At 37.7% G+C, this 72,089-nt stretch overlaps 1 protein-coding gene across 1 annotated transcript; it reads left to right on the forward strand.

Annotated features, from left to right (window-relative positions):
• The first annotated feature begins 11,333 nt into the window (after nt 1-11,333).
• slc25a14 (solute carrier family 25 member 14) lies at nt 11,334-55,954 on the forward strand. Its single transcript, XM_039765930.1, has 9 exons — nt 11,334-11,504; nt 18,784-18,868; nt 19,156-19,303; nt 36,177-36,271; nt 41,048-41,133; nt 44,554-44,649; nt 50,865-50,989; nt 51,348-51,564; nt 53,232-55,954. The coding sequence occupies exons 2-9, from the start codon at nt 18,805-18,807 to the stop codon at nt 53,271-53,273; spliced, it is 873 nt and encodes a 290-aa protein (XP_039621864.1). The 5' UTR covers nt 11,334-11,504; nt 18,784-18,804; the 3' UTR covers nt 53,274-55,954.
• The last annotated feature ends 16,135 nt before the right edge of the window (nt 55,955-72,089 follow it).

Consider the following 72,089-nt stretch of genomic DNA (forward strand, 5'->3'; position numbering starts at 1 on the left):
AAAAACAAAAAAAATATACAGTAATACCAAAGAGTACCAGGCTGATCAAGCTTAATACCAATCCAGACACAATTAGCATTCATAAACTGTCAATGGCAAACATCATATTGGACACCATCCCCATAATGGTTTATTTATATTTTAATTATATAAGAAAGTGCATATGCCCCTAACACTTAATCTCTGTAATGGAATTTTTTTTTCTTTTTTTGTTTTTTATTTTACCAACAAAGTATATAAACCTGTATAAATAGATTCTGTCAGCTACTAAAATTTAGAGATTATATCCCATAAAGTTTAAAGGGTTGCAAAATATTAAGAGCCTCAATTTTCCTCTTATGTCTTTTTTTGTTTTTTATTTCACCTTATACAATTTCTTATATTAGGAATTTGTTAGTTTTCACATAACCCTTGGGGTCAGAGTGTAGAGTCAGCCACTGTACAGTGCCCCTGGAGCAATTACAGGTTAAGGGTCTTGCTCAAGGGCCCAGCAGAGTAGGATCTCTTTTGGTAGTGATGGGGATTCAAACCGGCAACCTTCTGGATACCAGCGCAGATCCTTAGGCTCAGAGCCACCACTCCTCCCTCAAATGTCATTTTATATAGGAGGAAATTCCAAGATAGGCATTTTTTGTTGTAAACTCAGCTATCTATAACCCTGAACAGAAAATTTTAGAAAACTAATTGATGCACAATCTGGGCATTGCTAAGCAAAAGTGTAATAGAATACAAGATAACAATGCTTCCAATTTCTCTACAAATGGGGTTAATCATTTATACTTTCCAGCTGCGATAAAGGTAAATGCAGTATCTGCAAACTGTACCTCTTCTTCTTTCGGCTGCTCTGTTAGGAGCTGCCACAGCGGATCATCTTCTTCCATATCTTTCTGTCCTCTGTATCTTGTTCTGTTACACCTATCACCTGCATGTCCTCTCTCATCACATCCATAAACCTTCGCTTAGGCCTTCCTCTTTTCCTTTTCCCTGGCAGCTCTATCCTTAGTATCCTTCTCCCAATATACCCAGCATCTCTCCTCTGCACATGTTCAAACCAACGCAATCTCACCTCTCTGACTGTCTCCCAACTGTCCAACTTGAGCAGACCCTCTAATGTACTCATTTTAAATCCTAACCATCCTCGTCACACCCAGTGCAAATCTTAGCATCTTTAACTCTGCTACCTCCAGTTCTGTCTCCTGCTTTCTGGTCAGTGCCACCATCTCCAACCCATATAACATAGCTGGTCTCACTACCATCCTGTAGACCTTCCCTTTCACTCTTGCTGATACCCATCTGTCACAAATTACTCCTGGCATTCTTCACCACCCATTCCACCCTGCCAGCACTCTCTTCTTAGCCTCTCTTCTACAATCCCCATTAGTCTGCACTATTGATCCCAAGTATTTGAACTCATCCACCTTCGCCAACTGTACTCCCTGCATCCTCACCATTCCACTGACCTCCCTTTTATTTACACATATGTATTCTGTCTTATTCCTACTACATTCATTCCTTTCATCTCTAGAGCATATCTCCACCTCTCCAGGGTCTCCTCAACCTGCTCCCTACTATCGCTATAGATCACAATGTCATCAGCAAACATCATAGTCCATCATAGACACCATTGGAAATAAGAAAGGGCTCAAAGCTCATCCCTGATGTAATCCCACCTCCATGTTGAATGCATCTGTCGCTCCTCCTGCAGACCTCACCACTGTCACACTTCCCTCTTACATATTATGTACAACTCTTACATACTTCTCTGCCACTCTCGACTTCTTCATTCAATACCATAGCTCCTCTCAAGGCACCCTGTCATATGCTTTCTCCAAGTCCACAATGATGCTATGCAACTCCTTCTGGCCTTATCTAAACTTCTCCATCAACATCCTCAGAGCAAACATTGCATCTGTGGTGCTCTTTCTTGGCATGAAACTATACTGCTGCTCACTAATCATCACCTCACTTCTTAACCTAGCTTCCACTACTCTTTCCCATAACTTTATGCTGTGGCTCATCAATTTTATTCCCCTGTAGTTACTGCAGTCCTGCACATCCCCCTTATTCTTAAATATCGGCACCAATACACTTCTTCTCCACTCCTCAGGCATCTTCTCACTTTCCAAGATTCCATTAAAAAATCTGGTTAAAAACTCCACTGCCATCTCTCCTAAACACCTCCATGATTCCATAGGTATATCATCTGGACCAATGGGCTTTCCATTTTTCATCTTCTTCATAGCTGTCCTTACTTCCTCCTTGCTAATCTGTTGCACTTCCTGATTCACTATCTCCACATCATCCAGCCTCTTCTCTCTCTCGTTCTCTTCATTCATCAGCTTCTCAAAGTACTCTTTTCATCTGCTCAACACACTTTCCTCGCTTGTAAATACATTTCCATCTTTGTCCTTGACCCAGCTTGGTCCATCTGTCTAGCCAATCGGTACAGGTCCTTTTCTCCCTCCTTAGGGTCCAACCTCTCATACAACTCATCATACACCTTTTCTTTAGCCTTCGCCACCTCTCTCTTCACCTTGCGTCTTATCTCCTTGTACTCTTGTCTACTTTCTGCATCTCTCTGACTATCCCACTTCTTCTTTGCCATTCTCTTCCTCTGTATACTCTCCTGTATTTCCTCATTCCACCACCAGGTTTCCTTTTCCTTCTTCCTTTTTCCAGATGTTACGCCAAGCACCCTTCTTGCTGCCACCCTTACTACATCTGCTGTAGTTTCCCAGCTGTCTGGTAACTCTTCACTGCTACTCAGTGCCTGTCTCACGTCCTCCCTAAACTCAACCTTGCAGTCTTCCTTTTTCAACTTCCACCATTTGATCCTTTTCTCTGCCCTCACTCTCTTCCTCTTCTTGATCTCCAACGTCATCCTACAGACCACCATCCTATGCTGCTTAACTACACGTTCCCCTGCCACCACTTTGCAGTCTTCAATCTCCTTCAGATCAACTCTTCTGCATATGATGTAATCTACCTGTGCGTATCTTCCTCCACTCTTGTACATAACCCTATGTTTCTTCCTCTTCCTAAAATACATATTCCGCTCCAATCACCACTTTTTGTCCATTTGGGTACACTGTTTATCACTTCATCCAACTCACTCCAAAAATCTTCTTTCTCACCCATTGCACACCCAACTTGCGGTGCATATGCACTAACAACATTCATCATCACACCTCCAATTTCTGGCTTCATAATCATTACTCTGCCTGACACTCTTTTCACCCCAAAACACTCTTGACATACTTTTGCTTCAGAATAACTCCTACCCCATTTCTCCTCCCATCCACACCATGATAGAACAATTTGAATCCACCTCTAATCCACCTGGCCTTACTCTTCCATTTAGCCTCTTGCACGCACAATATATCAACCTTCCTTCTCTCTATCATGTCTGCTAACTCTCTCCCCTTACCAGTCATACTGCCAACATTCAAAGTTCCTACCCTCAGTTTCACTCTCTTTACTTTCCTCCTTTCTTTCCTGCCTCCGGACACGTCTCCCCCATCTTCTTCTCCTTCTTCGGCCAACAGTAGCCCAATTTCCACCATCACCCTGTTGGCTAACAGTACTGGTGGCGGTCATTGTTAACCCAGTGCTCGACCGATCCGGTATGGAATTTTGCATTGTTGTCCGCATATTGATTTGGCAAAATTTTACACCGGATGTCCTTCCTGATGTAACCCTCCCCATTTATCCAGGCTTGGGACCGGCACGAAGAAACACTCTGGTTTGTGCATCCCCTGTGGCTGGGTTATCTGAACACTGTGCCATTGCTTTCAAATTAGTGCACCTTTAGATTCACAGAGACAACATTGTGAATGGGACCTTTTAATTATTTTGTTATCTTCTATCATTACAAATCAGGTCCTTTCCTATGGATCTTTATAAAAATCATTTACAGCTAAAATGTTCTAAACCATTGCCATTTCAAAATTGTGTGAATCTGTAAATAGAATTTTTAATTTTGTCATCCACTGACCCTGCTATATGCCAAATACTAGTTATGAGCACACCAAGGGCTGAAATGTTTCTACTAAATCTTAACTGTCAGGGTCATTTCCTGGCCAAAGTGTGTTAAGCAACTGCTTGGGCCCCCATGGCCATGAGAGTCCCTAACCAACACCCTAAAAAGGGGTGGAGGCTCCAAATCTAAATATACCACATATGTCCCTAAAATGCAAGAAACTGCCCTGTCAGCCACAGCAAATTGTGAAGGCTGAACTAGGAAATTTTCCAGTTTTGTAAGGTTTTTGACAGCGATCATGTGTCACTTCTTTTAGATTCAGGTCCCTGGAAGAAGCAGTGTTAAACTCTGCTCAGCTCTGATACTCTTGGGGAGTCTGTGGATCAATAAAAAATACACATTTAAATTCTACAATAAACTCAAAATGAGACATTCCGCCTGTGCTAAACGAAAAGTACATCAAAGTAAAAAAAAAAAAACATGCTGTTGACTTCCTGCTGCAGTTGTTTCTTTTCACTTCTCGAACAGTCCTGCAATGCTTCATCCACAATTAATTGTATCTTAAAAAAGCATTTTTTTTCAAAGGTAACATGAAGATAGTGAAATAATGCTGGACATTCCAAACAACATGGGAGTGTAAAAGTAATGAGAAGAGACAATCTGAACAAACATACAACCCATAAATCAGAACGTGATATGGTATGCCAAATATTTGAGATGAAAAAAGTAAGTGAGATTTGTCCCAGTATCCCATCAAGATGATTCACAGGCTAAAGGTCTATTAAAAAAGAAACTCATAATTGCCAAATATAGGAGCTACAAATAAAATGTATAAATAATACACCCACTTCGTTTAAATTTACTTCCAAACAGTGACAACCCCAGGAGAGCAGGACAGGCACTTTGCCAATACACTTAAAAAAAGACTTTTGAGTTACAATTCAATGTCTCTATTTCTGTATTAGTTGTATCACTGATGAACTTGCGAGTTTATGTTTGTGTTTTGATCTCTTAAAGAAAAGAAAGAATTTAACTTACATGTTTAATCAAAACAAGACAGGCAGTCAAGTCTGATAACACTCTAGTGGGTGGAAATTTCATAATAAAAATAAGGTTGAACTCCATGTGCTCACTAGAATAGTGATAACAGGAATTACTGTATACTAATTGAGCTCAGTGTATTGCAGTTTCTTAGTGTCAGTGTGAGCAGGGAATGCAAATGTGCATTGCTTTCAAAAATAATTGGTAACACAATCCATCATCCATACCCATTTCTGAACTAATTCAGAGTTGGGGGGCCAAAAGCTATTCACACTGTAGTGGGTGCAAGGGATGTGTCTTTCCATGAGAGATCCCATGGACACTAGACTAATGCAAAGTCACTGATTAACTTAACATATACAGCTTTGGGATAGAACAGGAAAAACAGTACCTACAAAAAGCTCTTTAAAGACACAGAGACAAATTCGTCACACATACACACACACTGGGCCACTCTTCTGATTTTTCAGAAAAAAAATCAGGCTAAAAAGTCTCATCTTGTCCCAGAATGTTTTTATTATAATAGAGAGATAAGGCTTTATTTTAGGGAAGGGTAGAGATTGCTGAAAAATGCACCCAGGGTGTAAGGGGTTTAATGAACACAACGACAACAACAACATTTATTTATATAGCACATTTTCATACAAACAGTAGCTCAAAGTGCTTTACATAATAAAGAATAGAAAAATAAAAGACACAGTAAGAAAACAAAATAAATCAACATTAATTAACATCGAATAAGAGTAAGGTTCAATGGCCAGGGGGGACAGAAAAACAAAAAAACTCCAGACGGCTGGAGAAAAATAAAATCTGTAGGGATTCCAGACCATGAGACCACCCAGTCCCCTCTGGGCATTCTACCTAACATAAATGAAACCGTCCTCTTTGGATTTAAATGAAGTGAAATCCAGGACCTGGAGACCTGCCCCTTCATTCTTGTGTTGTGTTTTATCCTGTCTATCATCCTTCTCAAGGTCATTCCTCTATTTCTTTTACAGTTTGGAAACGGATAAGATTAAAAGGTCACACTACAGTTTTCAGAAAGTGCAACACTTCAGGTTCTTTACAGAAATTCCTGCTTCAGTACTGGAGGTTTATAGGTTTTATAATGTCATTATCATGTGTACACAGTACAGTGAAATTCTTATGTGCATGGGCTAACTAACATGCATCACATCAACCTAATTAATGAGCACCTTTCTCAAAGTTTCTGTCTTCCTTGACTGAAAAATCTTAGAATGTATTTGTTGTAACAGATAAATAGATCTAAAGGGCACTTTAATAGCAGCTTTGTAAGGCACACAAGTAATAAAATAGTAGAGAGATGTGTAACCTTATAGTGGGAAGACTAGACTCTGAAGGAAAAGAATTGTGATCTATAATCTTCAGGGTATGATTAAAACAGGCATTATATGACACACTCACACAGGAGAAGCCAATGCCAAAGGCTAAGACACACACTGAAATGAGGTCTATACCAATAACCACTACACCACACTGATTCTCACATTTAGTTCAAATGTGGATACATGTCAGTTATACTTACAAATTAAAACCAAGGCTTAATTTTACTATAATGTGTCCTTAACCTTTTAAATTATCTAACCATTAGATGTATCCTTAAACACAGAAAAAAAATAATTATTACAGGGTATCAATTTTGCACATAATGACAAGAATTGGGCTATGACGAAAGATTGAAGTTTAAGCAAATGAACATTAAGAGGTGGCATAATTAAAGTTTTTAAAGTTATGAAAAGAACTGGTACAGTGGACCCCGGTTGTTAGTTTTATTAACATGAAGACACTCATGGTATGGGTAGAATTCATACAAAAATTAGAACATATTTGCAACACTAAAGATTGTTCCAGATAATATGAAGTATGATCACATAACAGTGCCAGTGTTAGGTTATGGTTCATCGTAAGCCAAGCTTATTAGTGTGACAAATGACTGTTCGGTATCTTACCCTTGTAGCTGGGTTTCCCCCAACCCTCCTTATGATCTGCATCCTATGCAAATGCCTTATTTGCCATAATGGTGGCGCCGGCTCTGCAATTAACTCATGTTCTTAAGTCTTATAGGGTTTATAGGGTCTTTACTGTCACATTTACAGAGTACAGTAAAATTCTTACTTGCATGTGCTAAATCACAACCAACAAATTGCCACTGTCCAGTGCCATGATTGGTGAGGATGACAACAACAATACCTTGAAAATTCTGCCTTACTTACCTGAAAATTTTCAAGATGCAGTTTTCATTTAAGATAAATAAGGCAGAAAGCACTTTTATTGTAGCTGGGATTACAAGACTATATGGAGGACTCCAGTTGATCAATAGTCTTCTGGCAGCAATGTACCTTGTTGAGATTTGTTAGAGTGACAACTTGAACTGTGTTAATAAAGTACAGTATAAATTCTTGCTGTTTATAGAGTACCTATTTGAACAAGAATATTTTACATCATGTACATCACACCTGACATCAGGGAGTCAATTATGTGATTTACAGGTTGGGAAGGGAGGTGTTCATGTTGCTTTGAAAGCTTAGTAATATTAGCATTTTTAAAATATTTGGTGAAGGCTAGAGAGTTACCTTTACTAATGTCAATCAGTGATAAAGACTCACAAAAAAAGTCACCATAGCTTTGAGGAAGTTTAAAAATCCATTCATTGTGATCTTTCTTTGATATTTAACATCCTGTCTCCACTGTCCCTGAGGTACTGGTACCTTAAGCCCAGTTCTGCAAAGTCCATTGATTCCTTCTGTAAGATTCAAATCTTCTACCTAATAAAACATTAAGGGAATTAATTAATGCCTGGTCTCCAGAGTGTATTTTTATCACAAGACGTAGACTGTTTCACAATTACCATTCCCAAGATGTAGACTGTTTCACAGTTAGAAAATACTACTGTAGAAGACAAAGACTTTAAAGCAGGGTCGGGCAAAGTCAGTCCTGGAGGGCCCCAGTGGCTGCAGGTTTTTGATCCAACCCAGTTGATTAGTTACAAAACAATCCTTGCCAATAATTTAATTTCATGGCTTGTTAGTTGCTTTAACTCTACCATGTCAGCTCGTTCTCATATCCTAGATTTTTTTCCCCTTTCTAAGGATATCATCCAAATGATATGAAGCCTAAAACAGAGGAGTAATTATCATTCCTTCACATTTTTCCCTTCACTTTCCTTCCAAGTATTTAATTAAACCACATAGTGCACACAGGTGCCAATGGAAACAACTAAAGTGAAGCAGAAGTGTTACTTGAGCAACAAGTGCTTCTAATTAGGCCATGGGTTATGGGTTGGAACAAAAACCTGCAGGTACTGTGGCCTTCCAGGAACGTGTTTGCCCACCCCTGCTTTAAAGAAAGGTCCTAAAACTTATAAATGATTTTCCTGCTTGTATAAGAAGATGCCTTAAAATTCCCTTTACTTGTATCTGAGGATATTGTAGCTAGCACTAAAGGTGCTTTCCCACCACATGATCTTTTATTAGGAACCAGGGACCTTTTAGAAACTCAGGAAATTTTGTAGCATTCCACCAAGGAACTTGGGCCATTTGTAATTCCTGGTAGGTGGTTCCTTCATAGCCACCTCACTGGTCACCGTGGTACACTAAGTTAGAATTTAAAATGCCACAAATTTTTTACAAAATGTACTGTATTTCAGTGAACATCCAGAATTTTAATATTCAGGCTTTTAGTGTGTACAAAGGGTTAATTAGGAAATCCCCTGACCCATACGTAAACCCCACCCCCATATTTCATACATTGCTTGTGTGGAGTTTGTTCCTTCTTCCAATGTGTCTGCATGGGTTTTCTACCAAGTACTTCAGGTTACCTTGCAAATCCCCAAAGGCATGTATTAGGTTAATTAGTATGGGCTTATATGTGCCCTGTGTTTGATGGGCACCCTGTCCAGGGTTGCTTTATGTGTTACAGAGATGGTGTCCACCTTGAATTAGTTTACAGATTACATCAGGTGTTGTGTGGAGAACACAGTTCCCACAAAGATGGTGTGCTGTTTACCCAGCAATAAACTGTGGTTTAAAATGGACCTGAAGACCCTACAGGATAGGAAGAAAAGGACATTCCAAGTCTAGGGATAAGCTGAAGAACAAGTGGGTGCAGTCAGACCAGAAGAAAGATTTGTGTGGGGAAAGTTCTCTACCAGGACAAGCTGGAATACAAGATGCAACAGAACTGCATAAAGGAAGAGTAGAATGTGATGAGGACTATCACTGGCTAGAAGCAAGTTGTAAAATCTATAGAGGAAGGGAAAAAGTACAAGACAAACTAACTGAACCAGTTCTGTAACAGGTTTGACTCAATCCAATCCAGCCTTCCCCTAACACTACCAGCCTCTGTTTACCACTTGAAGAGGTCCTGGGCTCTGTATTGCAACCTTTTCCCTTCAAGACCCTTGTACCTCTCCAAGAAAATCCCTTCTGATGAAAATACACCAGCAATCTCCACCCCCTCCCATGTCCCAGACTATCTGTCTCAGTTAAGCAGGTTAGAAGAGAGTTGGGGAAAACTCAGCATGTACAAGGTTGTGGGGCCTGATGGTTTCAGCCCCAGGGTGCACAAAACAGCTCTGTGGTGTCTTTCAATACCTATTCTTCCTTCCCCCGAGTTTGGAGAATGGTCCCCTGCTGTGGAAAACATTTTGTCCCCCTCTCACTGCATACACTATGATGACCTTTCAGAGGCTGGACGAAACAGCTCTGACATCTAGTTTCAGATAATCTTGATCCTCTGCAGTTTTCCTTCAAGGTCACCCACCTAGACAAAGGTGGAACTGCTGTCAAGATCATGTTCCTTGACTTCTGCAGTGCATTTAACAACATCCCCCCCACACAGACTAGAGAAAATCTTGATGTCCCCCATAGTCTCCTCGATCATGGATTACCTGACCAACACAAGTTTGTGAGGCTCTGTGGGCATCAGAGATGGAGGTGTGTAATGCTAAGGCACCTCAGGCAACCGTCCTGTCTCCATTCTTGTTTACCCTATGCACAATGACCTTCCAGTATAATACCAATTCTTACAATCTACAAAAGTTCTTAGACGACTCCTACATCATTGGATGCATTAACAATGAAGATGAGCAGGATACAAGAGGCTGCTGAAGGACTTTGTCTTCTGGTGCAGAGGGAGACACCTGCAGTTAAACATCAACAAGACAAAAGAGTTGGTGATGGACTTCTGATATATCAAGGAGCCTGCTCGACCAGCCGTCATCCAGGGAGACAAAGTGGAAGTGGACATGAACATCAAACTGGACTGGCCTGACAACACAGTGGCACTGTGTAAGAACAAACACAGCAGTCTGTACCTTCTGCAAAGACCCAGATCTTTTGAAGTGTACAGTAAGCTACTGCAAATGTTCTTCTAGTCCATTGTAGCCAGTATATTGTTCAGTACTGTGGTCTCCGAAGGAAGAATTTGAGTTCAGGCAATGCAAAAGTTCGATAAAAACATCAAAAAAGCCAATTCCTTCACAGGACATGAACAATTCTGCCCATCCCCTCCAGGGGGTGCTTTCTTGTAGTACTTTCGGACCGTCGATGGACCTATATCAGAGGGTGAAAATTAATAAATTTCTATTACAATCGAAAATATTGAGACTTTAAATATTTAAATTGATGCTCACATTTTAATATTTTAAATATCTAATGCAACTAGTTGTCTTTATTATGTACTTCTACCTCATAAAGAAAATAATTCATTTCTTACGAACATCCCGAATTAGGGCGGCTTACGCTAATAAGACTTTATGTACTTTAAATCAGTATCTTTGTATTCTTTGTTTTTGTTACGGTATACATTTGAATTACCCCTTGAGAATTAATAAAGTATATGCAATCTAATCTAAATGAATAGGAGAATGTTATATGTTGCAAATAATCTCATTATTCTGAAACTGTCTTATTCTAACTGAATACAACACGAATCAAGCATTATTTAAAAATTCTGTCTCCGATTAAGATACTGTAACTTTGTATACTGTCATATGACAGATCTTACTTTCTTTCTTACATGCCAATAAATATAGAGATTACAGTAACACAAGGTGCTCGATATCGCGTAGTACTTATAGGTCTGGGAATTCGCTAGTGACAGACTCAATCTTTTCTATAAATCTTAGGCGTATATGTATATAAATGATTGTAATAACAATGTTATATTAAATCAAAGAAACACTATAGGAAAGTAAAAAAGGGAAACAAATGGAGAAATCTCCTTACACGGCGGAAGAGCCGCGGCTGCTGCACACTTCCTGTGCGCGAGACAAGTTCCCGGCAGCTTCTGCGCACTTGCTCAAAGATACTCAGAAGATGTCTACCATCGGAATGCTTGGGTGTACTGTATATAAATAATCATATATGTGCACATTATTACATTTAGCAACTAATACGTTTCGAAAGCACACATTCCTGGTGTGCAGTGACAGATTCCCTTCTAACAAGGGCCTCGCTGACAGGTAGGTAAAACCTCCATATATAAATATTCTTATGCTGCACTGTTCTGCAGATTCAAAGGCGTGCTTTGCAAGGTTATTCGGACAAGTACAAATCATTTTCCCTGACTTAAAACATGATTTCACAAAACAAACAGAATTAATTAGTTTCCAGCTACATTTATGTGTCTCTTGTTTGTAACGGCTTTAAGCAAAAATCTGAAGAAATATTTTCGCTTCTGTTTAAGGCAAGGATAACTGAAACCTGCGATACCGGCGAAATAGAGCCAATTAAATTGTACAGTAATTTGATTGGCCATGCCGTAGTCCAATGAAATTGAACGAGTATATAAGTAGGCGTATCTTTGGCATCGTGGGCCTAAAACGTGTACGAGAGTTTGATAATCTGTTAGATGAGAGCGTTTCAGGTTAATTCGTAAATGTTGTTAAACTATGTTTGTTGTTTGTCAGTGTCTGGTTTAAAGACAAGACTCGTACATGGATGAGTAAGCTCTGTGAGTTATTGACGTATAAGCAAAACAAATAGAGCAAAGACATTTACTAGCCTCGTTGTGTTGACATTCTGTGCGGCTTCCAGATTTTACACATAATGAATCGGTTGCAGCATATTCTCTCAAAGCAAATCATAATCATTTCAAACATCATAATATCCTCGCTTTCAGTTCTTGGTACGTTTAAATTAGTTTCATGTTTTTCTTAATAGATTAAGTGCCCTCTGTTAATATTACATATTCATCCCATGAATGCATACATTATGCCTTTGCTATGGATCTGTTGATTTATGGTGCTTATTTTGAAATAAATGAACCCTACATAATCCATCTCAGCGTCGCTATGGTGTGGCATTTTGCGCAAGGTACGTATATGAGATATCGGAGAAAAACCTATGTAGTCAGGAGGCGAACGTGCTAACTTGGCTAAATTAGAACGATCGTATTGTAGCTGCCTTAAAACATCATTTATTAAATGAAGGTTGATATGTTTTCATGTAATGCAAAAATTCTTTGCCTTCAGATTCCTATTAGCAATTAAAATGTTATAGATAAAGGGAACAAGTTATGTGTACAGCATATTTTCATACACAAAGTGTATAAAAGAAATTTATGACTATAAATGTCAATAAATACTATGATAAACGGCAGTAATAGTATATTGTAATACATTACAATTATACAAATAAGTAAATAATAAATAACTTCAACCTAAATAACAATATAAGAGATTTAGCACCAGATAGCTGTAGACACTGTCTTCATTTAGGATGTAGATGGACCGTGGAAAGAATTTCATCCTCAGTCTGTGTGAGCTGGCCTTCAGGTAGTGATAGCGTTTCCCCAATTACAGCACAGATAATAGGCCATTGTTGGGATGGCTGCTGTCTCAGATAATTTTCTTTGCCCTGGCCTGACATTACTTGGTGTAGATGTCCTGGAAGTTAGAGAGTGCACAGCCAGTAATGTGTTCAGCTGACATTATCAGTCTCTGCATAGCCTTGCGGTCCTGCTGCCTGCTGTTTCCAAACCAGACGGTATTACTTCCTGGCTGGAAACTTTTGATGGTGGATATGTAGAAGTTCTTAATTAATGTTAGAAGTGAAAGAGTCTCAGACTGCATATTAAATTACTATTAACTAACCTGAGTTTCTAAGCTTCCATTGGTTATAATGGTAAAAGAGAGAGTCAGATGGCCAGAAAAGAGATGAAAACAAAAACTCATGCTGATGAAACTTTGGAAAAAATATAAGCCTCTGTAGTATGCTAAGCAACTGAGAAATAAAGAAAATGACTTGTATTTTAACCAAGAGGAGCACACTTGCACAGTCGCACCTCCATATCTGTGGGTTCCAGGGTTCCACATCCATGCCAAGTGCAGATTGAAAATATTTGGGGAAAATAAAAAAAAAAAAACTTGTGAAGGTTCTACAAGGCAGAACTTGATTTTGCTGTGCACTGAGCACTACACTGAATCCATGCAAGTGAAATGATATGTAGGCGTACCTTCCGGGAGAAGGACCAGTGGGGGAGACAGGGTGGGGCTGACACACCGTCCTTCTACTCTTGCCACCTGAGGCTCTGTAGTGATGCTTCCACTGTTTCACTTTTATAAACCATGTCATGATTTTTATATCCTCTATAGACCAGTCTAAAGACTTTACTGTGCCCGAGTATAAGCAGGCCGTAAGAGGGAGCATAAAGTGCTATCTCTCAATGAGAAAATAAAGATCTTAGATCTTTTGAAAATTGGCATATCATTTGCCTAAGTGGGCTGTAAGGTTAGTAATAATGAATTGAGTATTCACACAATAAACCAGAAAGAACATGAGATTCATGGAAGTGTTAGATTGAGATGATTTAAAGTTTACAAGAGGATGTGTGTAGGTTATGTGCAAATACTACAGCATTTTATATAAGGGACTCTACTACCCATGAATTTTAATATCTGCAGTGGGTTCTGGAACCAATCCTCCGCAGACACCAAGGGCCGACTGTATTAGGCAGCTAGTGTATTAGAAGTTTAAGTATTGATGATGTTGGGGCAATCTGAATGAATTAAAACTATTCACCATGTTGGCAAGCATGATTCTTAATTTTTTTATAATGCCTTAGGTTAAGGTTTCAGCTATAAAAATAAAAAATAGTAAAAAAAAAAAAATTGCATCTGTGTGTCTTATTAATTGGTTATATATTGCTTGTGTGATAAACGCTTCACAGGAAAACCGCTTCAAGCCCTGATTAACAGTAGGCAAAGTAAGCAAGTCTTACTTTAAGCTGTGAAGAGAAGACTTTAAGTTTAATGTTTGACAGTTCAAGTGGCAGTAAGAAAGCCATTGCTAAAGTTGCAAAATAAGGACAAAAAAAACACTTTCATGGGCCAGGAGCCACTAACAGCCTCAAAAATGGAAGAATAGAACACATAAACAATTAGATATACTGATACATCACAGTTGTTAAGCTGTGCTTGAAGTTGCTGACTCCAGAAAGCTATTTATCTGATTCTGTTGTGGCGCCGGATCTGCCAGACCTGTTCCTGTCAGAATTTTCTGCAGTTTCAAAATTCCCTTTCATGTTGTAGGAAATTGTACTGTCCTTGACACCTTGGCTTTCTTGTGTTCTCTGAAGGAAAGTCCTACATTTTTAAGGATTACAATAGCCTGTCTGTATTCCTGTGTTAATTGTCTTTTTCTCACCATTATAATAGCAATATACAGTGCAACTTTGCTCAAATAATGCTTCACAGGGTATAGAAACATTGTTCCAATATTGCTTTTATAGAGACAGAATGTCTGGAATCCCTGGAAGCCATCACAGGCTTGTGAGGCATTTATCCTTATGCAGATGTGTTGCTGTTGGTATAAATGAGCTGTTTCTGGATACACTTCTGCTGAATAATTTGTTGGCTGAAAGTCCTCAGTGTCGTTGTGTCAGAGAGAGAATGTGCAACATTGTTCATAATGGCACTCAGTTTTTGTTTTAATTCTGTCATTCGCTACAAAATCCAGGGGGTCCAGAGTGTGTCCCATAATTGAGCTTGCCCTTTTAATTAACTTGTTGATTCTGTGAGCCTCTCTTGAAGTAATGTTACTAGCCCAGCACACCACAGCGTAGAAAACTACACTGGCCATCACAGGGGTATAAAAATGGTGAAGGATGTCATTCCCCACATTAAAGGAATGCGGTCTTCTAAGGAAAAAAACCTACTCTGCCCTTTCTTATATAACTCCTGTGTGTTCCAAGACCAGTTAACCTGTCATTAATGTGGACCCCCATGTACTTGTAGGAGTGGACCATCTCTACATCCACTCCTAGAACAGGGACTGCACATAGAGACTCTTTGGAGTAGAAAAAGTCAGTATTCAATTCCTTGGTTTTACTGATGTTAAGATGCAGACAGTTCTCTTTGCATCAAGAACCAAACCTCTCCACCCGACCCCTATACTCTGTTTTATCCTCTTTATCAGTTTTTTATCTTGGTAGAGTAATATATAAATTGCTCTACTTTCCCCTATTGTATTATTAATATGGAGCCTTAGAATGCCTAATCTCACAGACTTACCACTGTTTATAAGGTATTATTCTATATAACTTATCCCCACCTTCCCTTCTATATCTATAACCTCAGGCAATTAGATGTAGTAAAAAGACAAGCAGGAGTTAAGTTACACATAAAATAATGTATTACTGATAATATTCATAAATAATAACAAAATGCAAAATACATTTGAATATTGGCAAACATACAACCTGATAAAATGGTGATGTTTAGTTTCAGGTGGCACGAAAGTAACACTAAATTACATTGCTTTGCCTAAATTATAAATGAAGACATACAAAGCATTTATCAAATTATATGCAAAATCTTACATCACAACAATCAGTATACCCCATAATTGCAGAATCATCTGAGAATTTCTGCAAGTGACATGATCTGGTGTTATGTTTGTAGCTGGAGGTGTATAGAATGAAGAGGAGACAGGACTATTCCTTGTGGTGCTCCGGTGTTGCTCATATCCTTATCAGAAAAACAGTCCTTGAGTCTCACAAACTGCAGTCTGCCCAACAGATTACTCAGGACACTATAGTCTTATCCACTTAAATATTTCTGAGTTTACCCCTTAACAGGAATGGCTGAATGGTATTGAAGGTGCTGGAGAAATCAAAAAACATAATCATAATAATTCTGCCAGCTTTGTCCAGGTGAGAATAAGCCTTGCAGAGCAGATAGATAATTGCATCCTCCACTCCAGTCTTAGTCCGATAGGCAAATTGCAGTGGGTCCATAGTCTACCACAAGAGGATATTAACTTAATATGTATGTTTTTAAGGAGTGAATATGCAAACATTACATAGACCAGGGGTGGGCAAAGTCATTCCTGGAGGGCCGCAGTGGCTGCAAGTTTATGTTCCAGCTCAGTTACTTAATCAGAAGCACTTATTGCTGAAGTAACACTTCTCCATTTTAGTTGTCTCGCTCATTAAGATTTTGAACCCTTATTGCCTATTTTAGTGTTACAGCTGTATTCCTGGTTTTTAATTGCTCCTTATTAGAAATAAGATGCAAATGACAAAAGAAACTAGCATTTCTCCATTTACCTTGTTTCCATTTACACCTGTGTGTATTTAATGTGCACTATTTAGTTTAATTAAATACTTAGAAGGAAAGTGAAGAGAAAAAAGTAAATGGCTGAGAATTACTCTTCAATTTTATACTTCAAATAATTTGGACGATATCCTTAGAAAGGAAAAAAAATCTAGGATATGAGAATGACCTGACATGGCAGATTTAAAGCATTAACAAGTCATGAAATTAAATTATTGGCAAGGATTATTTTCTAATTAAGCAATTGGGTTGGAACAAAAACCTGCAGCCACTGCGGCCCTCCAAGACTGACTTTGCCCACCCCTGACATAGACCATGGCCAAGTATGAAATATGGTAGCAGAAACCTGACTGTGTGAGGCAGCACACATCGCCATGCCACTGATGAGGAAGCAGATCGATCTCAAAATGTAGAGCTTTGCCTCAAGGCATAGTTCTCAGTTTATTATTACCTTCTGGTATGTGTATGTAGTTCTTCCGTAACTGTCACTCTTTCTCTCCAGCAGAGAACAGGGCACGCCTTAGGACTAAGACCTCTGATTTTTGAGTGTTGATTCTAATCTTGACTGTGTCACACTCCGCTTGTTGGTTGCTCCACTGCATGGTGGAGGGGCCAAGAGGATAGCATCAGCCTCACATAACAGAGGTGCAGTCCTTATGTCTTCAGACTAGGTACACTCCAAAATGTAGTTGCTCATTGCAATCCTGTTTATGAAAATCATTTAAAGTCAGAGAAAAAGGCATGACACACTATTGACAGTGCTTAAAAATTGACTTTGATTTTTCTTAGCATGTAAAGAATACTTTAGCTTTACAAATACAATGACCAGATAAAATGCATCTTTTTAGGAAATTCCTAAATAATAGCACCTCTTACAAGGTCATACATAGAAGGCAGACATAAGCCTTCCCCAACTCCATAAAATATGTGCAGCGTATACTGAGTCTGCTGTTTTACCATTAAGGTCACATTTATGAAGCAGACATACCGGGCATATAGGGCTAAAGAATATAGTTCTTTCAAATTTGCTTTTGACTAATATTCACCATTCTCAATCAAATGCACAGTTTTTGAGGATTCCCTTTTAAACACAGCTTCACAGGTATGCCACATTTCCTTCATTTCTTTATAGTGAACCTTACAATTGTTTATGGTGTTTTTAACCTGACATTGTCATATTCCTTTTCTGGGTCGCATGGGGTCAAAGTCTATCTCGGTAGCATTTGGTGCAGGGCCATTGCAAGGCTTATTCACACATGCATCCACACCTACACCAACAAAAGGAATCACCAACTATCTTAATCATGCATGTTTCTGACGATGGAAGGATAATGGCAGTACCAGGATAGACATACCCAGTCTGACAAAAGAGGAATGTGTAAAGTTCACAAATATAATAATCTGAATGCGGGATGCTGGATCTGTAAGACAGTACCATTAACTTCTTTGCCCCATTCCATCTAATGGATTTTTAGTGGAAATTTGCTCTTACTTCTGATGTGATTGTTGCATTTGAGTATCCTTACACCAGATTTGCTGTAAATGTTCATTTGTTTTCATGTTTTTTTGGTTTACGGGCTTACTGACTGGGAGACATCTCGGAGAGATGCTGTAGGCATATTTAACCTGAACGCTTGTAATATCCGATATGAATACTCATGGAATCAGTCAATTTTAGATTTTTATTAATCAGCCTAGGATGATGTATGGAATGTTACTTTTGTTTTTTGACATTTGTTTTCTATCTGTCATGCCAAAAACAAACTTAATTGAACAAGATTGCTTAACGCAGTAACATTTGGAATATTCTGAGAAGGTGAATTTGTTCATTGCTTTTTAAACTAACTTATCACTCATCATACAAATATTTTGACATTTTTTTAAGAATGCTTTTATCCAAAAGTGAGTATTGCATTCCTTTACAAGTAGTATTTCTACGGTTGGAGAACTAGTAGGCGTTATGACCTTGTCAAGGTTACACATTCACCTAGTGGCATTGAATTGGATTGGTGAGATTGTGATTTACAGCCCATTGCTATTCAGTTGTGCTCAACAGCTATTTTATTGTCTGCATTGCTGCTGGAGCAATGGTTAAATATTACACTCAGTTTTTTACATTTGTTTGTAGCACAACTTTTAAAGTATGTTTCAGACTAACACATTCTGTCAATTTTCTGTCACACAGAGGCACCTGTTAGTTTAAAAAATGTCAAATCTTAATTGGAAACCTTTCCTGTATGGAGGCCTTGCTTCAATTGTTGCAGAGTTTGGTAAGTCTGTCTTTGAAATATATGATTTCACTTATGCAGTATGCTTTTTAGTATTGTATATGTTGTTTTCTTTGTATGTGAAGTGGAAGAGGCGATTTTGTGTCAATATACATTCAACATTCTTGGAAAGCTTGCGTTTTCTATAAGTTGCTTTAACCCCATATTAAATAATTAATCTAATTTAACATTACCTTACACGTTTTGCTTTTAATTTTTGCCATCTGTATATTTCCTAGTCTACTCTATTTGCATTACCATTACTATGTCTGTCACTTGTCATTTTGCAGGTACCTTCCCCATTGACCTCACTAAGACCCGTCTTCAGGTTCAAGGACAGACTGCTGATGCTCATTATACGCAAATCAGGTACAAAGGCATGTTTCATGCCTTGCTGAGAATAGGGAGGGAAGAAGGAATCCTAGCGTTATATTCAGGGTAAGTCTGTTATTTACATACTGTATATTCTATTTGACATGTTTTGAAAGTTGTCATTTATTCATTTTTCACAGGCTTTTCAGCAACACTTTACAGTGTAATAGATTCTCAGCAGGAGGTAAATCTACTATTTTGTCAACTTGTCAAATCCAAATGACTGTCTAGTTTGCTACATGTTCTAAAGTACATCACAAAACAAAAGGTTCCTTCTGAGCCTGTGTTGGAATAAGCAAGTTTGGAAAATTATTTTTATAGTTCCTCCTTTTTAATAATGTGTACTTTCGCATTTCCCTTTAAATAATTTGAATTGCTTGAGGACTTGCTTCAACATTGTGCTGGAAACAGTTCTTAGGAATGTTGGAATATATTGAAACATTCCATTGGTGTTCCATTGAATTATTGAAACTGTGCAGACCATTGGAGTGAATTGAGTTTACTGCTATGTTCATGGAACCATCATGAGATGATGAATGGTTTGTGACAAGGTGCGTTACGTTGGTGGAAGTATCCATTTGAAAGCTTAGACAGTGGCCTTAAAAGAATGCACATTTCCAGCAGCAATGTCTAGATGTGCAGTGTCATTCGAAAAATGTTCTGTTGGTGACAATAAAACATGTCACAGACCATTGCGCTACCACCAACAGGGATGCATGGATTCATGTTGTTTTTGAACATTATTTTGACACTACCATCTTTATACTGCAACAGAACTGGACATTTATCATGCCAGGTCATTTAGTTTTGGTGATCTTGTGCTCATTGTAACCTCACTTCCCTTTCTTAGCTTCCAAGAGTAAAACACAGTGTGGTCTCCTATTACAGTACCACATTTTCCTTACGATCAGATGCACTGTACATTCAGAGATGCCTTTTTGCACACCAATGTTATAAAAAGTTGTTATTTAAATATTTGTTTCCTCTCCGTTAGTGTAAATGAGTGTGGCCATTCCCTTTTGATGTCTCTTCTAAAGTTGGTGGTGCATTACATGACTTCTAGTCAGAGGGAATGTTAAATTTGACATCTGCAGTTGCTGATGCTGTCACCTTAAGAATGTCATATTACACAACTAGCGGTCGCAAGGTATGATAAATTACACTACTCTGTAATGACTTTTCAGCACAGTTTCACATTTCCAAAGTATTGTGAGTTCAGCACGTGCTGACCTCCAATTAATGTGCTCCCTGATAGGTCTCTACCAACCCTATATGTATTGTAGTATGGCAAGTTCATCCACAATCCAGGCACTTTGCATTTTTTTACACTCTATACTGGATCAACAAACATGACACATCATACAGATGTGTCTCTCTTCTGTTTGCAAGGTTTATAACACCCATATTCCTTATTCCTCGTGGATGCATTCTGTGCATTATACTTTTGGGTGAGCACTCATTGGTTGCCAGCACTCACAGACAGCCCCATCCTTACAAATTAAGACAACGTGAAAATCTGTTTGATTTAACTAGGGTGAGTTGAAGATTGGAATGATTTAGTCTCTGATGATGTTAAACTACATGGCTGGTAGTCACTGGAGCATGGTACAATTGTTACTACTTGATTATGTAAGTGAAATCATAAAATGTAAGTAAAATCAGAAAATTGTTTTAAAAATTGTAATGTGCCAGGACCTTTAATCTATTTGTGAAGAAAACACATCTTTGGGTACAGAGCTAGTTCTCACTGGATATTTTTGTTTCTAGCACCAATTCTAAGAACTAAGCTTCTTTTGGGATGCTGGAATCAACATGTCTGGCACCAACAATTATACCATGGTCAAAGCCACTTGAATCAAGCATGTTGCCCATTATAATATTTGGCTTAGAACAATTAAACTTCTAAACCATGTTTGCCTGGTATATATAGTATAGACTGAGTTGCAAGTACATGATTAGCTGTTTGTAGGAGCAGGTTATTTTTGTTAACTAGCCAGTTTACAAAATAAAGTGTCCAGTGTGTGCATAATTAACTGTATGATATGTTCCAAAAATTGAAAAAGAACTTTTATTATAATTATTTCACAACCATTGTTTTTTATATGAGTAAAATAATGTATTTTCTATTTACAGTGCATGCAATGTTTCAGGTTTTCATAAAATGCAAAAGTCCACAAATCCTAATACTGTACTGTTGACCACAAGCCTTCCCAATAACACATTTGATTATTTAACAAATTTTAAAATATTCAGTTCAGTATTTAACACCAAAACAAAGTAAAATGATATGCAATTACTGTACTGTACACTGTATTGTACTGCAGCAGTAACATACAGAGTCTTTGTACACACTGGTGTAGGTACAGCAACAGCTTCACAGGTTTCTTGATATACCGTACTGTCGAATTGTTAAAGGAATACTCCACCCAAAAACAATGTATTTTTTTTAATTGCACTTACCCCATGTAGTTTGAACTGGTGTTCGAGAAAAAAATTTAGTCTCATGTTTTGTAGAGAAAGTACAACAGCATCTGGTGGTGACTAAGTCTGGACAGCAACAAGTGATGTGAAAAATGTCAATAGAAAAAAGGAAAACAAATTGCACAAGGCTTTTGTTGATTAAAATCACATGTCTAATATCCATTTGTATAGTCAAAATGAAAAGTAATGTGTGACTTTTTCGCTGAAATATTAACAATTAATAGTAAACAGGAAAGATGCAAAGATTCTGTTCATTTGATGTCTACATACCACATTCACTGTTTGAGCGTCCTGTCTTTACTTCATATCTACAACGTTGTAGGAATGAAATCTTTCCTGTTTACTATTTGCAAAACTTGCAAAATAATTTCCATTTAAGTATTGATGAGAAGCCCACAAATTGTGGGTGCCAACTGTATTAAATACTTAATCGTGTCAGATATAACTTGGGGAAAAAAAGCAACCTATTTCATTAAAATAAAACTGGTATAATTCTGTTTTTACTTATCACCTGAGCACACCTTGACCATGAAGTTACATTACCTACTTAATTTAATTTTAGGCTTAATTCCACTTTAGCATCACAGGGATGTAGAATGGTAGACCCCAACTTAATGATGGGGCAGCAGTCTTTCACAGGGTACACCTAACACACCTATTCCTGCCGATATTAGGTTAGTTTAGCATAAACACTTAATCTTATACATACATATTTTTTAATACATACAAACACTGGAATACCATGCAGACTGCACAGACTGTGATTTGGTTGTGATTACTGGTGCCAGAAACCCATGGAGCTTTTTTGAAAAAGGTTAAAGAAAAAGAAATGAAGTTGGAACTGTAAAATTTTTATTATGTGAATGAAATAAAAAAATAACCAAATAGTATTGGTGTAAGTAAAATAGTAATATAGTATGAATTATTTTTTAATTAAATTCAGTAAGGTAAAGTTATGTTTTTGGAAGTGATGTTGATGCAGCAATGAAGCGTTGCATGCATAAAAGTAAGTATGAAAGTGAAGAAATTAGATCTTATTTGTATCACTTGCAAATGAATCCTGGTAATGAATGTATACATCTGCTTAATTTTTCACAATTGCAAAAACTCAATGTAATATATTCATTTTCATTGACAATGCCTTTCACACTAAAGACATAACACAGACTGCCTTACCACTTTTCTGAAGATATAAAGTGGACAACAAGGAAAAATACAAATGCTATATATGGGCATATATTTTCATATCTATCTGTTAGATGCACATTGTATTTGCAAAGGGACACTGTATAGAATTAAAATAAAAAAAACACATAACAACTGTGCCTATTTACTGTAGTTATTGCGAGCCTATAAATAAACAAGACATAAAAGAAACCAAAATGAAGACAATGTAGAACAAATATCATAATCGTAATTTTGGGTAGAAACTTCAATATGATATGTTGTGAGGAGCATACTGTAATGGAAGGATATAGTTCAGTAGTTTGTTACTGACAAATAATAACATGCAAAGGAGGCTAACCTGTACACAAAACACGTCTGTCATTGCTCAGTGTATTTATTCACCAAATGTTGGTTTGAAATTTTAAATTTGTAACCTAAAGAATATTAATATGAGAAAAGTAAATTCTACTGCAAAGTGTGCATTACTTCTGGTTGCTCTTTGCAATTATTTTTACAGGCAGCTGAGATGAGTTGTTCTAAAAGTAAATGTCCTCTCATTATAAAGGGTCTAGTCATTACTGACTTCTTTCTTATTGGTTAAGAAAGAATTTATTGTACTGCAAATAAAATAAAATGGCTGTTGAAGACCTTAAAGTCAAGTGGCTTTATTTTTATAATGTCCATACACTGTATTATAGCATACTGTGGCACAAAATAATGTTCCCCTGGACTGTATTGGAACATAAAAATAAGAACATGTTAACCCATACAGGACAAGTTGAAGACGGGTACAGAACTGTACTATACTATAAATAGATAAATAAAAATATGTAAGTGAATAGATAGTATTAATTTGAAATAGTAATAAATAAATAATAACAAATAAGCATGAAAAACATTATTAACAAGTGTAACAAATGTACAGCATATAAATACTGTAAGATGTTAGGAGCAGATCTGAAGGCAGCAGGGCAACACAAAGTTCCAAGTCCTGAAAGAAAAGAGGTAAAAGCTATTCCACAACCTGGCAGAACTGGTTTAGATGCTACAGTACCTTATTCTAGATGGAATTTGAACAAAGAGGCCATGGAAGGTTTGGGAGCAGTCCTTTACAGTGCTATAGGCTTTGTAGATTCAACACTTTATAAGGTGTCTTCAATGAAAGGCAGGGATGTCCCTGTTTTAGGACATTATGGTCAATGATACTGCAGTTCCAAAACAAAACAGTGATGCAGTTGGTCTGAGCACTGTTCATGTTGCTCTTATCGAATATGGTGAGAATGGGAGGAGGTAGGCTTTCTTTCTGCCGCCACTGAAAAAAGTGGAGCCTTAGGTGCAAGAAGATGGTGTTAATTGACCGAGTAAGGTCAGCTGTCAGGTGCACACCAAGGGATTTAATGCTTTTCACAAATTCCACCACAGAGACCTTGCATTAGGATGTGGACATTGTGAGCCACCCTGCAGTCAATAATCATCTCTTTTGTCGTATCCACATTAAGAGCCAGATTATTACACTTGCACATGTTTTCCAATCATCATATCTTCATTTTTTAAGCTGACTTATCCCTGTTGCTGATAAGACCCATCTCTGTTTTGCCATTCACAGACTTAATGAAGGTGTTGAAACTATATGCAGCCATACAGTCATGAGCCAGCAGAGTGAACAGATTTGGGTGGAGTGCACAGCCCTGGGTTGTGCCAGTGCTCCACACGATGGTACTGTAGACAGTGCTTCCACCATGGACTGTTTGGGGTCTGTCTCTCAGGAAGTCAATAATCCAGTTGCATAAAGAAATATCATAGCCTAGCAGACCCAACTTTCATATGTTCCATATGATCTTCTGAGGAATTAAGTTGTTAAAAGCTAAACTGAAATTAATGTGAAATGCATTGTAGCATAAGTGTCTCTTTTTGTCTAGATGGGACAGGGCCAGAAGAACAGTAATTGATATGGCATCTTCGGTGGAATGGTTTAGGTGATAGGCAAACTGGAGATGGTAATGTGATGTGAGAAGTCCAGCTTTGAAGTTGCCCAAAATAAGCATCTGAAAGCACTTCATGATGACAGGTGTGAGTGCTATAGAGACAGAGGACTTATTAGGCACTAGTATGATAATGGTTTGGTTTTGAAGCATTTGTGGACAACTACCTGCTTGAGGGAAATGTTAGTAGATATCTGTAAAATATCTGTAAGCTGGTTTGTACATTCCCTGAGCAGTCCCAGGTATATAGTCTCTTTCGGCAACTTTGCATGGATTTACATTCAGCCAAGTTCTTCTCATGTTAGCAGTGGAGAAGCACAGTAACTATTCTTCCTGGGGAAGGATAGACCTCCTCGCTGGTATGTCATTTGGGGCATCAAACCATGCATATATGTTATTTAGAATATCTGGAAGGGAGGCATCACAACTGCAGACAAGTTGATGTCATTTTGTGGTCTCTGATGGCTTGAATTCATTGCCACATGCATTGTGTGTTTCTGGTGTCCTGAAAGTAGCTGTGGATTTTCTTGCCATCATTTCATTTAGCTGCTTGGATTTCACCAGATAGGTTTTCCCCCGTCATCCTGAGGGGTACCTTGTCACCTGGTCTAAAGGTGGCATTGTGAGCTTTTAAAAGTGCAAGTACCTCCAGTGTCACCCACAATTTGTGATTTGCTCATGTTCTGATGGCCTTTGAGCTAGTCATATCATCTATGCCCTTGTCAGTTTCGCCAGTGATTGATGATTCATACTCCTTCAAGTTGATCTCATGATCATAGTCAGCAACTACTTTAAACATATCCCAGTCTATAAGATCTAAACAGTCCTGCAGGGTTGAAACAGCTTCCTCTGACTACACCCTAATCCTTTATAAAAGTTGGTTTGCACTGTTTTAAGCAGTGTTATGTATACAGGCAGTAGCTAATGACTGAAACATGATAAGAAAAATCAAGATGTTGGCTGGATACAGCTTTGTAACCTTAAAAGAGGTTGTAAACACAAGATCCAGTTTGTTTTCTCCCCTGGTTGGAAAGTTCATGTATTGAGAAAAGGGAGAACTGTCTTCAAGTTCATGTGAATTAAATTTGCAGTTCAGTAACAGTTCTGTAAAGTACTATCAGCCCTTTTTAGAATTAACTCCTGGAGGGATATAAATAACTAGAATAAAAGTAACGGTAAACTCCAGTGGCAAGTGAAAAGGATGGCACTTTACAGTTTTACATTTCAGCACTGGAGAGCAGTGGCTTGACAGCAGTTCAGCACCACTTGTTCTACACATAAACACACAGGCTGCCTCCTCACACCTTGCCAGTTGCTAAAGCAGCTATGTCAGCTCAGAAAGTGGTTAGTCCATCCAACTGAATGACAATGTCAGTAAAGGTAAAAATAGAACAGTTCCTCATCTCATTGTTGAAGTCTTGAGGTTATTCAGCTTATTGTCCAGTGAGCAAAAATACAAAAGCAGGATAGAAAGGAGCACCAGTCTAATTGGATTTTTTTCTGTCTCGATGTGGACATGACCTTGTTTACCTCACTTTGGTTTTCATTGACATTATTTACGACAGTGGTAGTTCTTTATTTTGATAGCTGTGAGGCCTTGTTCTCACAGCCTGATCTCCACAAAATGCCAAGATATGTCAAAGTCAAAGTGAACTTTATTGTCATCTCAACCATATACAAGTATACAGATAGACGAAATTGCGAAGCTCAGGGTCCACAGTGTAACAACATGATGTGCAAATAGTAAATTAAAAATAGAATAAAAATTTTAAAATTTATAATTAAAACACAAACAAACAAGACAAGACATTGTGCAAAGATAGGACAAACAAGTAGCAGCAATATTGATGTGTAAGATATGTAATATAATAAGTAAATAAATAATAAATAATAGATATAGATAATACAGAAATTATCAGTGTATGATAATAGTTGTTTAAGACGTGTGTAAACAATGACAGGTCAGAATGTTTCATAAATCCTTAGAGGTCAGTATGAGATTTTCAGTTCAAAGCAGTGTATAGTGACAGTAAGCTTTCTGTACGATCCCTGTGAGCACATTTCGCACCAAATTCTTTGGACCCAGAGCAGCCGCAGTATCTACATGTGCTGACATCTTGCTGGAAGAGGTAGTAATAGTTAGGCAGTTTTGCCATGTCCAGCAAAAATATCCAGCCCAACATATTCTTAAAACCCACCCAATTAAAGCTGAAAATAGCCTGAAATTTGAAATGCCTGTATAATTCAAATAATTAAAGCAGTACTGCATCCTTCATATTTTAATACCTGAGTTATAACTACTGACTTGTACTTATCTTTTTCTCATGACTGTTACTTGTGTCCTTGTCCCTCCTCATTGGCCTTTATCTACTTACAAGCAACCTTTCTATTTGTTCTCGGTTACCATTTGCAAACACAAGCACACATTAAATTTTGCCTGCTGGCTATTTTTTGTAGTCTGTCTTTTTCAGTTTTGACTTTACAGAGGTTTTGCATTGCAAATTCTACAAACATCCTCACTGAGCTGCCTCCCCCATCCCCATTTTGATCAGGAACTATATACAGTGCAGTCTTAATGCTCTCTTCGTCATCTTTCTCAGCTGAAGATAAGTAAATACCTGCAGTGAAGAGAAAATATCCTTGTGGATTGTTTGAAATTATGGTAGACTATCTGATTCCTGTGCATGAGGAGCACAGATCCTAATTATACCTAACAGAGGTGTCTGCTCCAAGCTGGAAAATATTACTGAAAGTATTACTGAATGGCAAACCAAGAAGAGATATGGCAGAGTTTGCAAGTTCCTCAAAATCTCTATTACCTGCTGTATGTATATGCACATTTCAGCACCTTACATCCAGAAGTAATCAATTTTGCTGTTTTCCAGTTTTTTCCAGTTTAGAGTTTGCAGGACTCTCCACTGTTGCTCTGCTTTTTATAGATCTCCTTTTATAAGAAAAAAGAAAGGGAGATCATCTACTTTATGTTTGGCTTAGTTGAACACAGAGCAGGGCTTGGTGACAGAAATGTGAGAGCCACTTTCTGATTTCTGTGATCAACTCCAGCATGTAATTCCTACATTGGACTTTGACATCCTTTACAATTTGGTCATTTAATCCTCTTGATGCATGCAAAGGAAATCGAAATTGCATCTCAAAATCTACAGCATCAAGGGACAGAAGATTTTCATCAAACAAAGTAAATACAATAATGTTTTGCCAGCATTGGAATGGCGGTGTCAATGCTATGTGCCCAAGAAGAGACTAATAGAAAATGGTGGTCTGTTCAATAAGTTTGGTATGGCTGGATGTCTCAAGTTGAAAGAGTTTATTAATTGTTTAACTCTTGATACAATGGGTTGGAGAAATTTGAGGTGGATCTGATTTATACAGTTTCTACTGTCTTGGAAATGCAGCTTTAGCTCATCATAATGTGCAAGGATATGATTTATGCATTCACTGATTGCAATCCACCTACTGTCAGACAAATGCACAATCTTCATGGGGATTCACCTACATTTATTGTCTTGTTTGACTACTTATTTTTGTAGATGGTGAGTGGCTTTCGAACACCAACTATAGGTATGAGAAACCCTATACTGTACATTTCAGGATAGAACATTCACAGCTTTTCATGCACACAGCCTAAGGGAATGGCATACTCACTTCATGTATGTAAAATGAAGGGTCCGCTTTCTGAAATTTCTGCATCACTGAATTATGTTGTCCACTCATATTGTATTGCTGCCATCAGTTTATAGACCAATGAAATTCTACACTAACAGCTTGTTGTCATCCAAGAATTTGAATAATGCATTTAATATGAATAGTGAATTTACAGTTGTAATGTGTTTCAATCTAGCAAAAGTGTTAATCACTTGTGAGTGTTTTTTGCTGTAGTATCTGATGACTGCATATAGCTGTTTTTGATTGCCACATCGTATTTTCATCTAGAATAAGAACATGGCCCATTGCCTATGTCATCTAGAATATCTTCATGTGCCACATGCCCTATCACTGAATTGATTAGCTTTGTGCATTTTGCTGTGCAAATGTAACACCTTTCTTGGAAATTTATCCCATTATGTATCCCAAATGATCGATAGTTAAGATGCTTGAATGGCAGGCAATATTAAGAGCAAGCTGCAACTCTCCCCCCGTCACAGCAATATTCTTTCTAGTAAATTAACTGTCAAATAGAGTTTTGGCATTGGAGAATGGTGCATTCTTTTTGTGCTTCTCTTTTGGAGCATGGGTGACTAGTGTAATTGTACTGATTTACAGTACTTGCAGTATGCTTTACCACCATTAGTGGGAAAACTTCAAAATCCACTCCATTAAGCCCTGTTTCTTCATGTTAGCCTTTGTAATATTTTTTTCCTGTATTTTCTGAATTTGGCTGACATTGTCAGTTAGGCAGGCCTACTGGCAATTAGCATAAAGCTAGCCAGCTTCATTTATTCATCTTGTAACTTTCATAGTTTTCTCTCTCTTCTTGTTGTCTTCCTTTTATCTCTTCGTGTGTGTGAAACGTTGTAGCCAAAAAGTACTATCTTGAGTCAAATTGAAAAATTTGTAGAAATAGGCATTTGTTGTGACAATACTCCCAACTCCTTCCGGGAGCTCTGAACCCAACACCGTCGGTAATGTCACCGAGATCAGTCTGACATATGAGGACAATTCTCAAATGAAGCCAGGGGATACTTCCAGTGCTTTTATTGCAGAAAAATCAATACAGTGTCCAAACAAAGTCAATAATGTATCGGCAAACAAACAGTTAGTGCAGTGCTCCACAGTTCCAATAAACCCATGAAAACAAGTGTTCAGTGGGGATAAAAACAATAAATAAATCCTTTAAAATCCGAGGTTAAAAATGCAGTCTCACTGTTCCCAATCCTGTCACACTTCCTTCCCTAGTTCTCCCCGGCTCACCCATAACTCTCGTAGCCGGTGGAGACCCAACATCCACAAGCTCCTTCGGCCAACCTCCGTCACTGCCAGACCATCCGAGGTCGACTCTCCTCCCTTCATCCTTCGCACTCCCGCAGTCGCTCCTCAGATCCCTCAGGAGGACACCTGCCTTGCTCACCCCACTCACTCGAACATTCAGTGGGATGGCCTAGCCCCAAGATCACCACAACCAATCGCTCTTTAACGGGGCCCGAGTTCGTGTTGTCTCCTCCTTACAGGTTGCCAGATCATTGCTGCTAAGATGGCTCTTTCACGTCGTTTAACCTCCTTTTTCTTCACCTCAATTGATCGCTCCCCCTCTCTCTGCTGTTGACTCAAATATGTACATACCCCTGCGCGCCTCCTTGGGCGCAGCGCCTTAATTACATGCCACAGGGAGCCAATGAAGCAACTGAGAATGAACGCACCCACACGTGTAGGTGCGACTCGCTCCAACTACGTCATTAACTCCCCGCAGTCGTGCAATCGCACCCACGGAGAACGACAAGATTTAAAATCTGGCCCTTTTTTTTTAAAGCCGCAAACCCGCTATACCACATTTGTGACTTGGGTCAGGATGATGTGTGCCAGAAATTTTTTTTATTTTATTAATTTTATTGTAATCATTCCATACAAATAAATACTTTTTTACAAAAAAAAAAATAGGATGAAAACAACTTAACCCCCACCCCTAAGAAAGAGAGTAAGGCCAACGGAGTAAAACTTAAAGCTTGTAAACATACCTAAATTGGTTAGTTTAAAAGGGCAATAGAGATGAATGGTGCTTTAAGAGCTTATTCTACAATATTATTGATTAGATCCTGCCAGGTTTTGAAAAAATTCTGTACGAATCCTCTAACTGAGAATTAGATTTTTTCCAGTTTCAAATAGTATAAAACATCGGTTTACCACTGATTAAAAGAGGAGAGTTAGGATTCTTCCAGTTTAGTAAAACCAGTCTGCGTGCCAGTAGTGTAGTAAAGGCAATCACAGTTTGTTTGTCCTTCTCCACTTTAAGCTCATCTTGAATAACACCAAACACAGCTGTTAATGGGTTAGGAGGGATTGTGACACCAAGGCTGTCTGAAAGGCACTTAAAAATTTTGTTCCAAAATGATGTTAATTTGCTGCAGGCCCAAAACATGTGACCCAGTGAAGCTGGGATTTGATTGTAGCGTTCACAGGTTGGATCTTGACCTAGGAACATTTTGGACAGTTTTAAGTGAGACAGATGTGCTTGGTATATAATTTTGAGTTGCATAATTGTATGCTTTGCGCATATGGAGCTTGAGATGTGTGCAATAAATTACATACTCTGTCTCCTATGTCTGTCTCTCTGCGGTTATCCAGTCTCTTTCCCTTTATCAGGCTATTAGCATTAAGAACCACAAACATCCACAAGAAAACTAAATACATTATTTCACATGGCAGCAGAACATTATAAAAGTAGCCCAAAAACCTGAAACCTGCAACTTCGTATTTTTTTTCTTATGTCTGCATTCTCAAAATAGACCAATTAGGGGGTAAAACTATGGACCAAATGACTCTGTAGTGAGTATTATGAGTGATTTACTTGTCATTTTGAGTATATAATGGTAGGTCTTTTTATTGCACAATGGGATGTTTGAAACTTGAAATATACTTTATGAGAAGGATCTAGGTGTTATAGTGTACTTGTCACTATCAATAGCAAGACAGTGTACATAAGCATAGATTAACGATAACAGTATGTTAGGTTATATATCACTGTGTTTGGAATATAAGTCGATGGAGATTATGCCTATGTTATAATGCAGTAAATTACTTGTGAGGCCTCTTCTTGAGGATTTTATACAGTTTCGTCTCCATATTACAGAAAAGAGCCCTGAAGAATGTACTGAGAAGAGCAACTAGGCTAATTCTAGGACCTAGATGTACAAGCAATGAGAAGAGTTTAAAAGAGTTTAGTATTTTCAGTTTAAGATTAAGAGAGAACACATGATCAAAGTGTTTAAAATTATGAAATGAATTAGAACAGTGGATCTGAACCGTTACTTTAAAATCAATTCTGCAAGAAAGATTACAGGAAACATGTTTGTGAACTTGTTAAAAGCATATTTCACACAAATGTTAGTAATTTTTTTCTTCACAAAATGAATCAGACATGTGGAATAAATTACTAAGTAGTGTTGTGGAGAGAATTACTTTAGGGAACCTTCAGATTTCACCTTGATTTTATTTTGGACTAGCAAAATGCCCACGCTTCGCAGCGGCGAAGTACTGCCTTAAACTTTTTTATAAAGAAGAAAAGTAAACCTTTTTAAACTGAGGGAAACTATACCAATAATTATTTGCTAAGGATCTCTTTGTATGCCACGTTGTCAGTTCATCCCTCTGGTTGTAATATGACCAAGCTGTGTGCTGAGCTTACTCTTGAGCATGCAACATACAGTTGACCATGTGAAAAGCAATCTTGCCTCAAATGTCACAGCTTGGATTGCTGCTGTCATAATCGGTTTAAATTTCATGGTTTGTTTCAATTACGTTAATATTTGCAGGACTTGTTGTGTTGAAGTGACATTTGACATCTGTCAAGCGTTGTAAGCATACAACCGGTTTCATCAATAACTTCGCATCCAGCTTTTGAGAGTTTAAACATTCATAAACATCAAAGTGTCCACTACTGAAATCGTCACCTGTGAATCTAAGATGTTTAAGAGGCATTGACGGTTGTCCAAAGGTGTAAAAATATTTGGCCATTTCGGTACACTTGAAAGTGACAACCGAACAATTCAGCGGCAGCCTTCAACTCACAAGCAGAAGCATAGGTGAAGGGCTTAAGCATTTCACTCTTATAGTGCTCCTGTGTAGTATAATTATCTCCTGTACCGTCATCAGTCCACACCTTGAACCTGTCCCAGTCATTCAATACATAAGACACAATGTTCCTCCAGATATCAAGAGTGAGCCTGATATGTAACATAGAGAATGGAAAAGGCAGGTGCCATCTCCGGGCATGGAAACCACTCGGTAAATGACAGTTCTTTGATCGATGGTGATCACATTGATATACATGTTAAAGGGGGTACGGTTGGAATGATAAAGGAAATGGGTAACTGAACAATATAAAGTAAGTCTAAAATACCTACACAATAACAATAATCACAATAAAACAACGGAGAAGCTGTGGATTAAATAAAAAGGCTGCAGTTATCAGCAGGGAGACGTGAATCCCATGGCAAAGCAAGGAAGTGAATGAAGAGACCGGAGCGACGGACGGCCTTATATAGGCAGGCAGCCAACAACGTGAGAGGTGTGGGGATGGGGGACCCAATGCCACCTCACACAGCGACTGAGCTGCAGGCTATGGACATATATATGTACGTAAGTAGGATTCAGTTAGCGTTGGGAACCCGCATACCAAATTTCTTGAAGATGGGCCCATAAGTAACAAAGACCATTGGAAAGTTCAATATGGCGGCCAACAGTAGCGTCATACCAGTGAAATAAGTGCATACATCGGTTTTGGTTAGCGCAGGGAAGCCGCCTACCAAATTTCGTGAAGATGGGGCCATAAATAAGAAAGTTCAACATAGCAGACGTTGTCGACCGTTATGACCGTTACATGTAGAATTTTGAAATGAAACCTGCTAAACTTTTGTAAGTAAGCTGTAAGGAATTAGCCTGTCAAATTTCAGCCTTCCATCTACACGGGAAGTTGGAGAATTAGTGATGAGTGAGTCAGTCAGTCAGTCAGGAATTTGCCTTATTTTAGTATAGATAATTATGACATATATTATTTTTCTCAATATTTATTTAGTGTTTAAGAGTCGTCACTGTTGATCACGCTTATCTGTTTTCGAAAAGTTAATTCTTACATCATGCTTACCTTACTTGTGGCATATTTAAAGAGTCCCACATTACCAGATCTAGAGATGCAGCTTAGTATCTGTATCTATTGGAAAACAGTAAATCCAGTACTCTATTGGTGATGTGGGTATATAGACAAGTAAATAGATTTTTGTTCTATACCTTTTTAGCTTATTTATGTTGTATCTTAGACTGAACTGAAATAAAGAGTAAATGAATACAGAAAAAGCACATAAAAAGTCCTTGATACATTTTACACTGAGTAGATTCTGGCCCTGTCATGCTACATTTATCCAGATTGTTTTGGAAACTGAAAACACTTGAAATGTATGTATTCCAAATAACAATATATTATTTACCCTATACAATTCCACGCACTTCATGCACACACACACACATAAATAGACTCTGGCTTTTTGTGTCTTACTTCAGCTGCATCGGTGGGGGTTGGGATAGCTGGATACTTGCTGCCTGTGCTGATTGACACATGTGCAAAATAAAGATGCTGATGAAGAATGTGGATCAGCATTACAACTTTTCTCGTAGGCTTCAGGGATTATAGTTTTAAGTAAATTTTGTGAATTCCTCATTAAAATTTTCTAAATAACAATTTTTTTATCTGTTATTTATTTATCAGTTGATAAGTTTTATTTTAACCCTATTTTAGTCATTTTACTCAGTAAGATAGAAAACACAAAATTGTGATATTAGTGTAATGTTTATTCTTTCAAAAAAATATAAACAATATTTTTTTGTTGACAATTTCAAGTATAGTGCTAGAACAAACACTGCCAGAGGTGAATATATTAATAAGTATATTCTTTCCAGCTGTGAGATGCTTTTCTACCTAAATACATATCCCCACCCCTATTTTAATAGATTGTTAGCAGTGATGCCCCAGTTTGTTTGCAGAAGGTTATCTCATTAGGATTTGCACGACATGCTATGCAGTTTCGTATACATTTTGCAACTAATTTTATCTTAGTTTACTCTATGTTGAACAAATGATGTTATCATCCAGTTGAACTGCATTTCTGTATAGTTCCTTTGGCTTTAAAACAGTAACTTGCTATGTCACCTCTCCTATTTTTATCAATATAAGTTAAAAACATAGCAATGCCTAATAAAACTAAATAACATTTACCATTGTTTTCTATTTCACTGTAGATTCAATGAAGGTTGAAGTTGAGTGGATTCTTTTTTGTTAGTGTAAATGTTGTAATATAAACAGAATGGGCATAGTACTTATTGGACTATGTTTCAAAATGGTCTCCTGCTAATTCTCTTTTCAAAAAAATCAAATGTAGATTTTTTTTTTATTACTGTTTTGGGTAACAAACGGTGCTCACACTCTATACACATTTACAGTTGACCTATATCTATGTACCGTTATAAGCTGCACATAAAGAAACTAACTGCCTTTCTTTGCAGAAGGAACAGGTGCAGTCTTATTTATGGTTTTGTGTTTATGACATTTACATTGTGACTTTGTACTTCTTACCATTTTGCAGTGTGTGTGTTCCCAGAAGTAAATATATCTTTCACTATCTAGGTTTTAATTGTTTTAGTGTGTAATTTTCTGATATGGTTAATACCTAAGAAAATTTTTAGCAGCTTTAAATTAGACAATCACATAAATAAACGAATAATTAAATAGCATTGGTAAAAAATATATAATATTACCTGTAAAAAGCTTGTATTATATGGTTTAGCATTTTTGCCTGTAATGTAATAACAAAAGAATCCTCCATTTTTTAAGTACACTAGTCCAGGATTGTATTTTGATACAGGCAGTTAGCACCAGCTCTTTACAAATTTCAGTTTTTAATATGTTTTGAAATACATGTAAGTATACCAAAAATAATCCAAAATGCATCCATCCATTCATTATCCAACGTGCTATATCCTAACTACAGGGTCACGGGGGTCTGCTGGAGCCAATCCCAGCCAACACAGGGTTCAAGGCAGGAAACAATCCCTGGGCAGGGTGCCAGCCCACCGCAGGGTGCACACACACACACACCAAGCACACACTGGGGACAATTTAGGAACGCCAACGCACCTAACCTGCATATCTTTCCTGTGGGAGAAAACTGGATCACCCGGAGGAAACCCACGCAGACACGGGGAGAACATGCAAACTCCACGCAGGCAGGACCCGGGAAGTGAACCCAGGTCTCCTAACTGCGAGGCAGTAGCGCTACCACTACAAATTAAATAAAACTTGGAAATGTGTATATAAAAGCTTCTTTTTTTAAGAAAGTGTTTAAAATAAGTCTTTTTTCTTCCATTGTTTATAAAGTTGTTTTTAATATTTTAATTTTGCCATATTTTTGGATGGAAGAGGTAAATACATAAATAATTAAGAACATGTATAAAGACACATTTATGAAGCTGTTTTAGCCATAGTTCCATGTTTTTGTCAATAAAGTAAACTTACTGACATAAAAGCTTACAATATTTTTTCTTTTTCCTTCTCTTTCTTCTTCCCAACACTATGCCACTCGGTGCAGAATATCACCGGCCCTGCTGCGGCAGGCATCGTATGGCACTATAAAGATTGGTACTTATCAAACCATGAAACGTTTGTTTGTCAGCCGTCCGGAAGGTTGGTACTGAAAAATAACAATTTTTTAATTGTATACACTCATACAGTATTTTTAATTCGCTTTTATGAAAAGTATATTTGAATGACAAAGGACAACTGAAATTTAGATATATTTAGAACTAATATTACATTTTATTACAATATGAAGATGTAATTTTAATTTAAATCCTTATTTTTTAGTTTGAGCATTAGGCTCTTTGTTCAATTAATTTTTCATTAAATATTATGTTCTCCTGCTAACATAAACTAGAAATGATTTTAGTGATTAATTTTGTAACCAGCAAAATCAACACATTGATGCACTCAATTATTATCCATAGGGTGCATTGTAAAAAATCTTCACTTATATACTAGCATTGCCACTTTGAGCTCACTATCATTTATGCTTTATAGTTTATAGCTGGAACTTTTGATTTGGTGGATTTGAATCAGTGGTGTAGCCATCATGTTGAAGGGTACGTTTGATATTTTTCAAGTCCAAGTTGCTTCTTCACAATCATGGCATATGTTAATTTTCCAATTGAAATTGTGTTCTAAATTGAATCATTTTTCAAAAGTTTTAAAAATACCCTGTCTGTTCTTGCAGTTTACAATACAAATGGCATCCAGGTCCAAAGGTGAAAGAAAAAGCCTTAAAACTTACCAAACACGTCCACTTTGAAGCAGCAAATTTATTGATTTAAGAAAACATGCTTTCCACGTTTATGATGCATCCTTGTGATAATGGAAGGAAACTAAAAATTATTTTAACACAGATTCTTGGTACTATTGTCCTGAGTCAAGGATACATTTCTTGCTCATTTGTCCGCTTGCAGAGGCCATCATGGGTGGAGTTTTGATGACACCAGGCAGACACTTCCACACACATTGCATTCTGTGGTGTTATTTTACATAAACTACAGACCCAGATGAACTCCGAGTGGCAGTGTACTGAAAAGAGCACATAGGAGTTTCATTGTACTTAAAACACATAACAATAAATCTGAACTGAACAGATTACAGTGCATTGGGTGAAACTGAGCAGATTAAAATGTTACAAACCAATTATCAATTTATTTATTTTTTTTAAACTGCAAGAGTTGGTCTTGCTGAGATCAGGTGATAAAAGAACTGAACACATTGTATTCAATACAGAAATACACCGGGAGAACATACAGACACCATTTAGAACCTGGCACTCTGAGGCAGGAATAAAGGACTAATCTGGGTATGTTAAAGCATCTGTATTGAAGTTACTAAACTTCAGCCAGATAGACAAATTGTTGTTGCTAAATTGATCCAATGTGGTGGAGCATATCATTGCCGGTATCAAAATGCCCAGTTTCAGACCCTGGTGCTGTGCCTGCTTAATATTCTCTCTCACTGAAGCATATGTGTGCTTTAACAATCTAGCGGCAGCAAGCAGTATCTTTGCTTAGAAAAGTAAATGCTTGCTGTATATTGAATGAATTGAAACAGTGGCATGACTTTTTTCATTTATTATTGTTAAGTTGTCTACTGAACTCAGACAGAAAATTCACATCTGGGCATCAACATTCAATGTCAAGAATGGCGCTTGGTTATGACTTTCTGTGATAAATCCACACCCCAGGGTTGAAATGGTGTTGCATTTCCACAGATGTGTAAACTTTTCAAAATGAGATGCAGAGCCTGTGTTGTTTTAAAAGGGTAAAATCTCACAACAATGGTTTGCTTTTTGCTTTTTTTTTTCCTTCTTTAAACGACATGGCTACACTATTTTACAATATGTGCATAATCTCAAGACGTGGATCAATATTCTACATTTTTGGCTTAAAAAATAGATATACTTGTTAAGGTTTAAGGCTTTTCATCACATTAGGTTTACAGTACCCTTCAGCTTCATTATAGCCCCCAAGAGTGGGCTACTTACTATTTTTAAAATATGTAGCAAATTCATTGTCATGATTGTGAAAAAATAACTTTGAATTGAAAAATACTGAACTTATCCTTTAATTCTCAAGAAATGCTTGTGTTCTTTGTTGAAAAATACAGTAGCTTCTCTCTAATGCTAATTTATAAAAACAAATGTAATTTTCGCACTTGCTGGCCTCTTTTTAGTCTATTGTTTTAACTTAATTTTCTTTAGTTGTGGAATAAACATTTAAAGTGAAGCTCATAGTGTGATGATTTTCACTTATCAGAAAAATAAAATTGGAGACATAGTGAAAATGTTCAGTTTTCGTTCTGTTGACATTATGAAAACAGTTATTTAGACATGCTAAAGTAAATTTTAAGATTAGGCCTAACATGCAATTTTTTCAGTTATTTTGGCTGCACCACTTTTTGTATAAAAATATAAGTCTACACCCACTTTGCATTATTTTGTGGTACTTACTGCTGTGTTTACAGATTGTACATACATATATATATATATATTTATATCCTATTCCATGTAGTAGAATAAGCAGGGGTTCAAATAATGGTAGTCAGAGATGGCAAGTGATAGAAATACATTTTTATATATATATATATATATATATATATATATATATATATATATATATATATATATATATATATATATATATATATATATATAGTCTTTTGAGTTATCAACATAGAAAGCAACATATATTTTTAGAAATTAGTTGTATTTATCATCTGGTTGGTTTTGTTCATTTAATTATAGTTCCATGTGTGTATATGGCCCACCCATCATTTTCTAATCTTCTTTTCCAGTTCATTGTAATGGGAAGCCAGTACCTAGCCATCACAGGGCATCCTCAGAAATATGTGTACTATATATAGCATTCAGCAAAATGCTGTATTTGTTCTTTGCTATTTAAATTTTAGATTTCAAAATATGATAATGAAAATGAATGTTTAGCAAGCATAGCTACACATATATATACACACAGTAGTATAAGCATAAGAAATTTGACAAACGAGAGGCAACCATTCAGTCCTTGAAGCTTGTTTGTTCAGCTCATCTAGATACTTCTTAAAGGTTGTCAAGGTTTCTGTTTCAACTACATGGATTGGTAGTTTGTTCCACATTCTCACAACTCTTTATGTCAAGAAGTGCTTTCTGGCTGTAGTCCTGAAAGCCGTTCTCTTTAATGTCCACTAGTGTCATCAAGTATGTGATTCACTGTTAAGGTAAAACAATTCTGCTGGATTTACTTTATCAATGCAGTCTTCTCTGCATGAGGCTTAATTCTCTGAGTCTGTCAGAGTGCAACACATCCTTAAATCCTGGTATATACCTGGACGCAATTTGCACAATATATATGTATGTATTTATGTGTGTATTAATATGTTTGTGTATATATACACACGCACACTCACAGAATAAGATAACCTGATTTTATGGAGATTTATCAACAGTAAACAAGTCACCAGTCACTAGTCCCCTTTATTGAAACCTAACAGATTTAATTAGATCTGTGATATAAGAAAAGTCTACTGAATAAAAAGCTGACAAGTAATATAGGTAAAAATCAAGAGATTTTTAAATCCAACTACTGTTTCAGCAGAAAAATGTACAGTTGGTTATTTTTTTACTTGGTACTCAGAACGTTGAAAATAAACAATTTGTACTCCCCTTTTTAAAAAGGATAAAGGAAACCTTTTATTTTTAGGCCAACCACTGTACTTCTGTAACCATTTACAGGTTTGATCAATGAATGGGAGCTATATGTAACAAGTTTCTCATCCTTTTGAAGTTAACAGCTCTTTTGTAGTCATAAAATAGTAAGACAAATGGAGAAGCAAAGAATAATACAGAGACTGGGATTTGTGGTGTTTAAGTGAAATAAAGTTAATTATCTAAAAAAGATTAACACAAATTATTAAAAATAAATGAAAGGTAATATTACTGTAGTTAAAGGGTCTGGCTTCTATAAGGCTAAATCAGCTTTTGAATGGTCATTGATTAATAATAAGAATTCTGTACGGAGAGTGCTGGGACTGTAATGTGATATTAACCAGATTTCATGAATATAAAGCTTTTATTTGTGAGTTGAAGGATCATTAACAAATACTTATTTAGACTATCTCATATTCTGCTATGCAGTAATAAAAATGTATTAAAGGTGATTATTTGCTACTGTTATTTGAACCCCTGTTTGCTGTCAAATAACACTGTGTTTTTAATATGTTGCTTCACTGTGCATGCAATGCTGGGATGAAACACTGTTTTGAATGCTTGTTTTGATACAGGCTTGGTTTGACTGATGATTGGGGGACAGATTGAGCGTGTCCTCCTGTCAGTGTTACCAGCGCTTGGACCTCTGTTACTGTTGGTCACTTTGATCAAGGACAAGTGTAACTATTGTTCCAACTTGAACCATTCATTCTTCTCCTGCATCACCTCTTAATAGTATTGATCCTGTCTAAAACAGTTATATTTATTTAAATTTAGCATATTTCTTTATAGGTTTTCGTAACTTTTTCTTGTTTAATACATACTGTATTTATTAGAATACAGTATTTATATTTTTTAATGCAAACATCAACAAATCTAAACATAATCTGGACTAGATAGCTTAATTTACCTTGGGGGGGTGATTGATTTTTGTTTAATCCCACTAATTAATCTTAAAATATTATCTGTTACTTTTTTTGCAGACTAATTTAGCTATTGAATAAAAATTCAGTTTAGAAGTAGTGCATGCACATGAATATTTTTTGCAAAAATGTGTAGTTTGTAAGAGATTTTTCCTCATATTATTAATAGGATGTTTTGCCTATTAATTATTGTTATGTCTGTATGATTTGTTTCAAGTTAATAATACCTTTTTTTGGAATTTCCAGATGAGACAATGATAATCAATGTATTTTGTGGTGTGGTGTCTGGAGTTATATCATCTGCCATTGCTAATCCGACTGATGTACTAAAGGTAGAGTATTTGCTGTTTACTATCTCATTACCAACCAGATAAAGAGAATGTAATGTTGAATTACCAGCAGCTAAACATTCTTCATTTTCCATAACATGTTTCACAAGCTGTCTCACAGCAGCAGGAACATGGTTTCAAATCCCAGGCTAGTTGCTGTATGTGTAGAGTTTACACATTCTTCAGAATTGTACAAGCTACAAACCTGTACATGAGCATGCAGCAGAATTCTTATTGCTTTGGGATCCTCTGTTATGCTGTTATTAATACAGTAAATTATTTCACACTATTTACTTAGTAAGGGAGATTAGGATATTTTTCTCAGTTTTATTGCTTTATTTTCCTTGGCATGTACAGTGCCCTACATAATGTGTGCTCCACGGTTTAAAATTACAAACCATACAATTCAGACATGATTAAAGTGCACATTGCAGACATTTAAATTAAGGGTATTTGCAGACCATGTCGAAATGACAGCACTTTGTCTAAATGTCCTATGACAAATATGCAAAAGTCTTAGCTCTTGAAAGTCTTATATAATCTTATATCGCTTTATCATATTCTGAGAAGCAGTTATGACAAACTAGATGAAATTTCCATCTTAAATCAATAGACAATGGCAGTTTACCAGGATATCAGTTCAAGATATTACAAAGAAAATACATATATGCAGCTGAATAATACTTGTTTTTTGTCCTGAGTTGTGTTTATCTTTTGTGTCTGTAAAATTAATAAAAATGTGGAGTACAGAAAGAAATCAGTTCATAATTAATACTTTGAAATTAAACTAAAACTAAAATGTTGATCAAAGACAACCTGAACCTATTAAAAAATCTGCATTACTAGCCATATGTATCTTTTTATGAGATAATACATAATAAGGTAAAGTGTGAGCCATAAAACCCAATTGTGAAAGGTGACATGCTAGTATTAGCTATAGAAATCCTCTTGAGTAGTGGAAAACATTGGTCTAGAATTTTTCCACTCTTAAAAGTAAAGGTACCAGAATGGATCTTCAGAGCAATGACATAGGGAAACTATTTTTGGTTCCCAAATGTCCCATCCATATGAAGGTTCCAGAAAATGTGCAATTAAATAACCATTATTTTTAAGTGTGTAAGAACTGGATTAGCAGGGGAAACTGCACACAAAGCATTAGGTGAATATATAAAAATTGGACACACACTGATCCCTGGAGCAGTTGGACCCTGTGCCCTGGTGCCAAACAATGAAATTATTAGTCTGTTGAATCTAAGGAGAATGATCCATAACAGAAGCATGATTTTAAAAAAATCATTGTAGAGCAGTAGGATTAAGGAGAGCCATGAGTAAAGAAAAAGCTAACTTTTGTCCGTGGAAGGTTGTAACTTCCTATTGATATGCTTACCTAGTCGGATTTCTTGCAAAAAAAAATATATATATATATATTGTTTTTTATTATATTCCTGCCTCCCTGTATTTTTACAAATTATAGCTTGTTTTCATCTTAATATTAAGATCACAAAATTAAATATAGGCATTTTATATGGCACTTAAAAGCTGGTAATCTTTTTTTTTTTTTTATGGACACTATCTTTAATTTTTATAAATATGAATGTTTACATCTCTGTCCAGATGTCATGCTTACTACATCTGCTGTAGTTTCCCAACTGTCTGGTAATTCTTCACTATCACCCAGTGCCTGTCTCACATTCTCTCTAAACTCAACCTTGCAGTCTTCCTTTTTTAACTTCCACCATTTGATCCTTGGCTCTGCCCTCACTCTCTTCCTCTTCTTGATCTCCAATGTCATCCTACAAACCACCATCATATCCTCCTTAACTACACTTTCCCCTGCCACCACTTTGCAGTCTTCAGTCTCCTTCAGATTGACTCTTCTGCATAGGATATAATCTACCTGTGTGCATCTTCCTCCACTCTTGTATGTAACCCTATGTTCCTACCTCTTTTTAAACTATGCATTCACCACGACCATGTCCATCATTTTGGAAAAATTCACTATCCTCTGACCTTCATCATTCCTCTCCTTGACACCATACCTACCCATCACCTACTCGTCTCCTCTGTTCCCTTCACCAACATGTCCACTGAAATCCGCTCCAATCACCACTTTCTGTCCCTTGGGTGCACTGTTCATCACTTCATCCAACTCACTCCAAAAATCTTCTTTCTCATCCATTGCACACCAAACTTGCAGAGCATATACACTAACATCACACCTCCAATTTCCAGCTTCATAATCAATACTTTTTGTCTGACACTGTTTTCACCCCCAAAACACTCTTGACATACTGTTCCTTCAGAATAACCCCTACTCAATTTCTCCTCCTATCCACACCATGATAGAACAATTTGAATCCATCTCCAATCCACCTGGCCTTACTCCCCTTCCATTTAGTCTGTTGCACGCACAATATATCAACCTTCCTTCTCTCCATCATATCTGTTAACTCTCTCCTCCCTTACTAGTCATACTGTCAACATTCAAAGTCCCTACACTCAGTTCCACTCTGTTTACCTCCCTCCTCTCCTCCTGCCTCCGGACACGTCTTCCCCCCTCTTCTTCTTCGGCCAACAGTAGCCCAATTTCCGCCTGCACCCTGTTGGCTAACAGTACTGGTGGTGGTTGTTGTTAACCCGGGGCCCAACCAATCCGGTATGGAAATTTGTAGTGTTGTCCGCATATTGGTTTGACAAAATTTTATACCGGATGCCCTTCCTGACGTAACCCTCCCCATTTATCCAGGCTTGGGACCGTCACAAAGAAACACACTGGTTTGTGCATCCCCTGTGGCTGGGTTATACTGGTGGTATTTTTTGATTTTATCAATTAATGTTCTGAGTATGCACCACTAGATGATTTTTGCCAGTGCTGGGAAGGTTCCTCTCTATTAATTTCTCTGTTGATTTCCCTGTTAATTAAATTGGACTGATATTTCAGGTATTTGCAATATATGTTCTTCATCAATCTGTGCTAGTAGATAAAATTTTCCAAAGTATATCAGTGACTTAACCCTAATTGCAAATTATGCCATGTAGCTGGTCTTGCTGAGCCATATGTTTTGGGACTGTCTGAAATTATGGCAATTTTGGAAAAGATACAGTATTTACTTTTTTCAAGCAGATGCCACAAAAGACCCCCAAAGGTCATGCAATAAGACAATTTCCCCTCGGGGATTAATACAGTGTTCTAAAAGTAATTTTTTGAATGCAAATGTCAAATAGTTATTATCAGAATGTTTAATCTTAAATAGCTTTTGTCATGCCTTACTTGTGTTTCATCAGTTTTAAGTTATTATGAAATAATCTTTTTGGCTATAGAGTAAAGAAAAGCAAGAAAGGTTGGGAATTGCAGTTTCTTCAGCTTCTGGGTTTGTAGGATGAGGATAACAATATGGTCATTCTGTTTATGTTGTCTTTTAGATAAGGATGCAGGCTCAAGGAAGTGTAATTCAGGGAAGTATGATAGCAAACTTTTTGAATATCTATCATCAAGAGGGAACCCGAGGACTTTGGCGGGTAAGCAGTTAAGAGTAGAGTATGATTTGTTGTATAAAGTTTAAAAAAAACAGTTATTAAGTTATTTCTTATCTGCAATTTATTTACTACACACTACTTGTTTTTATTTTTGATGAGTGAAGGACAACACAAAATGCATCCCAATCATATATTTATACCCTTTTCAATTGACATTTTTTGCAATCTGTTAGCTTTTCCCTACAGAATTCCATAATAAAATTTGATGTAAAAACAGCTCAGTGCCATATTTAAACGCTTGCATTATTCATTTGGCCACAGTTACCTTTTGCTAAATAACATTATGTATACTGTATGTACTTTTTTTGTAAAAGAACAATAACATTTTCTAACCTATTACTGTGAACCCACCAAAACAGTGGCAACTCAAAATGCATAGAAGGATAGTATTTAGTACCAATTAGGAACTTATTCAGTAGATGAAATGAATTTACAAATGAGTTCACAACAAATATTGAAATAGCAAATGAAGGGCAAAAATTATTTTATTTGATGTAGATTTGTATGTTTTTCTTTCATTTTTATGCTAATCTTTTCTTCGCAAAAGTATTCAAGTCTTTGATTGAACGAAACCTCAGAGCAAGCACTTAAGGTTACCTAATGAAATATGTTGTAGGAAAAGATATACACCATAATGCTCAACATTTTACTCTAGTTAGTTATTGTGACATTGCATTAATGACAATTTCAGCTTGACTTACTGGAATTTAAAGGTTTCCACCTCTGTCTTGTGATGTGTCAACAACATATACAACTTATGCAATGGCAAGAAAAAAATACAACAAAACACAGTGCCAGTACAAATCTATACTAATAAAAGGCAAAGCCCTCACTCACTCACTCACTCACTCACTCACTCACTCACTCACTCATCACTAATTCTCCAACTTCCCGTGTAGGTAGAAGGCTGAAATTTGGCAGGCTCATTCCTTACAGCTTACTTACAAAAGTTGGACAGGTTTCATTTCGAAATTCTACGCCTAATGGTCATAACTGGAAGGTATTTTTCTCCATTAACTGTAATGGAGTAGAGCTGCAAAGACGTCGGGGGCGGAGTTTCGTGTGACATCATCACGCCTCCCACGTAATCACGTGAACTGACTGTCAACGCAGTACGTAGAAAACCAGGAAGACCTCCAAAAAGCGCTTAAGAAAACATGCATTATATAATTGAGAAGGCAGCGAAACAATAAGAAGCGAGCGAGTGGCATATACTACCATATTCATTAGTGCTGCTACCTCGGAAAGAAAGCAAGGTGTAAACCTAAACTTTAAATTAAGTTCATAGACAGGCTACGCTGGCGTTTCACATGCCCACAGGTAATGCAGGATACAAGTTTAATGATAGGGCGGGATATAAGCGAGTTTTGATCACTTTGTAACTAAGTTAAAATTGTAGGTGAAGGGTGTGCTTATGCAAATTCCGAGAGACTGTGTTTGTGGGGGATTGACAGTTAAGGCGGGTGGGGGAGTCACGTCATCATATCCCCTCCCACCTCATTTCGCTCTGAGCTGAGCTCCGCGGCTAACGCCGTCATCCGAAGCAACTTTGTCAGACTGCCACCAAATACTCACAGAAAAATCCACAAGTTAATACACACGCTGTCTCTAGAATTTCAACACACTGAATCCTCCAGGCACTACTTACAAAAGGTCACATTGACAATCGTGTTACGCTATTTTTAAAATCTTTCCTTTTCTTAGCACAAGCACAGCTGAGAAGCTTCGATGCATGTGCTCCATAACACGTTGAAAAATAATGCATTTAATCACACTTTGCATTACAAGCAAAGGGAGCTTTTGTCAATGCATGATTTCCTGGTACACGATTACATTGATCAGCGCATCCCGATTCATTTTACCCTCGCACCACCTTAGTTTGAGAAGAAGTCTGAAAAAATATGAGGTTAACACAGAAAAACAGATCACCAATTCAAGCTTTATGAATAATCGATTAAGCCATCAATAATTGTTTTGGTAAAGCCATCCTCCTTCCATTTTATAATTTTTCCGCCACTAGCCATGATTAAATGAGCGGTAAAAAGTAAGAGAGCGAGGGTGACTTATTTAGGCAGGAATATATATGATAGCAACACTCATGACAATGTCAATCATGTTACGTTATTATTAAAATGTTTCCTTTTCTTTTCATTACTTCTTTAACACACTACTTCTCCGCTGCGGTAGCGGGTATTTTGCTATATATATATATATATATGAATGACCTCCAAAAGCTGAGACTTTTGATATCATGAATGTGTGTACAAAGGGGTCTCCTGCCCAGCAAAAGTCGAGCAGCCAGCGCGTGCATAGCTGTGCCGGCCTTTGAGGCGCTGACTGCGCTTCTGCCTTAAGTCAAAGTGAGCACTTTTAATTTTTTCATCCTCCCCTGAGCTATAGCCCAGACAAGTGCAAACACGGGACCCCTTTTCTACACCACGGCAAAATAATATTAAGGCATTCACACTTTCTTTTGCGATATCGATTATCAGGTCCTCAGCTCGGATTATGAACACACGCATACGAGTGGAGGACTCACAGTGCCATCACAGCCGATTAATGGCGGGGACGTCTCACCAGTCTACACAAGACCCACCGCGACTGTCCCCAAAAGGTGATCATAACGTCAGCGAACACATCTCTCTATACTATATAAAAGAAAAGGCAACTTTCCTTTCTTTACACCTTTTTTCCTTTTATCCCAAACCAAAGCCTTTCTCTCTTAACACGGCAGAGGACACAAAAATAATTTTCTTTAATTGCCGGTAAGGCACATTACCAGAGGCACAAATTTGAACGATCACATAGAAAATGTAATTTCTATACCACAGCCGTCGTGTAGCGCCTTTCAAAAGGGATCTACTACTGAGAGATGATCCATATACATTTTAGCTGCTGTTAGTTACTTACCTGTTTTGTTACACAGTCTTTAAAATGTAGTTTACCCGAAACCACTCCAGTAGTGCTCAATGTACCTGTACTTCTTAAAAAGGTTAATGTTTTACTGTTTAATAACTTATAGACTATATTTCATTATTTTTCCCTTGCACTCAGTGACCAAAGCTATACACACACATATAGACACATACCAACATACACACAAGTATATGTATATATATACACACACACACACACACACACACATACATACATACATACACACACACATATATATAATTTGTGTGTGTAGATATGTATATAGATATGTAGATATGAAGATATGTATGTGTATATACAGTATATATATGTATATTATATATATATGTATGTATGTGTGTGTGTGTGTCTATATATATGACAGCAGCAATCCAAGCTGTGAGAAAACAGTAAAAAGGAGGCGTGTCAGGCGTGTGGTACATTTTCTGATGCAGCTACTGAAAACAACTTTGTGACGCTGCCACCAAATACACAAAACAATTACTTTGACAATCATGTTACATTATTTTTAAAATGTTTCCTTTTCTTTTCATAACTTCTTTAACACATGACATCGCAGCTGGGTATTTTGCTATATATATATATATCACAGCGACACTCATAACAGTGACAAAACAATTACATTGACAATCATGTTACGTTATTTTCAAAATGTTTCCTTTTCTTTCTCTTTCCTTCTTTAACACACTACTTCTCCGCTGCCAAGCTGGTATTTTGCTATATACAGTATATATATATATATATATATATAGATAGATAGATAGATAGAGATATAGATAGATAGATAGATAGTGATATATATAGATAGATAGATAGTGATATATATAGATAGATAGATAGATAGATAGATAGATAGATAGATAGAGATATATATATAGATAGATATATATATAGATAGATATGAGAACAACATAGATAGATAGATAGATATGAGAACAACACTCATATCAATGACAAAACAATTACATTAACAATTATGTTACGTTATTTTTAAAATTTTTCCTTTTCTTTTTCGTACCTTCTTTAAAACACTACTTCTCCGTTGCGAAGCGCGGGTATTCTGCTAGTATTTATATAAAAGCATCACGTACAGTAGTAAAAATGATAGCTGTGAAGGACCAGTTATTGCTCCACGTCACAGAAAGTAATACCCTTGTGTTTAGATATTTTTGTTTTCCTTACTATAGTAACTTATTTTTTTACATAATCTGAATTCTTACTTTTTCAGATGAATAAGTACTTGACATTGTGCCAAAGGTTAATATGTATGAAAACATATGAACACATGTTAACCTTTCCAACTGTTTACTGGCAATAACTGCCATAGAAAAGCAATAAATGTTATTTCAGTTTGTGTTTTCTTGTCCATTTCGTATATATTTTCGATTGTCACTATCATAAGCAACTGTAATTTCCACTGTTGCCCAGGGATGGTGAGAGAATGCTGAACATCACTTTAGTTGCATTGAAACATTCACTTTCAGTTATTTATTCATGTTAAGTTATTTACAGTAAAGTAATTCCAAAGTCCAAGTCTGAGCAAAAAACATGCTTCCCTTGCTTTGACATTGAGGCAAAACTTTATAGAGATATTAAAAAAAAAGGTCATTGTTTAAAAGATGACATTTTTTGTTAATATTATGTTTACCGTAATGTATAAATGGAACAACAATTATATGTGATATTTCCATCCTATATATTGACATTTGATTAAATATTACTATGAGAATGTAATTGAAATATATTTGAAAAATGTTTTAATCAAAGCTAACATTTGATTGATTGTTTATTTTATCTTGCACCACACACTATGCAATACTCCTGTGTTTTGCAGATCTTGTTTTTCCAACATCACTACTTGAATTATTATCATGTATCATGCAAAGCAGGACCATTTTTCTACCCCACCAGTCTGCATTTTGATCAAGAATTGTAATAAGAACAGACTTTAAACACTTCTCTTGAACCTAAGATCAATGATTTGCTGTTGTTTTATGCTAAAATCATTGAAAATTCATTGTGACAAGCAAAAGCTGCTTTCCTTTCTCAGGAATCATGTTGGAAAATAACTGCCATATTTCTGATTTTCCTGTTTTTATTATAATGACTTTAAAACAATCACTATGTCAAGCAATCACATTTAGGTACTTCAATCAACTTGTGCTTTTAGGAGATTGTTGGCTTTACACATAATAACAAATAATTCTTAGAACAAGTGATTTGTTTTAAAATTCTGCTGTGTAATGTTGGCTAAATTAATAGATATTTTAAGCTTCTGTGAATAAAAGTATCTGCTAAATAGTTGAAACAGGTTGTAACAGTTAGTACATTTAGATACTTTATATGTGAAACACAAATAGAACCACATTGCCTCAATATATATATAAAAGAGAGATGGGCAATGACTTGACATATTCTGGATCCAAGGATCAAAAAGCAACATAGTGGAGGGAAAATAAAATTATGAGTGCAATTAATGTACTGTATATAAGTAATTATGAGCAGTTTTGTCTGGACTTTGATTCTGCTTTTTTCTTTCATTACTGTTTTTGTGAAGTGCTGCACTTTCAAGTATCACTTTCATTTGAAGACTAAGTCTGTGCATGACTCATTAGCACTTAATACTTTTCCAGATGCATCGTAAACAAAAAACCCTAATTAATACTAATGAAACATAAAATGGCATAAAGTACAAATGCATATGTGTAACACAACTTTTATACTATGTTGAATATATTTGACTATTTAATTATTTTTAATATTAATATTCAATCCTTAATCTACTATATAAAGCTGAATTTGGGTTTTTGTCTCGTATGCAAATTGACACTGTTGAACCTGCCTCCTCCAAATTTGTACAAGGAAGACAACAAGCTGTGTTTCATTCATAGATTTTGACACACCTATGCTTTATTGGGGAAGTTCCCCAGGAAGCATTTTTGGGACTTGTCTCAGATATCCAAAGTTGCTTCCCACAGTGGGTTAGTCTGTGAAATTTTGGTTTGGGGCCAAAATGTTTTCCTGTAGGGAAGTTATTTAGGAACAACACCTACAATTTATTCAATCTCCAGGCAGTGCCAGGTACACTTTGTAATTTTTGTACATTTTCAGAGTTCTAGAGTCTACCAAACTTCTTTCCTTTGCAGTCAAGTTATTTACATATTGTAATTTTCACGGCCGCCAGTAGGTGGTATGCGTTTGTCAAAATGTGCTGTTTGCAGCATCTTTGCAATTTTTTTTTTTTAAATATCTTTTCCTAGGGTGTTTTGCTTACTGCCCAGAGAGCTGCCATTGTTGTTGGTGTGGAGCTTCCCGTTTATGACATCACCAAAAAACATTTAATCCTCTCTGGTCTGATGGGAGACACTGTATACACTCATTTTATGTGAGTTTCTCTGTTTTTTGTTAGATGTTTTGACATAAATTACATTGAAAATCTCCCACTGTTGAAAATGGTAAACATTATTGATTTTGCATTTGTTGAAGATCTCTTTTCATTTGGTAGATTGTTCATTAAGAAAGATAACCTATTACAGTATTCTTCATTCTCTCTGAATGTTTACATTGTTTCAGAAGATAACTAAGTAGTTTACACAGATGTTTCTGTGAGAAACATGAGGTTTTTCTTAAATTATATATTCAGCAGTATTGCATAACACTTGTATACCAATAGTTTGTAATGAATAAATAATGTACCCAACTGTTGTCAAGTTTTTTTGCTTTACAAAATTTTGTCCTTGCAGTTCTAGCTTTACCTGTGGCCTTGCTGGTGCCTTGGCATCAAATCCAGTGGACGTGGTGCGAACTCGTATGATGAACCAAAGAGTCATAGCTGGCAACCAAGTGATATACAAAGGGACCTTGGATGGACTATTGCAGATATGGAAAAGTGAAGGCTTTTTTGCACTTTATAAAGGTTTTTGGCCCAACTGGCTACGCCTGGGACCATGGAATATTATTGTATCCTTTATAGTTATTGTTATCTTTCTAACTTAGTTTTTGAGTATGCTATGCTTTTGTTGTCTCAGTGCAAATAAGGTATTTATATACTGTATAAATGAGGGTAACTTTAATGCTACTTTGAACTGGTTTCTGTCATTGAAGTAAAATTCAACTGACAGAATTTGTATGTTCATTTTGTGACAGACATCCATCACCATGTGCTCCCTTAAATTACAGTTTTCACATTTTTGTGTTCACCTGTCTCTCTCTTGGAGCCTGATTTAGTCTACTCTGTTTTCTTACACTGCTGTTTGGCTCATTGGCTGTCTTTGCATTACCTGCAAGTTTTGACAGGCTGCAATGTAGATCTGTATCATCTTTAAATAGTCATTTGTCATTGATCCTTACTGTTATCACTTAGCTTTTGTGCTAGAGCAACCTGCAATAAATTGATAAAATCTCTTCTACTCTCACTTTTAATGGACCATTTCTGACAGCAGTGAATGAAAAATTACAAATGGTATTTTAAAGAAATGAAAGCCAGAAAAAGAAGAGACATTGTCAAAAATGAGTAGATTAAAATTGTGGATGACATAGCAGTCCACTTTGTAGCCTACGTCTGCTTAGAAAATCTGTGGACCCAAATAGGCACAGCTAATTTTTACACTTTTCTAAATAGTTTTATCTGATATTATTTTGTGATGCATATTACATTATATAGATTCAGTTTTCCATACTGCTACTTTAGGCTCCTTCATTTTTTTTAACTAATTACTACTTACTCGTTTTTTAAATGGGTACAGGCCTAAACCTACACAAAATATTTTGACCTTGAAAGAGCATTGATTGCTGAACTTCACCTCTTTGTAAAAGGTATGGGTCAAAATGGAATAGGAATTTTAACTGTAAAACTGCAGACCAACTCTAGCAACAGAATGGACATGCAGTCCAAAACCCATAATATCCGAATACAGTTACTTTAAATATATCACCAAAGAGACTGATGGGGGTTTATAGTGTTATTGCTAGACGCCAACATAACATAGAATGTCTGGCCATGGTACCATGAGGATGGATGAGTTGACTGGTGAATTGTAATAGCTATTATTTTTTAAACTAAGAAAATAGCACAGAACTGCATAGTGAGCTTTATATCATCACATGTAATTGTTGCAAATGAAGTTGCATCAGTTCTTTCTAGTTTATACTATTTATGGGGCTAAAGTGTATGACTTATTCGAAAACAATCGTTTGCATAAGCTGGTGTGGGCTAATTCAGAGATGTCTAGGTAGTTCTCCTCAATATTGCATTAATTTCTAAAGATCTTCAGCTTTCCTTAAATGTGGTGGTCACCAAGTGTCCCTGCAGAGATAAACAAATGTCTGGTCACAGGAAATTGCACTAATACCCTGTGTGGTTCAAAAATCATGTGACATAAAGTTAGCAGTTTGATACTGTTGACTTTCTGAAATGAATTGTAATGAATTCAAGGCAGTGTTAATGTTAAACAAAAATGGTTTGTTTATTTAGAGCATGAGAAAGTTCTTTGTATTTTATATTGGTTTTGAAATGCATCTCCATTGTAAATTTATCAAGCAAACAATAATATTAAATGCCTAAAAAGTATTATTATTATTATTATTATTATTATTATATATTAATTTTCTTAACCAAAGCTTTTCAGTTCTTTATCACCTATGAGCAGCTAAAGAAGCTTCCTTTTTAAAATGAAGATGTTCTAATGAAGAAGTGAAACACTGACAAATTCTCTTCTCACTGATTGAGCTAAAGCTATTTGTGTTCTTAGGTCAATGTATTTTGTCCATTATCTTCATTATTTATTTTTTAAGACAAAAGATATAATCAGTCTGTCATTGGTTTACCACATTTCATTTTAATGTATACATGGGATAAACAAGAATTATAAGGATGAGCAAGACAAATGTATAAGACTGAAAATCACTGTTAATTTAGGAAAGAATTCCTGCTTTGTTTTGTTTTTTATTTTATTTTTACTAGACTCAATCACATATGAATTGTAAAGATAGTTAGCAGCATTTTATTCATATCCCAAAGGATATCCCAGAGTAGTTTACAATTAAATGACAGGCTATTCATCTCTGACTATTGTATCTCCAGCAGTAGTGCAGTAGTTTCATCCTAAAAAAATAATAAATGTCCAATATATGTACTGTTTCTCAGATTATTAGCGTAATCTAACAAACCCTTTTACAATTTTATAGATTTTTTTTGTTTTTTATAACAAAGAGTTAAATGTATCTTTATATTCTGAGCTCCAACTTTTCTAAAAGTTTGACTGACATCTTTGACTTTTTTGTTCTGTGTAATTATACAAAACAAAATCTTTTACACATCACATTAACTGTTAAACCTGGAAGCTTGTTTAAGTCTGTTTACTTGGAGATTGAGGCAAAGTGAGTATCGTGTCATCCCACCTCATACTTTATATATTACAATACAAACAGACATACAGTTCAACAGGTCGTCCATTAGATAATTCTGAATTCGTTAAGGAGTAATATGATTAAATGCAAATATTTTTATAGCTTTGAGAAAATGTTATTTTTGCTCAATGAGTAATGAAGATGCCTTTTAAATGATAGATCCACAGTGTGCTTAAATCCTCAGGATCACTTGGAAGCCTCTGTTTTAGAAGTTATTTAAACACTCCAAAATTTTTATATTTTGGTGGTGTCTACCATAAATTGTCAGTGCATTTTCAGTAATATGTAAGGAGGATTTAGAACTGAGACATTTTCTGAAGAAAAAAACTTTAAAATATATAAAAATGAAAGAAAAACTTAAAACGTATTTATTGTCTTTAATAACCATTTTAGTGTTAGGTTAAAGAACAAAAATTATTATGGTAAGTTTGCATCTTTTTATGTATTTGCATTTTTTTGCCTCAATATTATTGTAGATACTGTGTGGTCATTATGTCTAAGATGCCTTACTTTTTTTTTGTTTTGTTTTTGTGATACATTGAGAGTGTGAAATAAAAAGTGCAGGCAGAGCATAGTGCGCTTGAAGGATGCATGTCTGTCTTCACCCTTAGTTACGGAAGACAGGATTCTTGGAGATGTTACGCTTAGATGCCATAAGATTAAAAAAAAAAAAAAAACATTGATATAACTTGTAACTTATGATACTGTGTTTAGCTGTATTCTATCCTGCATTCATGAAGTGGGGAACTCATAACAGCAAGACTAGGAAAAATAAACTTGAATGACATTCCAAGTCCACATTAGAAGTGGGATACTCAGTAATCAATTCCGAGCCCCAAGTTTCAGTCACATTGTTTTGTTGATATCACTTGACCAAGGAAGTGAGGTAGCCATAACAGCAGTTGCAGGAAATAATGTGTTTGTAGGATTTTAAGCACATTTTCCCTTATTTAGTTTTGTGTAAGTTTTTTTTTTATTTAATTAATTAATATATTTGGCTGAACCTGCAAAAGTAACAGCACAAAGTAGTCTGTGTCTTGCTCTGGTAGCAAGCAGAAGTGTAAGGTAGAGGGGCATGTTACTCTGAGCTAACCTCTGATAAAGAGGATTTCAAACCATGCTCAGTTTATTCAGAGGGCTTTACAACATCTGATAGGTCATTCATTATTTAATTAAATTATTTATTTTTGCAAATACAAATGTTGAAATATTCTTAAAATTATTTGTTATAGATTTGAAACTTCTTTCTTAAAATGTTGTTTATTTTCTAGGGAGTTCTTATAGGATTGCACAGCAGTGCAGTGGTTAGTGCTTTTGCATCACAGTTCCAGGAGATTTGATATACAGTAGATCACTGTCGCTGTCTTTAGAGTATTTGCACATTCTCCCTGTGTCGGTGGAGTTTTCTGTGGTTGTTCTGTTTTTCCTTCAGCATCATGCACCTAGACATGGATTAGAAAAGTGTAGAAGTTGTTTTGTTTTCACATGTTCACATATACACGCCTGCACACACACAGAGTTAGCCCTGCGCACAACAAATGGCTTAACTTTCCTAGGCAAAAATGTGGTTCTATTTTTTCATGTATTGCTGGCACTGTTTGTGAGATTACAGTGTATACACAAACACTGAATTTTATGTACATGCAGCACTTGGATGTGAAAAAAAATCAGTGCCTCAGGGCATGGGAGGTGCAATATTATGATGAATGAATGAATCAGTGAATGAGAAAAAGCTTTTGAAAAAAAATTTCATTTTGTTGCAAAAAGAGTACTATCTGTTTCAAGTTCTGAGCAAGGTTTATTTTTATGTATGAAGTCATTATAAACAGTTCTATTGCCAAGCATCATCAGTGATTGTCCAGTTTAGGACAAACGCATGTTTGTTGTTCGGCGTGTTGTTCAATGCTGATTTAATTGTAAAAAAAAAAAAAAAATGCTCTTTTGCAAAAACAAAGTAAAATGCTAGGACAATAAGAGCATTGTAGCATTTACGTAAGTTTCTAGTTTCTTTTGTTTTATGCACATTACCTTTGTGTGTATTTTATGTGTAAATAGATGTAATCTGAAAATAAATGGAAAAAAAACAAGACTTGAACAATTCTGTGCCAAGTGACTGATATTTTTTTCAACTCAGTAATAAACCATGAAGCGTTATTTAACTTACTTCATTTAACTCTTGCCTTTACTCTGTATTTTTGTTAAACCAATTAAATACAGCATACACTGTTTAAAAAATGTTGCATCATTTTGGGAGGAATTTACCAAAAATGTTATTTACTTCAGACCCTTTAGCTGCTTATTGCATTTTTAATAATGCTTTTGAGAACAAGCATATAAAAGCGCTGCACAGAAGGTAGTGGCAGAGTTGGCAGTCTAATTTAGTCCCGTGTTTAGGATGTTCATTACAATTTGGTATCTTTAACTTGAGGGGGAGTCAATTTTTTTAAGCCGAAAATCTAATGTGTAATAAGTTCCTTATGCAGCGTCACCGAAAAATGTAGCTAAAAACAGCTAATATGGGGACACACGAAAGAATGTGAGGTTTCACACCTCTGCTGTTTTATTCACTTTAAAGAAACGTGGCTTCAGTTCAAGTTATTCTGTTAGATTGATTTTATACCTTATGCTTCGGTCTGATGCAGTTTAGCTGCTTTTAAAAATTTGCACTGTTTCTGTGACATGTACACTCTGTATATATGCCAGGTATTGTATATACTAACGCATATATTTCATATTAACTGGTGTTTTATGTTGGGGGTTAATCATTTTATACATGAGTATGCCTGGTTTTACAGGCTGAATAATGTGGAATTCTGTATATACAATATTTCAAAAACTGTTTTCACTCTTTTATTCATGTTATCTTTACACAAGCTTGTTCTTAACAGCAAAACCCAGTCAGTAAATATATTTAGTAAGTTTCAAAATTGGAGCTGTGTTTTCTTTTGAATGGAGTGGAAAAATAAACGTAAACTTGACCAGACTGTTCAGTTTTGACCAGAGTCTTTCCTGCTTCCATTAGTAGTACTGTAAATATCATTGCAAAATACTTTACATGCTATATTGGTCCGTGTGTCCTTTTACAGTTGTAGCCAGTTGAGTTGAATGACATCCTCAGAGATAGAGTGAGCCAGTGGATGGGATTGAACCAGAGTCCACTGCCTTGAACAGTAAAGGCTGTTCAAATGCCACAACATGTCATCTTCAGAATTAAGAAGACAAAAGGTAACCACTCTTTCTGGTCCAGAAGTTAGGTATCAGATGTGCAAACACACTTTAAGATAGTATTACTGACTGTAGACACTACAAAACCATGGGAATGAATGTCAAGAATAATGTTATGAGTGATTGTGTCAGTGAGGAAAGCTTTACATTTTCATTTACTAGTGAAGTCTGTATTGATACCATAATTTTAAGCGTAGGACCATTAAAGTGATTCTGAAATTTACTTGAAAGAATTATGGCATTACTGTTTGCCCTGTGACATGACTTTAGTAAATTAATTTTGTGCTGAAGTCTGTATATTTTGTCAAAAAAGGAAATAGAAAAGAATGGATTGGTTGTCCAAGACTGAATAGTTTGAGCTGTTACACATATTTATGATACGATTTTTGTTTACAGGACCAGTTATAGAGGAACATGGAAAACCTTTCTGGAATCCATTATTAAGAAAGACAAAAATCATCCTTACCAAAAAAAATTTAATAACTGCCGCAAATCCTGTGAAAGTGTTCACAATGGTGTGTTGGGCAACAGTGGTGTCAGGACTAGACAGCATGAAAAGCTGATGGTTACGTGGTGAAGCACAGAGCCTTGAGTTCCATTATTAGAGACAGAATATAGGGAGTGGCTATTGTTCAGCCAAGCGCCTGAAACACTTTCTAGGTATATCTGTTTTGAAGTTTTATATCTAGCCACTACCCCGTTTTAATTGTTTAATTATCGACTTCAGGTTGAATTACAGTGATTGTGCCTGTAAGTTTACTCATTGATAGACATTTGTCACATGTAGAGTTTGATCCTTCTTTGTGTTGAATGCTGTCTGGATAGGCTCCCCCTTCCCATGGCCAATTAACAGAAAACTGTGGGCCGAACATGGAAAGGTGTTTTTTGAGTTGATCATTTGAGCAGTTGCTTGGCCAGCCAGTGCTGACTAATTGAAGGTGAATGACTGTCCTGGAGCAACAAATCTGCTGATGTTCCAGAAGCCCAAAGATATCAGATTGTTAGGCAAAATGCAGCAAAGATCCATATGGACAAATTTGATAGGCAATAACTGCTTGTAAGCCACTCCTCATTATGAGAGAAAAAGTTTTAACTGATCTCTGAAAGCACACTGCGAATACCATGTTGTTGGTGAAATTCTCAAGCAGGGGAGGTCGAGCCATGGCTGTTTACTCCACAAAGACCTGTGTGTGAATACGTAGTGTATATACTGCATATCTCACAAACACACCCCTAATAAGATATTAACAATGTAAAATTGTTAATTGAATGTCACATTTTAAATAAGTGATCACTAAAATAATGAGATACAATCTGCATGTTATAGTCCACAGTAAAATGACTAATGCGTTTCATCTTTTTTTTTTATTATTAAAATGGAATTAAACAGTCATTCTGCTGATGGCTCTCTTTCAGTGTTGATATTCTGCTAGCCAATATTAATATATCAACATGTTAATGTCGTTCTCATTTTGGGTGTAACTGTTTTTATATGGATTTTAAGGTTTTCACACTTCACATTTGCTGAAATTAATGTATCGTTTATGTTTATTTGTTATTGCTTTCATATAAATCTCAAACTGTCATGAGCAAGTACCTTGAGCAGTTCATACAAGTGATTTTCAATTTATAAGAATGTATAAGAACTTTTTTTCTATTTAAAGGTTTACTTGTTCCAGAGTTTTGTGTTACCAAAGTTATATAATATCACAGTCAAACATAGTTTTCAGTGAAACAAGACTAAAAAAGATTTAAAGATTTCCTACAATAATTTAACCCGTATATCACAGAAACTACTAACTCCCCCCAGTTGGGAACAGACAGCTAATTAGTAATAAAAAGGGAGTCCTACTGAGGTATGAAACTGCTTATTGACTAAAACAACAACAGTTTCATAGAGACACAGGCAGGAGCTCAGCAAACTTGTTTTAGAATAACAAAATCTTGCCAGAGATGTTCTATGCAAGGAAAATCGTTTTTTTTTCTAGTTTCAAACAATATAAAATGTTTTGTTTCCCATTGAGTTACAGGAGGTGCATTCAGATTGTTCTTAGTCAGTGTGTTAACAATATAGTGTAGGAAATAATGGTCAGTTTATCACTATCTGAAATAACCCCATGAAGAATTTCTGATGATCATACGTACATCCTATACTTTCTTATGGATAAAAAAAAAATCCCAAAAAAGCTTTGGACAGTCCCAAAACATTTGCCAGAGCGATGCCAGGTCTAACTGGCATTGTTAAGAATTAGGATCTAATCCGATATATTTTACATGCATTTAATTTAGAGAGGTGTGTCCAATGTACAATTTATAGCCAAATTACAGCATGTTTGGCACAAACTGAAGGGGAATGAATGTCCTGATTTATCAAATTCTGTTCTTTGCCTTTGATATCAATAGAGAGGTCTCTTTCCCAGCAGTTGGTCTAGCAACGACGATGATATCAGTGATGATCAGAGTCTGGAAGTGGTGCCAGTATTCTTCTGCTTGTTAAAATATTTTTCCAACTCATAAATAGAAAAATAGGTGGGTTGAAGGATTTACATATTTACAACATCTGATCAAAAAGTGCACACCTTTTATCAATATAAAGATCCCTGGAGGTGGAGATTTCTGGTGTTTTCAAAGACTTTTTAAGTAGTTGACGGAGACCTCAGATGTAAAGTTAACCTGTAATGGAGCAGCAAACAGAAGTGTCTTTTAGTTAAAATATTCTGTGTTGATTCCATATTTTGAATGAGTGAAACACAATCAGATTACTAGTAAACTGTCGAAAATTGTTAATGACTAGAGAAGAGAGTAGATCATACAGAGGACTTCCTTCAAGATTTTCTTTCCAGATGTACTGTAACCAGGCAGGAGTGTATTTAGCACTGACTTTTTCTTTTCATTGTCTCAGATTTTGAATATTTGCAAGCAAGTAGTATAACTGAAGAGCAGGTAGCACCCTGCCACACTCTGCTTTCGATCTTTGTAATGTGGACATTTTGTCTTTCATATAAACATTTTTAAATGGAGGTTTAATACAAAATTATAGGAATACTCTGAAACAGGAATAAAGAATATTCATTTTAACTAAATTAATTCCAGCTACTAGAGAGGAGTGAAGTCTGGATCATCTTTTGTTTAGTGCTTTCCATTAAACTAACTTTAAGCTTCCTTGTGCCTTCTAATATATTGTTTCATGCTAATGGGTTTACTGGAAAAGGCACACGTTTTTCCAGGTTCATTTTAAATCCAGAGGTCTTGTAAAAGTCGTGTATGGGTTAGTGATGAACAGAATCCTTATGTCCGCATTGAGAGATACCATTTGTACCATTCCCTTCCTTATAATCACTTTTATGTTTGTGTTTTGATGAAGAAAAAATGGACAGCGGTTCTATAACAATTGTAAGTAGTATTGGAGATAGTTCACAGACTTGACAGGTTGTATGTTTTAATTTGAAATAATCTGTCTTTATATTGTTTACCTGCTCAGAAGCTTTAGGACTTGGCAACAATATCTCAGCCAAACCCAAATTTGCATCAAACAATAAAGAGATAGCCCCATTCCACAATATGGAAAGATTTTTCAATGGACACTAAAAATTCTGAGAGTTCAGTTGCTGAGTGAGTGTACAGTGCAACCTGAAAGCAGCAAACATTGGAAAGGTAATTTCCAGCCATTAATGAATCCAGTTTGGTCCTCTAATGTTATTATAGGGAGCGCATTCTCAATTCCTTTTGCTACAACTTTTGGCCAATACCTTGACATTGCGATTCTGTAATGAAATTGTTTTAAATGATGCCCATCCCAAAGGGTCTTTATTTTCTGTAGAATGACGATGAACTGGGTGTTGCGTGGAATGCTGTTGTTTTTTGCATCTTCGAATGCAGCATTTAATGGAACGAGCTTAGCAGACATGTCCTTTTGTAAAATTCTGCTTGATGACAATCTGGATCTGTAGTTTTCCCATTCTGTAATTCCCATTATGAATTTTTAATAAGCAATTAATGCCGGTTTGTATGTCAGATTTCAGCTAAGATCAAATCCAAGGATCAAGTATGTTTGTATTATTTTATAAGTGAGACATTTGGTCTCTACTTTATCCAAGGAAAGGGCATGTGAATATGAAGTAAATGTGGGTTTCTGTGCCAGAAATGTAAAAAAAAATGTACAAATGTATCAAAATTACAATCAGCAACATAATCTTAACATTAAACAGTGTGTCAAAGGGTAACCCTTGGTTTATTTTACAACTGTTCTGTTAATCAGTGGATTAGGCCAAAGCCAGCACCAGCGTGTGAGGCTGTATGAGCTCTTGTCATGTTGCCGGCATTCTTTTGTATTAGTCCTTTTTTTAACAACTTGCTTCAAGTTAAATTTTTTGTAAGTTTTAGATAATTTTCATATATTTAAAATACTACTTTCAGCATTTTCACATTGTACCATTTTGTTAAGGAAATGCAAACTACATCAGCATTTGTTTCACTTTTTAATTGACACCAGTTTGGTTGATAAATGGTCACTTTAGTTCTCCTCCCAAATTTGAACAATTTGCTTTAATTGTGTTTTTTTTTTAAGTGGCTAACTCTTCATGTTGAATAACTTTACTTTTACTTCCTAAATAGTTAACATTTTTATCTTTTAAGATAATAAACATCATAGAAGCGAAGTATATGGAGCCAAGTGGAATGAAAGAGAGCTTTGTTAAACCAGTGCTTACAGATTAAATAATTTGGACTCTGTCTCTAAGCAACACCAACTATTCCTTTGTTGTCAAAAGCTCTGCATTTACTCGAATCTCCCGAGGCTGTGCCCAAAATGCAGATGAGGACTGGCTTTTGTCAACTAGTTCCATATGGTGGAGAAAGCAGAGAGGCCTGTAAAATTCAGTTCATTTTAATGGAGAGGAGAAGAAACACTGCATTAATATCCCTGATATTAATATTGATAAATGTTTGGCTAAAAAGGTGTGTGTCACACAGTATATATATTTTCTCATATACTGTTCCACTCCATTTGAACTAGTGTGGTGCTGCCACCTGTTGCATGTCTGCAATTGGGTCCTGATTTTGGAACCTGAGGTAGTTTGTCATGTGGTGGGTACAACAACCCGCGTTATCAGTGCATGCTTCCAACCAACCACACATGAACACATACTACATATGTATTAAGCAGTTTTAATTTTCTTTTTCCTCGAATCCTCAATTCAGTTCATTATGATTTCCTCCTTTTCCTTTCCTCCTCCACCTCTTCTCCAGTTCACCTGTGTCCTACACAACTCCTGACTGTATCCCACTTGGACAAAGAGGATGGGCCTCTTTGACAGCTGAACCCTGAAGTACTTCCAGGATGTCCGAGGAGTAATTCTGGTCAGACAAATGAAGGCAGGGAAGCTGCTCCAACACGAGAATTTTCACCAGCAGCATTAGAAGTGTCCAACAGGGCTACATGCTCCAACTACAATTCCCATGAACATTTGTGGGAATCCAGACCGGAACATACCCCATTGCTCATTCATTATATTGGCATGCCATCTGAGGAAAGTGCCACCAACTACTCTGGCCAGGTATCCAGTCCATTCTTGGCCTCCTTCACGATATATTCACTCTCTGAGAAAGTTGTTAGGAACTCCTATACTCTTGCTTATCCATGCAATTATTTAATCAGCTAATTGCTTGGCTACAGCACAATGCAATAAAACCATGCAAAAAGAAGTCAAGAGCTTCAGTTAATGTTCACATCAACAAAACACCAGAATGGGGAAAAATGTGATCTCATTGATTTCAACCATGGCATGACTGTTGGTGCCAGAAAGGTTAATCTGAGTATTTCTGCAACCGCAGATCTCCTGGGATTATCGTGCACAACAGAGTTTACTCAACATGGTGTGAAAACAAAAAACATCCAGTGAGTGGCAGGTCTGAGGATGAAAACACCTTGTTGATGAGAGAGGTCAGAGGAGACCTGACAGAAAAGCTGCAGTAACTCAGATATCCACTCTGCACAACTGGGATGATCAGAACAGCATCTCGGAATGCACAACACATTGAACCTGAGGTGGAAAGGCTACAACAGCAGAAAGGTTCCACTACTGTCAGCCACGAAGAGTAGGCACAGGGTTTGGAGAGGCTGCAGTGGGCACATCCCCACCAAAACTGGACAGTTGAAGACTGGAGAATATGTAGCAATGGTCTGATGAATCTCAGTTTCAGCTGAGGCCCACAGATTTGGCACCAACAGCATGAATCCATGCACCCAACCTTCTTTGTGTCAACAGTCTGGGCTGGTAGTGGTATTGTAATGGTGTGAGGAGTGTTTTCCTGGCACACTTTGGGCGTGTTAATACTAATCAATCATTGGTGGAATGCCACGGCCTATCTGAGTATTGTTGCTGACCATGTGCATCCCTTCTTGGCCACAATTTACCCACCTTCTAATGGCTACTCCAAGCATGATAATAAACCATATGTCACAAAGCATAAGTCACCTCAAACTGGTTTCATGAACATGACAATGAGTTCAGTGTTCTTCAGCAGACTTCCCAGTCACTGGATCTCAATCCAATAGAACACTTTTGGTAGAACGGCCATGAATGTGCAGCTGACAAATCTCTAGACGTTGCATTATGCAATCATGTCAACATGGACCAGAATCTCAAAAGGAATGTCTCCAGAATCTTGTGGAATCATGCTGTGAAGATAGCAGAAGGAAGCCCTATGCAGTATTAGTACGTAGAGTGTTCTTTTATTATTTGCTTAGTGAGTGTATACAGATACACTTAAACTATGTGGGGTCATTGAAATGCAGATTATAATGTCAGAGACTGTAAATCAAAGCAGACTTGATGAAGGTAAAAGCAGATCTAGAGTGGTAGCTCATGCGCTTTCATATCTGCAATACAAACGTTGATGAAAGTGTTGCCATATGAACACAAGTTTGTTTCTGTTTGTTTCCTGGTTGTGTGAACTGCAGTCCTTTCAGTTTCTCTTCAGATGGCTTACACCTTTCCATGTAGTAAAAGGTGTGGTGTCATTATTTCTTCTGTGATAAAATTATTTAATCTTACATTTATTTTAATTACATATTTAAATTAAATTAACTACAGTGTGGGGAGGGCAAGAGGGCTCTAAATAGTTATGTCACTTAGTTCCCCAACAAAGCTAGAAATGGGTATGGCATCCCCCTTTATTATTCACGACAATGCCTTTATTTTGTATTACTGAGTATGGGCCTTGTGTCACACCCGTGTGTTTAGGAGGCAGTCAAAAAGCCCGGAGGTGAGTGAAACACTGTGAGACAAAGGGTTCATTTGCGCGACTAACGCCTCTCTCTCATTTTCATTAGACCAAAAGAAGAAAAATAACCTACCTCACACACTTCTGGGTTCCCAAGATGCCCAGCATTCATCACTTCCTCATCCGGCTCCCACTGATGACGTAACTTCTGGCTCCATCTCGATGACGTCACTACCGCCATTACATTACTTCCGGTTTCCTTTTGATGATGTCACATCCGTCAGCCAGTTACAGTGTCATCTCCATCCATCTTCTTCCGCTTATCCGTGGTCGGGTCGCGGGGGCTGCAGCTTGAGCAAAGATGCCCAGACTTCCCTCTCCCCGGCCACTTCTAGCTCTTCCAGGAGAATCCCAAGGTGTTCCCAGGCCAGCTGATCAGATGCCCGAGCCACCTCATCTGACTCCTCTTGATGCGGAGGAGCAGCGGCTCTACTCTGAGCCCCTCCCGGATGACTGAGCTTCTCATCCTATCTTTAAGGGAAAGCCCAGACACCCTACGGAGGAAACTCATTTCAGCCACTTGTATTCGCGATCTTGTTCTTTCGGTCACTACCCATAGCTCATGACCATAGGTGAGGGTAGGAACATAGATTGACTGGTAAATTGAGAGCTTTGCCTTACCGCTCAGCTCCTTTTTCACCACGACAGACCGATGCAGAGCCCGCATCACTGCGGAGTCCGCACCAATCCACCTGTCGATCTCACGCTCCATTCTTCCCTCACTTCTAAACAAGACCCCAAGATGCTTGAACTCCTCCACTTGGGGCAGGATCTCTCCCCCAACCCTGAGAGGGCACTCCACCCTTTTCCGGCTGAGGACCATGGTCTCAGATTTGGAGGTGCTGATTCCCATCCCAGCCGCATCACACTCGGCTGCAAACCGATCAGGGGGTCCGGTACCCCATACTCCTGGAGCACCCCCCACAGGATTCCCCGAGGGACACGGTCGAACACCTTTTCCAAGTCCACAAAACACATGTAGACTGGTTGGGCAAACTCCCATGCACACTCCAGGACCCTGCTAAGGGTGTACAGCTGGTCCACTGTTCTGCGACCAGGGCGAAAACCACGCTGTTCCTCCTGAATCCGAGGTTCGACTATCTGACGGATCCTCCTCTCCAGAACCCCCGCATAGACTTTTCCAGGGAGGCTGAGGAGTGTGATCCCTCTGTAGTTGGAACAAATCCTCCGGTCCCCCTTCTTAAAGAGGGGGACCACCACCCTGGTCTGCCAATCCCGAGGCACTGTCCCTGATGTCGTGTCAACCGAGACAGTCCTACAACATCCAGAGCCTTGAGGAACTCCGGGTATCTCATCCACCCCCGGGGCCCTGCCACCAAGGAGTTTTTTGACCACCTTGGTGACCTCAGTCCCAGAGATGAGGGAGCCAACCTTCGAGTCCCCAGGCTCTGCTTCCTCATTGGAAGGCATGTTAGTGGGATTGAGGAGGTCTTCGAAGTACTTCCCTCACCGACCCACAATGTCCCAAGTCAAGGTCAGCAGCGCACCATCACCACCATATACAGTGTTGACACAGCACTGCTTCCCCCTCCTGAGACGCTGGACGGTGGACCAGAATCTCCTCAAAGCTGTCCGAAAGTCATTCTCCATGGCCTCCCCAAACTTCTCCCATGCCTGAGTTTTTGCCTCAGCAACCACCAATGCCACATTCCGCTTGTCCTGCTGGTACCTATTAGCTGCCTCTAGAGTCCCACAGGACAAAAGGGTCCGGTAGGACTCCTTCTTCAGATTGACGGCATCCCTCACCACCGGTGTCCACCAACGGGTCCGGGGATTGCTGCCACGACAGGCACCGACCATCTTATGGCCACTGCTCCCATCAGCTGGCTCAACAATAGAGGCATGGAACGTGGCCCATTCAGACTCGATGTCCCCCACCTCCCTCGGGACGTGGTCGAAGTTCTGCCAGAGGTGGGAGTTGAAGCTACTTCTGACAGGGGACTCTGCCAGATGTTCCCAGCAGACCCTCACAACACGTTTAGGCCTACCAGGCCTGACCAGCATCCTCTCCCACCATCAAAGCCTACTCACCACCAGGTGGTGATCAGTTGACAGCTCCGCCTCTCTCTTCACCCGAGTGTCCAAGACATATGGCCGCAAGTCCGACGACACGACCACAAAGTCGATCATCGACCTGAGGCCTAGGGTGTCCTGGTGCCAAGTGCACATATGAACACCCTTATGCTTGAACATGGTGTTCGTTATGGACAGTCCGTGATAAGCACAGAAGTCCAATAACAAAACACCACTCGAGTTCAGATCGTGGGGGCCATTCCTCCCAATCACGCCCTTCCAGGTTTCACTGTCATTGCCCACGTGAGCATTGAAGTCTCCCAGCAGTATGAGGGAGTCCCCAGAGGGTATGCCCTCTAGCCCTCCAGGGACTCCAAAAAGAATGGGTATTCCAAACTGTTGTTCGGCGCATACGCACAAACAACAGTCAGGACCCATCCCCCCACCCGAAGGTGGAGGGAGGCCACCCTCTCGTCCACCGGGGTAAACCCCAATGAACAGGCTCCAAGTCAGGGGACAATAAGTATGCCCACACCTGCTCGGCGTCTCTCACCGGGGGCAACTCCAGAGTGGTACAGTGTCCAGCCCCTCTCAAGGAGATTGGTTCCAGAGTCCCAGCTGTGTGTTAAGATGAGTCTGACTATATCTAGCCGGAATCTCTCGACCTCGCGCACTAGCTCAGGCTCTTTCCCCTTCAGAGAGGTGACATTCCACGTCCCAAGAGCCAGCTTCTGTAGCCAAGGATCGGACCACCAAGGTCCCCGACTTCGGCCTCCACCCAACTCACACTGCACCCCACCTCCTTGGCTCCTCTTACAGGTGGTGAGCCCATGGTAAGGGGGTCACACGTTGTCTCTTCGGGCTGTGCCCAGCCATCGCCCCATGGGTGCAGGCCCGGCCACCAGGCACTCATCATCGAGCCCCAACTCCAGGCCTGGCTTCAGAGGGGTGCCCTGGTAACCCGCATCTGGGCGAGGCAAAATGTTCTCCAAAGTTTTTGTTCTTCATAGGAGGTTTGGTTCAACCGCTCTTTGTCTCATCCCTCACCTAGGACCAGTTTGCCTTGGGTGACCCTACCAGAGGCATAAAGCCCTGGACAACAGAGCTCCTAGGATCTTTGGGACACGCAAACCCCTCCACCATGATAAGGTGGCGGTTCGAGAAGGAGATGTCATCTCCTGCTACCTCATTTCCGCCTGCCATTTTCTTCAGTTTAAAAACGCTATGATTGCAAACTCCATCATCAATTACTGTTTAAAGTATTTTGCTCCACATTTTTGCCTTTTTTTCTTTATTTGTCCATTGGACATTATATGGGAATGCTCCCCAACTCTTTTCCGTTGTGGAATTTTCTTTATTTCTTGACACTTGTTACACTGCAGCATCCATACATTTTAAGGTTTGCTCTTCATTGCAAAGTATCCATTTCAAGATGCATGTATTTCACTGCACTTTGCATGCTTTTCATTACTGAGTAAGAATTGACTGTGTTGTGCTTGTATTTCTTCATGTTCTATATTATGCTGTTGTACAATGTGCATATTTCATGTTGGTATTAATTACAATTTTCATTTCAATTTTCTGTAACATTCATGTGTTTCAGTGGATAGCCTCGAGATATTTCACTGAGCTTCCTGGTTATTGCTCATGTATACATTGTGGCAAAAGCGTTCTGTTGGCGTCGACCCAGCACAAACTGACAATGGACGCACATAAAAATGAAACAAAAAGATTTTATTTTCTTCAGCCGTGGGTCACATCTTCCCCATGTCCCACAGTTCCTACACAGTCCCCAAAACACACAAAAGAAAAACACTACCACTCACTCACTCTTCTTCTTCTTCTTCTTCTTCTTCCTCCTCCTCCTCCTCCTCCTCCTCTTCTTCTTCCTCCTCCTCCTCCTCCTCCACCTCCTCCACCACCACTCCTCCTCCTCCTCCTCCTCCTCCTCCTCCTCCCAGGCAGCTTTGTCCTCCTCCTCCTCCCAACTCTTGCGTCTCAAGTAGTGGCTGCAGGCTCCTCTTATAGCCCACCCAGAAGCGCTCCAGGTGATAATTAACCTAACTCAGGCTGCACTTCTGGGTGTGGCTGCATTACAGCCCACATGAGCTCAAGAAGCCGTGCAGCTCCCCCTGGTGCTGGCCACGAAGACCAACAGGGATGAGCTCCGGTGTTTCAGAATTGTGGCCCCTGTGCAACCCAGGGGGCTGCCACCAAGGATTCCGGGGAAAGAAATAAGCCTCCCATGGCTGCTCCCCCGGATTCAGTGCAAAAGAGGCATCCTGGCCGGGCGTGGATACCGGGCATCCGCCACAACATTTACCGTATGATTTATCCATTTCAGTACATAATCTGTGCTTCATTGTTCAAAATTTAATATTTCATCTCATCTAATCTTGTGAAACTGCTTCTTCTGAATAAGCGGCAGGGCAGAAGACCAAGTGGGTCAGCCCAGACTTCCCTGTCCCCAGCTGCAGTTATCATCTCTTCCTCAGGACCTGCCAGATGTTCCTAAACCAACTAAGACCTATAATCCCTCCAGCATGTTCTGGGTCAGTTGCAGGGTCTCTGGACAGTGGAATAGAATTTACAATACAATACAATTTATTTTTGTATAGCCCAAAATCACACAAGAAGTGCAGCAGTTGGCTTTAACAGGCCCTTCCTTTTGACACCCCCTCCAGTCTTGACTCTATAAGAAGAACTCCCAAAAAAACCTTTGTAGGGAAAAAAATGGAAGAAACCTTGTGAAAGGCAGTTCAAAAAGAGACCCCTTTCCAGGTGCAGTGGGTGTCAAAAAAGAGGATCAATACAATGCAAAGAACAGAACACAAGTAATCATCAATACAATATAATAATAACAATATAATAATAGTGCAATAGAAATAGTACAAGTACAGAGCAGAAGTCAACAGTAGATGATATCACATAATATAATTTGGATTTGTTCGGAGTCCTGGCGATCAAGCTGCCTCCCCCAATTGGCCATTCCACAGCTGAGTCAGAGCTGGGTCAGCTAATCCAACGAAAGGACCCCTCTACCCTACAATTCCTGCGATCCTCCATCACAAATGACTTTAACTTAGGCAGGCAAAACAGCTTGGCAGGTGGGCCGTGGCACCAAGTGAAACATTTGAGTACCGAGAAGAGAATGTGTCTGGAGCAGCTCCAGGAGGAACTGTCTGGAGGAACAGCCTTACACCATGCCCAGACCACCTTGGTTGGCTCTTCTCGATCTGGAGGAGCAGCAACTCTACTCTGAGGCTCTTCTGAATTACCGATCTTCTAGCCTTATCAAAGAGTGCCAGCCCAGGTACCCTGAGAAGAAACTTTGCTTGTGCCATTTGTACTTGTGGTCTCATTCTTTTTGGTCACTACCGAAAGTTCATCACTGTAGGTGAGAGCATGGATGTAGTTTGACTTTTATATGAATATACTTCATTTTCTCCTCTCATATCGCAGAACATTATGCTTTCAGTAAATTGGTAGCTCCAAACTGAGAGTGCCCAGTGATGAAATGGCAGTGAATGTTATGTAGCCTGCAACATCATCCAGTATGACCAGCTTGGCAGCGGCTTAGTGATGGTTTGGGGATCCACAGAACTCCATGTGCTAAACACAAGAGCCATTGTCAGACCTTATGCTGGTGCAGTGGGCTTTAGGTTCCTCCTGGCGCAAGACAGTCCCCGGTCTCATGTTGCTAGAGTGTGCAGGCAGTACTTGGATGACAAAGGCATTGATGCCATTGACTGACCCACACATTCTCCAGACCTGAATCCAACTGAGAACCTCTGGGACGTTACGTATTTGTGCATCTGATGCAAGTAGTACCAGATCTGGGAGGAGATCCCACAGTACACCATTCACTGTCTCATCAGAAGTATGCCCAAAATGTAGTCGGGAGTGCACACAGGCATGTGAGGGCCATACGCACTACTGAGTCGTATTATGAGTTGCTGAGATAAAATTCACGTAAGTTGGATCAGCCAGCGATTTCAATTTTTGGGTTAGATTTTCAGTGTGATGTTGAATCCGGTCCTCAATGGGTTGATGGTTTTGGTTTCAATCAACTGTAGTTACATCATTTTATTCTTAACAAATTACACAGTTGGGCTGCAACTAATAATTATTTTGGTAGTCGACTAATCGTTCAATTTTTTTCGATTAGTCACGATTATTTCATGCCGGACTATTTTGATGCCTGCGACCTGTGGTTGCACATCCTGTTTTGGGCTCCAGTGCATGTCTTACCTCATCTGCTCATGTCTGTCCACCTGTGAATGTCACCCTGATGTCTCTGCATTAACACGATTAAAATTAATAATAATCAAATTAAAATAACAACCAGTGAAACATATGAATTTGAAAATAATCAGATGTTTTTATATTAGTGTGACCATCACAATAAAAAAGAAATACATTAAACAATACAAACTAAAGAGCACGTAATCTTTAAACACAAAAAGTGCATTTAACTTAACCAAAAATGACCACTGGTGTGTCTTAAAGTCCAAAAGTTTAAATAAAGCTTCAATTCAAATAAAACAAAACAATAATGTACAGTTTATAAAAGATTCAGTTCATATATTGCTGATTGCAGTGCAGGAACATGAGCATTTTGATGTGCTCTGGTGTGAGGCTGGCTCTCTTCTTTGAGACAATGTTCCCAGCTGCTGAGAAGAGACACTCAGAGGGAGTAGAGGGAGCAAAAATACATAAGAATGATTTTGCAGACAGAGAAAGATGTTTTAATCATCACACTCTGAAAGAAAAGTGTTGTAGTTTATCACATCATGTACTATATTATGCCAAAATAAGTAAAATAACAGACTAAAATATGTAACAAGGTAATTACTGCCAGCCCATGGGGCCGAGTATATTCAGAAAAGTACATTTGTTGAACACCGCAGCCAGGTAGAATCAGTTTCCAGTGCAATTTGGAAGCACGCTGAAGCTGAGTATATGCGGCAACATATATTCGGTGAAGTACATTCATTGAAATCCGCAACCTGCTAAAATTGTTTCTCAGTGCAATTTGCCAGCACGTCGGAGCTGATCCGTCAGTGCCGTATATTCGTTGAGCAGCCAGCTCACGACCACTGCCGGCCCCAGCAGAACTGCACAAACACTGTCTCTGGGATTCAGCCGCTGCACTAGACGAGTCTGCAACCATCAGCGTTTACCCCTGTGTGTTTGCATGCAGCCAGTTCAAGCGCAGTTGGCTCGGTGATATACTGAATTTCATCAATGACTTCATTTGCATATTGAACATATAGTAATAGATTGTTGCAGTAGTTTTTATTTATAGTTTTTACAGTGCATTTGCAGCGTGTAAAATGATCAGTGTTGCAGTAATTGTGATACTCTTTGCATGAAAAAAAATACGTGCTTTCCGTTAAAATTTCACATTTTCTTTGTGAATTGTAAAAAGTGCAGCTAAAAAGTATTTGGCGTCCGGCGGTGCATTAACCCCCAAGTATGTGTCGGTTTAAGGGTTAACTATCATTGTTGAAACCCTGATATACACATTATAG

The sequence above is a fragment of the Polypterus senegalus genome, chromosome 10 (assembly GCF_016835505.1).
Source record: "Polypterus senegalus isolate Bchr_013 chromosome 10, ASM1683550v1, whole genome shotgun sequence".
In the NCBI taxonomy this organism is placed as follows: domain Eukaryota; kingdom Metazoa; phylum Chordata; class Cladistia; order Polypteriformes; family Polypteridae; genus Polypterus; species Polypterus senegalus.

Excerpts from the sequence above, each read along its gene's own strand:
- slc25a14 (XM_039765930.1), top strand. The coding sequence starts at position 18,805 with ATGTCAAATCTTAATTGGAAACCTTTCCTGTATGGAGGCCTTGCTTCA. Across the intron at positions 19,304-36,176 it reads ATCCTAGCGTTATATTCAGG|AATATCACCGGCCCTGCTGC; the intron begins GTAAGTCTGTTA and ends CACTCGGTGCAG. Across the intron at positions 44,650-50,864 it reads GAACCCGAGGACTTTGGCGG|GGTGTTTTGCTTACTGCCCA; the intron begins GTAAGCAGTTAA and ends ATCTTTTCCTAG.